This window comes from Chiloscyllium punctatum, chromosome 48, assembly GCF_047496795.1.
Source record: "Chiloscyllium punctatum isolate Juve2018m chromosome 48, sChiPun1.3, whole genome shotgun sequence".
Lineage (NCBI taxonomy): Eukaryota > Metazoa > Chordata > Chondrichthyes > Orectolobiformes > Hemiscylliidae > Chiloscyllium > Chiloscyllium punctatum.
In genome coordinates this window covers 22367578-22430461 of record NC_092786.1, presented here as the reverse complement: position 1 = coordinate 22430461, position 62884 = coordinate 22367578, and the positions used below count along the sequence as shown (strand labels likewise).

Here is a 62884-nt window from a genome sequence, read left to right as displayed (position 1 = left end):
CCCCACCCCCCAACACCCACCCCCCCCACCCCCACACCCCCTCACCCCCTCACATCCCCCCCCCCCACTCCCCCCACCCCCCCCCACACCCCCCACCCCCTCCCCCCCCACCCCCACCCCCCATCTCCCCCCACCCCCCCCCCCCACCCCCCATCTCCCCCTCCCCCCCACCCCCCCCACCCCCCCCACACCCCCCATCTCCCCCCACCCCCCCCCATCCCCCCATCCCCCCTCCCCCCCATCTCCCCCCCACCCCCCCCACTCCCCCCCCCACCCCCCCCACTCCCCCCACACCCCCTCCCCCCCACTCCCCCCCAACCCCCCCACCCCCCACCCCCCCACTCCCCCATCCCCCCACCCCCCCTCCCCCCCACCCCCCCACTCCCCCCCCCCCATCTCCCCCCTCCCCCCATCCCCCCCTCCCCCCCATCTCCCCCCTCCCCCCTCCCCCCATCTCCCCCACCCCCCTCCCCCCCATCTCCCCCCTCCCCCCATCTCCCCCACCCCCCCATCCCCCCCCCCCCATCTCCCCCACCCCCCCATCACCCCCCCCTCCCCCTCCCCCCCATCTCCCCACCCCCCCATCACCCCCACCCCCCCAACTCCCCCCCCCACCCCTCCCCCCCATCACCCCCTCACCCCCACCCCCCATCACCCCCACCCCCCCCATCACCCCCAACTCCCCCTCCCCCCCCCCCCATCTCCCCCCATCCCCCCCATCCACCCCCCAACTCCCCCTCCCCCCACCCCCCCATCTCCCCCTCCCCCCCATCTCCCCCCATCCCCCCTCCCCCCCATCCCCCCCATCACCCCACCCCCCCACCCCCCCATCCCCCCCCCCCCCCCCACACCCCCACCCCCCCCACACCCCCCACACCCCACCCCCCCCTCCCCCCCACCCCCCCCCCCCACCCCCCCTCCCCCCCCCCCACCCCCACCCCCCACCCCCCACTCCCCCACCTCCCCCTCCCCCCCATCTCCTATCTCCCCCTCCCCCATCCCCATCTCCCCCCCATCTCCCCCATCCCCCCCATCTCCCCCCATCTCCCCCTCCCCCCCTCTCCCCCCCATCTCCCCCATCACCCCCATCTCCCCCCACACCCCCATCTCCCCCTCCCCCCCATCTCCCCCCAACTCCCCCTCCCCCCCATCTCCCCCCATCTCCCCCTCCCCCCCCCATCTCCCCTCCCCCCCCCATCTCCCCCTCCCCCCCATCTCCCCCCATCCCCCCATCTCCCCCCATCTCCCCCCCATCTCCCCCTCCCCCCCCATCTCCCCCTCATCTCCCCCCCATCTCCCCCTCCCCCCATCTCCCCCCATCTCCCCCTCCCCCCCATCTCCCCCTCCCCCCCATCTCCCCCCATCTCCCCCCCATCTCCCCCTCCCCCCCCATCTCCCCCTCCCCCCCATCTCCCCCCCATCTCCCCCTCCCCCCCATCTCCCCCCATCTCCCCCTCCCCCCCATCTCCCCCCATCTCCCCCCTCCCCCCCATCTCCCCCCATCTCCCCCTCCCCCCCATCTCCCCCCATCTCCCCCTCCCCCCCATCTCCCCCTCCCCCCCATCTCCCCCCATCTCCCCCTCCCCCCCCCATCTCCCCCATCTCCCCCATCTCCCCCTCATCTCCCCCTCCCCCCATCTCCCCCATCTCCCCCTCATCTCCCCCTCCCCCCATCTCCCCCTCATCTCCCCCTCCCCCCCATCTCCCCCTCATCTCCCCCTCCCCCCCATCTCCCCCTCATCTCCCCCTCCCCCCCATCTCCCCCTCATCTCCCCCTCCCCCCCATCTCCCCCTCCCCCCCATCTCCCCCTCATCTCCCCCTCATCTCCCCCCCATCTCCCCCTCCCCCCCATCTCCCCCTCATCTCCCCCTCCCCCCCATCTCCCCCTCCCCCCCATCTCCCCCTCCCCCCCTATCTCCCCCTCCCCCCCTATCTCCCCCTATCTCCCCCTCCCCCCCATCTCCCCCTCCCCCCCTATCTCCCCCTATCTCCCCCTCCCCCCCTATCTCCCCCTATCTCCCCCTCCCCCCCTATCTCCCCCTATCTCCCCCTCCCCCCCTATCTCCCCCTCCCCCCCTATCTCCCCCTATCTCCCCCTCCCCCCCTATCTCCCCCTATCTCCCCCTCCCCCCCTATCTCCCCCTCCCCCCCTATCTCCCCCTATCTCCCCCTCCCCCCCTATCCCCCCCTATCTCCCCCTCCCCCCCTATCTCCCCCTCCCCCCCTATCTCCCCCTATCTCCCCCTCCCCCCCTATCTCCCCCTCCCCCCCTATCTCCCCCTCCCCCCCTATCTCCCCCTATCTCCCCCTCCCCCCCATCTCCCCCTCCCCCCCTAATCTCCCCCCCTAATCTCCCCCTCCCCCCCTCATCTCTCCCTCATCTCCCCCTCCCCCCCTATCTCCCCCTCCCCCCCTATCTCCCCCTATCTCCCCCTATCTCTCCCCATCTCCCCATCTCCCCGCCCCCCTATCTCCCCCTCCCCAAACGCTTCTCTCTCTCTAAGCCCCGCCCCCTCCGGTCTGTCTGGTCACGGTCTGCCGGAAGTCCCGGTTACCGGGGCGGGCGTGTTGATGAAAGGGCGGTTGCCGTGGTGACCGCGCGGCCTGGGGGACGCGGTGCTGTCGGTTGGGCGGCTCAGTCCGCGCTGAGAGAAATGGGCGAGAGGAGCTACAACCCCTCGGTGCTGATGCACAACTGGTTCGAGGACCTCGCCTTGGATCAGGTGAGCAGACCGCTGTGGTGACCCGTATAAACATGGTTAATGTTCACACCGTCCCTCATTAACCCCGTCCCCCTGGGACCCTCCCCCCTGACCCCCCCCCTCTCCCTGACCCCCCCCTGACCACACCCCTCCTCCCTGACCCGCCCCTCCTCCCTGACCCCCCCACGACCACCCCCCCTCCTCCCTGACCCGCCCCTCCCCCCTGACCCCCCCCCCCTGACCACCCCCCCTCCTCCCTGACCCCCCCTCCCTGACCCCCCCCGACCCCCCCTCCTCCCTGACCACCCCCCCCCCGACCACCCCCCTCCTCCCCCCCTCCTCCCTGACCCCCCCCCGACCACCCCCCCTCCTCCCTGACCCCCCCCTGACCACCCCCCCTCCTCCCTGACCCGCCCCTCCCCCCTGACCACCCCCCCCTCCTCCCTGACCCCCCCTCCCCCCTGACCACCCCCCCCTCCTCCCTGACCCCCCCCCTCCCCCCTAACCCCCCCCCCTCCCCCCTAACCCCCCCCCCCCCCTCCCCCCTAACCACCCCCCCTCCTCCCTGGAAACCCCCAGCCTCGAGGACATCACCCTATTTCCTTCATCCTGACTCAACCCCTATCCTTTCCTCTGTCTCCAAACTCTACCCCAACCTTCTCTATCTTCTCCCCATAATCTCCAATCCAATACCCCAACCCTATTCTCCAACTTTATTCTTCTCTAAACGCTCTTCCCCAACTTTCATGCTCCTACCTCACCCCCACAACCACAAACCCACTCTGACTTTCTCCTGCAACTCTATGCTTGTAAACCTATCCTCTAACTTTGCCATTATTCCACAACTCCTGACTTAACCCCTTTTCTTAAGAGTGAAACCTTGACATTACCAGACTTTATCACCCAAAACCTGACTCTTTGCCTTGTAACCCTATTTTCACAGCTCTATTACAAGAGCTGTTACAGGAATTAGCAAGACACTTAGAAAATCAGTGCAATCTTGTAGAGTCAACATAGTTTATTTTTGAAAGGGAAACCATGTTTGACAAATTTATTTAAGTTATTTGAGATGTAACTAACTTATGATCTTATTAATTTTAACTTTAATCACTAACACCATCCCACAACTTTAATATTTAACTCTAACTTAACCCTCCCCCAATTCATAAAGCCTACCCAATAATACCACCTCCATCCAAACACAACTCCTAATGCTTAAACCCAAAATTAACCCCTCCACGTACTGCAACCCTTAACATGCTCACCTCTGAACCTAATGCCAACTCTAAATCCTAATCTAATTCTGAAATGTTTGTCTCTCAGAGGTTGATGATTGCATTGTCAACAGTTGCTCTCGGTCATTTACATGCAAAACAAAGTTAACGCTGGTGCTGTGACTGTATATTCTTAGTTACACTGATCAAATCATCCTGTTGTGCTTTATGGAAATATATGTGGAATATTGCTGTTAACCTAATAAGGTTGAACTTATGTAGTAAGTACAAAATCTTGGCATAGAAGATGGATTTTGTCAAAGTTTTCAAAGCTATTTTCTAATCAATCTGTTTAGAGATGTTATTACACATCCCTGGAATTGGTGGGACTTGAGCCCAGGCTGAGCAATTGTGGAGGCTTAGGAGGTTTAGGAAGGTAATTCTGGATAGCAAAACGAAAGGATTACTCTGTCATCAACATTGGGATCGGGTGGAAGAGACAGACAGAAGATTTGGCACGGGATAGAATTTCCACTTTGGTCAAAACTAAAGAAACTGTTCAGAATTGCACATTTTGTTTAGAAGTTTTTTTCATACACTCGTTTTCATATCACTGGACACAAAATCTATCAATGCTGTAGCACAATCAGGCAGTCTTTAAAAAAGATAACTCCATTTAAAAAAATTAAAATATTATTTGACGTGTTGAGAGTGGTAACTTGCAAGTGGAATAAAAGAAGAGTTCTGAAGAAGAGGTCATACTGGATTTGAAATATTCACTCTATGTCTCTCTTCAAATGCTAGACTTGCTGAATTTCTCCCATATTCTCTGTTTATTTTGAAATTAGTACTGGGGTTTGATTAATGCAACTAAAAGCAAGTTGTTGCACTAATAAGCATTTAAGTCAGTGTCAATCCACCACCTGTGAGTAACCCAAATTTAATTGATTGAAACCAAAAAGTACTGTGAGTGCTGGAAATCTGAAGTAAAAACAGAAGGTGCGAGAGAAACACAGTCGGTCTGGCAGCGTATGTGGGGAGAGAAACGTAGTTACTGGAAAATTGATGGGTTCCAGTGAAGTCCAATGCGAGTTGGATTTTTTCTTTCGGTCTTTCTATTTTTGCTTTTCTTTTCTTTGGTGTGTTAGTCGCTGGCGTTGGCACGACAGTAAAAACAGTCTGTGCATGGAGTGGCGATCAGAGGTGGTGGCTGATGCAGTACCTCCTGGCGATTGGAGACAGTGGCAGCGGCAGCAAGGACGTCCTCCTAGTGTTTGATGCTGGCTGCAGCAGCAGCAGCAAAGCTCCTCCAGCGATCAGATGTGACAGTGGCAGATTCTTCAAGATGGCGGTGTTGGCAAGGTGACATCTCGGAGGAGGATGGCCAGAATGGGACTCTTGACATGGCAACGGTCTGGCCCTGGCAGGGGACCCAGGGACTCCTGGTTGTAAGAGGCCCAGCGTGGGAACTCCTACCTCATGGAGGTGGCAGCAGAACCAGGGACTCTTGTTTGCAGTCATAGTAGACCCAGAGCGAGGACCCCTGTTATCAGCGACATGGCAGTGGCAGCGGAAGTGGAGCTGGGGTCTCCTGGTTACGGGGCGAGTGTGGGTTCAGCATGGGACTTGGTGGTGGCCCATAAAGAGTGGTGACTCCTATGTTTGGTGGATGCAGCACATGTGTTGGCAAGGCAGTAGAGGAGGTGCAGGTGTCACTGATGAACTGACTCAGGACTCATGGGGAGGCAGCCGAACGAAGGTGAACTCTGTTTCAGTTATATCATTTTTATCTTTTTATTCAGAAACTATTCAAAATCATTCCAGATTATAGTGACATTAGAAGCAGTTCACTGTATTGTACTGTATTCTTCACTGTAAAATGCAAGTGACAATCATAATGGCATATAAATTAGGAACAAGAATAGGTCATTTTCGCCCCTCAGGCCTGATCCACCATTGCGTAACATCATGGCTGATCTGCCCCAGATTTCAATGCTTATTTTGTGCCTGATCTTCATAGTCGGTAAAAACAAGGACTGCAGATGCTGGAAACCAGATTCTAGATTAGAGTGATGCTGGAAAAGCACAGCAGTTCAGGCAGCATCCGCAGAGCAGGAAAATCGACGTTTCGGGCAAAAGCCCTTCATCAGGAATAAAGGCAGAGAGCCTGAAGGGGGGAGAGATAAATGAGAGGGGGATGGGGGTGGGGAGAAAGTAGTATAGAGTACAATAGGTGAAAAGGGGAGGGGATGAAGGTAATAGGTCAGAGAGGAGGGTGGGTGGATAGGTGGAAAGGAAGATAGGCAGGTAGGACAGGTCATGGGGACAGTGCTGAGCTGGACGTTTGGATACGATAGTAAAGAAGGCATTTGGTATGATCCTCTGAAGCATACTCCACCCAGACTCGTTCCCTTACCTTATTTTTACCCCTGACTAATGCAACTAACGCTATGGGCAATTTAGTATGAGGATTGTGGGAGGAAACCAGAGCACCCAGACACAGGGAAAATGTGAAAACTCCACACAGACAGTTGCCCGAAATAGGAATTGAACCCAAGTCCCTGGTGCTGAGAGGCAGCTGTGCTAACCACTAAGCCACTGATCCTAGTGTACTTTCAGGTAATCTTCTTCGCTGTCCACTATACCGATCTTCCTGCTCCTCGGATGCTGCCTGACCTGCTGCATTTTTCCAGCACCACTCTAATCTTGACTCTGATCTCCAGCATCTGTAGTCCTCACTTTCACCTAACGTACCACAGTGACAGTCAAATAGAACATCAACTGTGACTTTCATTAGGATCCTGTCAGTGCTGTGGTGGTAGTGTAGCCTGATAGAAGTGTTTCAGTCATGGTGTTGTGGGGATGATGGACAGGAACTTGAGAAGTGCTAGCATGTTCAAGGATCTTGGAGAGAAACATGAGGTTAGAAATGAGGGGATTGTTTATAAGGACTGAAGGTCAAGGATTTTTTTTTGATGAAGAAAGGGGTAATGATGGCAATTTTGCTAAGGGAGGAAAGTGGATTCGAACAGGGAGGACATTTGTGTGAAGCTTATCTTGATGGACCAAGAGATGAGAGAGATGCAGCAGAGGCAGCTGAATGGATGATATCCATTGCAGTGACAAAGAATTCCATGAACACTTAATGCCTGTCATTGGAGATGAGGTGATGTGGGTAGGTATGATTTACACTGGAGGACGTAATTCAACCATACCACACTACACTACAGACCAATAGACAATTATTTTATGATTTGGTCAAGCTGAAGGTATGTTGAAGTTCGGTTAACAAAGGATTTGATTTACAAATTTAGATGGTTCCTGCACTCATAAAAAATAAAAAAATTACTCATAATCCACAAAGGACCTGAACATTCTCTGTCCACTAGAGAGAAATGGAAAATTATGTATTCATTCATTTGCTCATCCACTCCTTCCACCACATTAACAGCATCTACAATATGTATTGCAAAAGTTTACCAAGGCTCCTTAAACAACAAGCCTCAAACCCATGACCACTCCCATCCAGAAGGATAAGGGAAACAGATATACGGGAACATCATCACCTGCAAGTTCCTCTCCAAGTCTTTCAGCATCCTGACTTGGAAATGTATCGCTGTTGCCTCAGCATTGCTGGGTCAAAATCCTGGATCTCCTTTCCTGACAGAGTGTACCTACAGTGGTTCAAGGAGGAACCTCACCACCATCTTCTCAAAGACAAATGGGGACAGACAATAAATGTTGGTCCAACCAGTGATACCTACATCCCGTGAATGAATAAAAATAAATTATCTATGTGTATTTTATATATAGCTTGAGCAGCACCAGTCTGTTAAGAACAAAACTAATTAATTTTGTTACTTTGTAAAAGTGTCTTTTACACTGCTATCATGTCACTTAGACAGAGAGAAACTTTTCCACTTGATGGAGGAGTCAATGATCGGGACATAGATTGAAGGTAAGGGGCCGAAGGTTTGCAGGGGATATGAGGAAAAATGTTTTCACCCAAAAGTTGGTGGGAATCTGGAACTCACTGCCTGTAAGGGTGGTAGAGCAGAAACCCTCAAAGCATTTCAGAAGTACTCAGATGTGCACTTTCAATGCCAATGCATACAAGGTTATGGGCCAATGCTGGAAAATGGGAATAGACGTTAGGTTGTTTTTTTTAATGGCATAGGTGCAATGAGGTGAAGGTCCTTTCTCTGTGCTATAAATCTCAACATTGTATGTAAGCTACTGTATTTTCTACTCCTCTTTGTGTTCAATTTTATTTCTAAAAAAAATGCATTAGAGAAAATGCTCTTTTTATTCAACCTCATCACGTGCAATTCAGTCAAATTCATGAATGCAGATTTAATTCCTCACTTAAGCTCTTTGGAATGTGTTAAAGAGTTTAAACAGAAAACAATTGTTTGTGCACCAACCACAAGCTATTGAAGGAACCCACACCAAATGTTCAGATCATCAAGTTTATGTAATAACTTATTTGATTACAGAAACATGTGAGTACTTTGTGGAGTGTAATGTCTCCCAGACTGCATTCTTCTGGTCAAAATGCACTTTGTATGTTTTTAATGTATGGAATCAATATGTGAGTGTTCTTTCATTGCTTCAACAAATTGGGAATGAATGAATTACTGAATGTGCACTAGTTTATGTAGGATTGTGATATCAGTAGAATGCCCTTTGTTTATTTAAATGGCACATGGAATCAGAGTCCTTCGCTCAGCTTGAGTCTGTGTAAAATTGGACATTTTTGGACTCATGCCAATCCATTACTTCCACATCCACAGACCTCTATCCTTTTCTTTTATAAGAACTTTATCAATGTAGGGTTAGCCATTTGACTTGCAGCTTGCTTGATGATACAGCTTGATGCCCTGGCTCAGTGGACACTCCAATCCCAATGGGCATACATCCTCCACCAGATGTCACCCCAGCCCTCAGAGATAGGACTCTGCTTTCTGCATTCCAGGACAATCAAGAGTGGGTTTGAATTTATAACTTTTCAAATCCGAGATGGGAATGCCACCGCTGAGGTCCCATCTTGATGTCCAGTTGTAATGTGCATATGCTGTCAATGTACAAATACTCTTTCCCCTTTCACTAATGCACAGAAACCTTTAAAATTCTCGATCGTTATGTGCCCTTTAAGTTACCTTTTCCTATGTGGCACTTTTGAACCAGAATTTAACTGTGTATTTGCACATGGACTCCATCTAGTGGCTGTTATTGCTGCACAGTATGACATAACTAAAAACACTTTGGAAGGTATCATTGGGCAGAATTTATGGCGGGGATTTTGTCCATAGTCTTGAGAGCAGATAGAGTTAGGCTTTTGTGGCACAGTGGTAGCATTCCTACCCCAAACTAGGAGGCTGGGTTCAAGTCCCATCTGCCGCAGAGGTGTGAAATAACAACTCTGAACAGGTTGATGAGAAAATAGGCTATAAAAATAATGAGAGGTGGCAGAGTGCCTCATTAGTGCAGTGGTTAATATCCCTGCCTGTCATGCTGGAAACTGAGATTTAATTTCCTGATCGGGAGTGTCTGATCTGTCTGATGGGTTGTGTGTAAACAGGCAGAGATGACAAGGCCCTTGTGTCATTCTTTTGGGGAAATTTCACTCCGTAGAGTCTAGTTCAGGCACTTAAGTACCAGCAGCATGTTTTCCTTAGAATTAAAGACTCTCGGGACAGATTGACTCTGATCATTTTGCATGTGCCATGATGTTAAGTAATAACTTCCAACAGATGTTAAGTAATAACTTCACAACATCTTTCCGATAGGAAGGAGACCATTATAACTCCAATTTTGGTGTCACCTGCAACTTACTAACTATATCTCCAATGTTCACATCTAAATCATTATCTAAATGGAGAAAAATAGTGGACCCAGCACCGATCCTTGTGGCACTCCACTGGTCACAGGCCTCCAGTCTGAAAAACAACCCTCCACCACCATCCTCTGTCTTCGACCTTTGAGCCAGTTCTGTATCCAAATGGCTAGTTCTCCCTGTATTCCATGAGATCTAACCTTGCTAACCAGTCTCCCATGAGGAACCTTGACAAATGCCTTACTGAAGTCCATATAAATCACATCTATCACTCTTCCCTCATCAATCCTCTTTGTTACTTCTTCAAAAAACTTAATCAAGTTTGTGAGACATGATTTCCCATGCATAAAGCCATGTTGACCATCCCTGATCAGTCCTTGCCCTACCAAATACATGTAAATCCTATCCCTCAGGATTCCCTCCAACAACATGCCCACCACCAATGTCAGGCTTATCAGTCTATAGTTTCCTGGCTTTTCCTTACCACCTTTCTTAAATAGTGGTACCATGTTAGCCAACCTTCTGGCATCTCACGTGTGAATATCGATGTCATAAATATCTCAGCAATGGGCCCAGCAATCACTTCCCTAGCTTCCCACAGAGGTCTAGGGTACACCTGATTAGGTCCTGGGCATTTATCCACTTCTACGTATTTAAGACATCCAGTACCTCCTCCTCTATAATATGGACATTTTTCAAGATGTCACCATCTATTTCCCCATATTCTGTATCTCCCATGTCCTCACAATAAATACCGACGCAAAAGACTCATTTAGTATCTTCACCATCTCCTGTGGTTCCACACATAGGCTGCCTTGCTGATCTTTGAGGGGCCCTATTTTCTCCGTAGTTATCCATTTGTCCTGAATGTATTTATAAAAACCCTTTGGATTCTCTTTAAAACTATTTGCCAAAGCTATCTCATGTCTCCTTTTTGCTCTCCTGATTTCCCTCTTAAGTATACTCCTACTGCCTTTATACTCTTATAAGGATTCACTTGATCTCTCCTATCTATATCTGACATATGCTTCCTTCTTTTTCTTAACCAAACCCTCAATTTCTCTAGGCAGAAGTGACAACTGCAGATGCTGAAAATCAAAGTCTAGATCAGAGTCTTGCTGGAAGTCCAGCATTCCCTACACATACCAGCCTTTCCTTTCCCCCTAACAGGAATATACTGTCTCTGGACTCTTGTCCAGAAGTAAATACAGTTTAATTTATCAGTCTTACCTTGTTCTCTGCTCTGTTTCTTCCTGCTCTGACTGTTTGACTTGCTGCTTTTCCCAACTGTACCAGTCTCAGATTGATCTTTCTTCAGTATTTCCCTGGGTCCTTCCCACCCCACAATCTTACTAGCTTAAATCCTTCCAAGGAGCTCCAGCAAATCTCCCGTCCAATTCAGGTGCAATCCATCCTTCTTGTACAAGTCACCTCTACCCCAGAAGAGATTCCAATGATCTGAAAATGTGAACCCTTCTCCCATGCACCAGCTCCTCAGCCATGCATTCATCTGCTCTATCCTCTTAATCCCACCTTCACTAGCTCGTAGCACTGGGAGTAATCCAGATATTACTACCCCTAAGGATCTCCTCTTTAAATTCCTGCCCAATTTTCTATAATCTCCTTTTGGAATCTCATCCTTTCCCCTTCCTATGTCATTAGCTCCAATGTGTAGAATGACCTCCTGCTGGTCCCTCTCCCCTTTGAGAACATTCTGCACCATCTCTGAGATATTCTTGATCCTAACACCAGGGAGGCAACATACTATTCTGATATTTCACTGCTGGCTGCAGAAATATTTGAGTGTGCCTCTGACAAGAGAGTCCCCTATTACAATTGATCATTTGGGACTCGATGTACCCCTCATTGTATTAGAGCCAGTCTCAATACCAGAAACTTGGCTGTTTGTGCTACATTCCCCTGAGAGTCCATCAGCCCCTACATTTTATAAAACAGCATATTTGTTTGAAATGGGGAATAGCCACAGAATACTCCTGCACTACCTGCCTACGTCTCCTACCTTTCCTTGAGTTAACCCATCTATGTGACTGTGTCTGCAATTTTTCTCCCTTCCCATAACTGGCATCCATCATGCCCCCTATCTCTTGTAAATTCCCCATTGACTCGGGAAACTGTCGCTCTAACCAATACATGCGATTTTATAGGATTCATAACCAAAGACATTTTCTGCTTATAATCATCAGAATCATCAGTAACATGGAAACTCTCCCTAAACTCCCACACCTGACAAGAAGAGCGTATCACTCCATTGAAAGCCATCTTTGTTCCTTACTGCCTGAACTGCTGTGCTTTTCCAGCACCGCTCATCCAGAATCTGGTTTCCAGCATTTGCAGTCATTGTTTTTACCTTTTTACATCTTTGTTCCTTCACAGTCTACAGACACAGAAAATAGCACCACCATCATTTTTAAAAAAAAGTGTTCCAGGCTAACTTAGTACTTATGGTTTATATTTTTAAAATGTAATCAAGAGACAGATTTCAATAAAACATATAATCAAGAAAGAGCCACTATACTCACTACTGTAGACTTGCAGCAAGGTTACACATTAAAAACTGTGCACTTATTTGTGTCTGTGCTGTGAACTCTCCCACACAGGTTCCTCCAAGGTCAGCTGGGAATTTCGCTGTTTGTTAATTTTTCCTAGATGCACTCCGATGTCCAGAGTTGCTTGAACTCAAACAGCAAAGGCAGTAACTCTGCAGATTCACTGCTATGTCAGTTAGCATGTAAACAATAATTGCTGCTCCTGGAATTGAAGGAAATCATCTCCAACACTTATTATACCTCAAAAAAGGAACAGCTCTTACAGCCACAATTTTTTCCCGTCCTCCATCTTGGATTACCTAGAATCCCCAATCCTGTTTATAATGCAGAATTCTGCCCCTGACATGGCCTCAGCACATTTTCCTCTTCCCCTCCGCCTCACTTTATTATAGAGAGCTCCCCTGTTCTCCAGATGAGGTGGAAGGAGTTTGCTTGGCAGTGGTGATTTTTGGTCTGGGAGGTTTAGTGTGGTGATTCTAAGGGCATTGGGATCTGAATGGCCCAGACATGTTGAAGAACTTCTTGCCGGAGGTAAGTTGACACACCAAAGTGTGAACCTCCAAGGATGAGATGGAGGCAGGCAGGGTGGAGGTGCAGGGCCTGCTCTACCTTTGCAGTGACCTCAGTGGAAATTGCTGAAGCACCTCTATTTGGCTTCTCCTCTGACTGAATGCCTCTTGACACTACTCTGTATCCATCTGAGAACAGGGCACTTGAATTGAGATCAAGATTCCCCACCTTTTTTTCCCTATTCCTTTGGTGCTGAGGACCAATGGTTAGGGCAAAGAAATGCAAGTCCTTGATGTCTCCAGCATCCCCTGAGTGTGCTGGACCTGTCTGTCCAAGACAGTTGCCAACCTGTCCATGGTAGCAGGCAGACAGTCACATGATTGATTGCACTGCTACAGCTTCTGGTCTTTGAGTGCCATTCTGTCCCACATACCTGTCTGTTGGTCCTGATCCTCACTCTGTATGTGGCTCCTTCAACAGCACCTCCCTGTGCATTTGGATCCTGTACAGTCGAGGTCAGAGTAGGTGCCTGGTCTCAGGCCTGATGCATTTCTTCCTTGACCATCTGTGGAGCTGTTGCTGTGCCATATGGTGCTAACCAGCTTCTCATCCAACAGTTTCCCAAATGGGTCATAATAGCTTGTGGGCTTCTATGGGAGGTCCATCGTTCAACAAACTTGGCACCTCATCGAGGGCTCTGTATTAAGAAGTAAGAACCAACTGAGAACCAGCCTTCTGCCTTTAAAGTTGACAGCCCATCCTCTGTCCTCCGCAAGAGAGCTTTCAGGGCAGTACCTGATGAGATTTCCATTTTTGATCTGCAATTAGTTCAATGGGTCTTTTGCCAATTCTAGCAGATGGATAAAAACACTGTTGCCAGGACTAAGTCACACCTCAGAAGTGGGGTGAAGGGTCATGATTGAAATCAAATATGAAGTGTTGGGGAGGTGATCAAGAGGTGGATTGGAAAGGCAGTGAATGGGAAGCCAGCAGTACTTTGTGATTTGTATTAATGACCTGGGAGGAGTGAGTATTCAGGTAAGTACTTTTAAACAATATAACCTTTTGGAGGCAGACTGCAGCAATCCTTACTAGGATGAAACATTAGTCTTTAGATATAAAGTGGTTTCTGAATATATCCAGCAAATTTAAAGGGTCTGATGCCTCTTCCTCTGAGAGGTCCTTTTGATGCCTATATCAATATGAGGGTGTCTGACTTAAAAGGGAACTCAGAAGGTAACGGCCGTGCAGGGTGGCACAGTGACTCAGTGGTTCGCCAGGGACCCGGGTTTGATTCCAGCCTCGGGTGACTGTCTGTGTGGAGTTTACACCTTCTTCCCGTGTCTGCGTAGGTTTCCTCCCACAATCCAAAGGTGTGCAGGTCAGGTGAATTGGCCATGCTAAATTGCCCATAGTGTTCAGAGATGTGCAGATTAGGGGTAAATGCAGAGTAATGGGGAATGGGTTTGGGGGGGATACTCTTTGGAGGGTTGGTGTGGAGTGGTAGGGCCGAAAGGCCTGTTTCCATGCTGTAGGGATTCCATTCTATAAAAATCTAAGATGTGTATCTGAGGTGGTTCAGTGGTTAGCCCTGCTGTCTCACAGCGTCAAGGACCCAGGTTCAATTCCACCCTTAGCTAACTGTCTGTGTGGAGTTTGCATGTTCTCCCTGTGTCTGTATGTGTTTCTTTCCACAGTCCAAAGATGCGCAGGTTAGGTTGGTTAGCCATGGAAAATACAGGGTTACAGGGGTCTGGGTGGGATGCCGTTTGGGGGTCAGTCTGGACTTGATGGGCTGAATATTCTGCTTCCACACTATAGGGTTTCTATGATGTTCCAGCACATTAGATGTTTCATGGTCCAACCGAAATTTCATCTACTTACTTGGCCATTGCTTTTGGATATTCCATATTGCTTCTTTTAAAAATAGTTATGTTATACAATTGTCTTGTTAACATACCAATCTGAGTCAGTCATTTCTCACTAACAGATCCAATTCCATGTCAGTTGATAATATTTTGATTATTTCTTCCTATGAGTTGTTCATCTGTGCCTGGATAAACCATCCAGTCCTTTCAATGTACACGTGCTGTTATAATTTTCTTTATGAAATGCCTTGACCTGATGCAAAACATAAAGGAACATGCATACTCTTTAACTGCAGCTTCTGCCAGCATTTGTTAACAAAGGAACTTCTTTGCATTCTTGATGTACAATATAAGGATATGCGTAAATTCAGGAGAGGGCTATCATCATCAACTGGCTAGATTGCTGAAATAATTATAAATGGATTCATCACAAAATATTTCTTTGAAGTATTTGACCTTGTTTATGCTTGTTACCTCTTCCACTAACACTGAATTTCCTTGCCCTTGTCTGATGAATACATTACCTTTGAACAACATTGATATCCTTTTGAGATACAATACTATGCTTTTAAGAAAAGCTTATTTTGTTACTGTTTTACACAAAATAAAGGCCAAGAAAAATCTGTATTTGCTGGATATCTGAAAAAGATAATAGATATTGCCACAAGTATGCACCAGAGCAAGGAACATCTATTCAAAGAACAGAGAGGTTACCGCCTCACACCAGGCTACTTAGACAGCAACTGCACCACAATCTGTGCTGGGAAAGATGTATTTGTGTTAGAGACATCTCCACTTGTACATTCTTTACTTTGCATACATCTCTACCCCATCAACCTACCTGTTACAATTGTCATGTGATTAATTTAATAAATTGGAAAAGACCATTTTACTAACTCAAACTAGCCCTTTAGCCCTTCACTTAGTCTCATATTCAATTCCACTTTGAACACTTGTTGTGTATGTGGTTTCACTGCTTTCCCTGGCAGAATCTCCTGAGCATTTGTCAGCTTTGGAGATAGTGAGGACTGCAGATGCTGGAAAGTCAGTCGATAAAGTGTGCAGCTGGAAAAAACACAGCAGGACAAGCAGCATCTGAGGAGCAGGGGAGTCGACATTTCAGGTCAGGATCTCTCATTGGGACTTTTATCAATTCTTACTCCTAAACCAATTGCTTTGTGACTCAGTAGAAGAAACACTGAACCAAACCGACACAACATTAAAAATCACACAACATCAGGTTATAGTCCAACAGGTTTAATTGGCAGCACTAGCTTTTGGAGCATCGCTCCTTCATCAGGTGGTTGCTTCCAATTAAACCTGTTGGACTATAACCTGGTATTGTGCGATTTTTAACTTTCTACACTCCAGTCCAACACTGACGTCTCCAAATCATGACACAAACAACATTTTACTCCAATACCCTTTTCAGCATTACCTTCAACTGCTTGCACTATGTCTTATGTGTAATATTGGTGTAATACTCTGAGTTTGCCTGTTAATTCCATAACGTCTTCCTCAGACTCCACCCACCACTTTAAACATTCACTCTGCCAACTGTCAGTGATGTAGCAGCAGTGAACATATCAACTATATGCACCGGAACAACTCACCATGTGGCTTCTTCAACAGCACCTTCCAAACCTGTGACCTCTACCACCTAGAAAGACAAGCATAGCAAAGGGATGGGAATAGCACCAGCAATTTGCAAGTTCCCCTCCAAATAACACACATCTGGACTTGGAAATACATTGCTGCTGTTGCTGGGTCAAAATCATGAAATTCCTTCCCTAATAATACCATACGTTACCACAGGGTCTGCAGCACTTCAAGAAGGAGACTTATCACCACCTCCTCGAAGGCAGTTATAGTTGTGCAATACATTGCCTTGGCAGCAATGTCCAAACTGCACAAACACACAAAAGAAAAAGTAAGCTGTTTAATGTATATTGTTCTGAATTTCCCATTGCTTTGAGCAGTAAAGAGAGAAAAACATAATTTTCACAGATTCTAGGTATGTTCTGCCACAAAAGACTACTTAAATAGATTTTCCAAAAAGTTGACAGTTCTTTGTTAGCTTATCTCAAGTCTATTCTGCCACATTTAAATGAAAGTGGGGAGTGGTTGTGAAAGATAAATACTGTAATTCCTAATTTCTATTCCCATACTTAACCTATCACATAATCTTAGATTAAGATAAATGCTGAGCACAACATCGTGGGCTGAAGGGCCTGTGCTGTGCTGTACTGCCCTATGTTCTTATACCATTATTAGACAATAAGGTGTTAACAACACAGACATTACAATGCAGAGCCTGTTTGCTGCACTGCTACTGGAGGTGATGATTTTTGCCTGCATAATGGTCTTCTGTTGCAGTTTAATTGCAAATCTGTATGGTTTAGTAAGAAAAGAATAAAGGGAAAGGAGCAAAGATGAGAGCAGGTGCAGCTGCTGGAGGTAAGAAGTGGGGAGGGCACTGTATAGAAGGCTGGATCAACAGCAGGTACTCACCTCTCCCATACAAGTTCAATGAGAAACAATATAGAAGGCACTTTTATTTCATAAACTGTGACACCTGATATTGGATACAACTTTAAGCTCAGAATTCTGCATCGTCTTTCCTCTGGTGACAGAATTGATATTTGGAGGGGAATGGGATGTGGAAGGGATTTTCTTTTCCCCTCTCACTGCTACACCATGGTTTCCAATGGCAACATCAAAGTACTTTAGGTCCCTCTCAGCATCCATTTGTCTGTTCAGTCAATGGATGGCTCTACCCATAGCCTCTGGAGTGAGCTGTACATCATGAGAAACTTCCTGCAGTATGTTGCAGCGCACTTTTCATCATCTTAACAATTTGTATGGAAGTCATCTTCATTACCTGAGAAAGAGATCCATGCTACTGTTATTTTTCAAGATTGGGTCCTTTAGGTCCTCAGTCAAGGTTGCTTGTTTCTGCTTCCTCCATGTCAGAATGACTCTCTTTCTTCCTGCAGTGACAATTTTCTGTCTAATTCTTTGCAAGTGGATTTTTGTTTTGTTATTGTGGCTTAGTGGTAAGGCACCAGATTATAAATTGGTGAGACCATGGCAATTGCTGTTGATCTGAAAGTGCCCAGGAGGTAATCAGAATGGCTAACTTCTTGATTCAAGGTACCTCTATGATGTAAAAGGCAAACAAGTATGTTTAGCTCTGCACTCAGTACAGGAAGGCCCTTTGGCCGATCGAGTCTATTCTGCCAAAAATACTCTACGACCCACACTGCTTATATTTGCTGTTGAATAAAATAGGAGTATTAGTAAAAATATAGCAATACTTTGAAAACAACAAGCTGAAACAAACATGCTGAACTTCACCCACACTGCTCTTGCCAGCTTACCTTCATTTCACCCTCTCCTATGTTCTCACCTGCTCGCCTTCCTTTTAAATATGAGACCTCTTAGCCTACACAAAAATCTAGAATCCTCTCTTAATCTCTGTTTATCTTCCCGTGGACTTCAGACTTCAAATTGGACATGGTGAGTATGTTGACAAATTGTATCACTTCAGCCAAACACTACTGCCCACTTTTCTATTCAGGGAAGCCAATTAGTGCAGTTTGAGAAGATTTGTAGCTCAGGTTGCGGTTCTGGATGTAGGTAAATGAAAATGAACCTTCTAGCTCAGTGAGCAAACCTACATTCATTGAAGCCAATAGAATGGAATTTAGCGTGCTGCTTTGCCTTGGATGGTATCAAGCTCCTTGAGTGTTGTTGGAGCTGCAGCAAGCAGCAAAAGCAATTTCACTTGCCTGGATGGGTGCAACTCCAACAATACTCAAGGAGCTCGGCACCATTCCAGGACAAAGCAGCCACTTAATTGGCATGTACAAACATTTACTCCCTCTACCACTGATACTTAGTAGCAGCAGTGTGTACTGTCAAAAATTCACCAAAGATCCTTCGACAGCATCTTCCAAACCCATGACCAGATGACAAAGATAGCAGATCCATGGGAACACCACCACTTGCAAGTTCCCCACCAAACTACTTACATCCTGACTTGGAAATATCACTGTTGCTGAGTGAAAATCCTGGAATTTCTTCCCTAAGAACATTGTAGGTCAATCCACAGCAGGAGGACTGTAGCCAACTAGGGTCAACTAGGGAAGAGCAATAAATGCTGGTCAGAGAGCGATGCCCACGCCCCATGAATGACTTTTAAAAAAACTTGATTTGGGTCACCTGTAATGTCCAGTTTTACTCCATCAGAGTTTCAATGATTTTAATCTTCCAGCAGTTGTCCTTCTGTATAGTTGGCTGTGCGCAATCTTTTCCTTTGGGGACACTAATTGTCCAGGTCTGTTTGTGTCATGGAGTCTTGCCTATATGAGATCATGTTTGCAATAATAATCAGATCTAGGATTGTGTTTTTCAATACTAAAATAAGTTCTTGTGCCAGCAAACGTCAATTGAGAGTAGTTTTGAATAAAATGTTTTGAATTTTTGAAGAAATTTCCTTTAGCAGAAGTGAGTTCCCCTGACAGCCATTGTCACAACCACAACAGGCGTGTCTATCAAGCGGTCTGCAAGCTGTAAATTTGCAGATTTAATATACCCCCTCTTTTTGTTATTGAATTCAATTTAAAATGTCCCAATTAAAAAGAGTAAAGCTATAGTTTATTATACAACTATTGCTGAAAATAACCAAAAAAGTGATTGTCATTTGCTAAAACACACGAACATACATTAAAAGTTATTTTGGATAAAAGGTACTTGTGAAGATTAAGGTAAGATCAGTCTGTTATCATTGCAGACCGGTTACTTGCTTGAAATCCTCTTTCTGAAGTAAAGGGATTGTAAACTTGAAGTCAGAATTTAGCAGCTGCAAGTACATCATGGGAAGTTCTACAAGTTGAGCAGAACAAGATCTGGGAAAGAATTGTTTGTTTGTTTTGTTTCCATGACACTGCAGGTTGTGGTACTTGATAGCCCGGTTTAGTACAACAGTCCTTTCGCTAGATTGCCTTTCTCCATTCCTTTAAGATGATATTTCTTAGCATTCTTCTTGATATTCTGATTAAAATGTTGTCCCACAGTCTGCTATATCTAACCTTAACTTATCCCAGAACCTGTTGTATTATGTTTCTATGTTAGATAACAAAAACTCACCTACCACTTTCCAGTTATGATGATTAATACTTAACTGTTTCAGCCGTTAATTGAGATGGTTCTCATTGTCAGGTGAGTTCAAATAAGCTATCCACACCTCCAGGGGAATCATTGTCAGGGAGTTTCTGTTTAGCCTTGGAAATGTTCAATGAGTTTCAAAATAATCTCTTACGATTTCTGCCTGAGATAAATACAGTCTCGTTCCAAGACTGGTTCAATCCGCAAAGTTGTCATGTGAATTCTGGGAGCCATTCTGTGTTTCTTTTTAAGACATATCAATCTCTTTCACAATATATCTAATATTATAACTACAGTGTCATAGCACCCATATACTGACAGAGAAAACTATAAGTAGATGAGTGAAGTTGTTTATTGACACTCTAGCCTTGACTTACCTTGGCCACTCTTGTGAGGTCATCAAATCTCTTGGCCTTATTTTGAGATGATTGAAATTTCAATAACTGCCTCTGATACCTTCTGACAAAGACAACTTGCCTGCCATGGGGTATATTGTTACCTTCATAAACATATCAGAAATCTTGGGTCCTCTCAGTTGCTCAGGTGTCTGAGCCTTTGCTTCTTCAGCTCAATCAGTACCTACTCACCCAAGTCAAACAGTTTCAGAATCCAGTTACAGTTGAGAACTTTATCCCCAAGATCAAAGCTGGTGTTCCAGTGCAGTTTTGAGGGAATGCTGAATGGTAGAAGACGTCATCTTTCAGATGAGTTTTTCCTAGCAGAGCGCTTTAGGGAACATCTCCGAGACACCCGCACCAATCAACCAAACCGCCCCGTGGCCCAACATTTCAACTCCCTCTCCCACTCTGCCGAGGACATGGAGGTCCTGGGCCTCCTTCACCGCCGCTCCCTCACCACCAGACGCCTGGAGGAAGAACGCCTCATCTTCCGCCTCGGAACACTTCAACCCCAGGGCATCAATGTGGACTTCAATAGCTTCCTCATTTCCCCTTCCCCCACCTCATCCTAGTTTCAAACTTCCAGCTCACTTACTGTCTCCTTGACTTGTCCGACCTGCCTATCTTCTTTTCCACCTATCCACTCCACCCTCTTCTCTTTGACCTATCACCTTCATCTCCTCCCCCACTCACCCATTGTACTCTATGCTACTCTCTCCCCGCCCCCACCCTCCTCTAGCTTATCTCTCCATGCTGCAGGCTCACTGCCTTTATTCCTGATGAAGGGCTTTTGTCCGAAACGTTGATTTCGCTGCTCGTTGGATGCTGCCTGAACTGCTGTGCTCTTCCAGCACCACTAATCCAGTATTTGATTTTCAGCATCTGCAGTCATTGTTTTTACCAGGCTTCTGTGTACCCTTTCAAGTGGATAGAAACCAGTGCATTGCATGATTTTGAAGAACATTGGAGGTGTTCTCCCTGCTGTCTCCCTATTTATCTCTTAATCAACATCAACGTGTTTTTAATTGACTGAAATGTGCTTGGGAAAGTCATGAATACTAGATAAATGCAAGGCTTTTGTCTTCCACATTCTTGTTGAGTGGTGACGGTATTCCTTAACTGGCTTTACAGCCATGTGAAGGTAGCACCATAATTTTATAATCCATTCCCATCCCCAGCCCCCATTCTGGACACAACAGTAAATTAACACAGTGGGCTTCTCTTCCAAAATTGCTTTGAATGGTTAATGAAGATCTGGGAGGGTTTAACAGCATTTCAAATGGGTATTTAATAGAACCTATCATAAACTCACCGAAAGCACAGACATTCAAGCATGGCGTTCAAAGTTGTGCATTGTAATTCAAAAAGAGTGAAGTTTTATGCATGCACCCAAAAATGTAATTAAAAATATTATTTTTATATATCTTATAGGATGTTATTAAAGACTTCATTGCAAAGAAAGAACGTGGGGAGCTTTTGATACAAAAGATGGGATCTTACAGAGAAGCTCTACTGGAAAAGGTGAATGATCTATTTCAAACGTTGAGATTTATTTTCCCCACAAGGCAACCATTTTTTATCAGTTATTGACCATAGTTTCAATAGGATTGTCTCATGGTGCCTGTGTCAAATGAAACATAAACCATCTACATTATACTTTGTAATGTCACAGTTTGGTATGATTTAGTATTACTCAATAAGGAATGATGCTACTTAATCTATTTAGTTTTGTGGGTATTAATATGGGCAGTTCTCTGTCAGCTGACCATTTGGTGGCATAGGTTTGCAGGGTTAGGATCAATGGCTGCATTTTTAAAATCATTTCATATATCTCCAATAATCTTGAGCATGATTGTGCCTTTTTTGAAATTTTGGTTTCCTACCAACATGTTAGCTTCTTCTCCTAGCAGATAGAGAATTAACTGAGGAAAGCAAACTTCACTGGGGTAAGAATGAATCTGAGCCAGATAAATTGGAATCAAAGATTGGCAGGAAAAGTGGTAACCAAACAATGGGCTATTTTCAAAGAAGAGATACAGTTCAAGCATAGTCAAGGTCTATTCCTACAAAAGCCAAAAGTAGGGCAAACAAATCCAAAGCTCTGTAGATGACGAAAATTGTTAAAGTGAAGAAAAAAAAATGTACTTATGATAGATGTCAGGTGGGCACTACAACCAGGCTGAATACTGATAGACAGTGTACAATTATGGGTGCCATACTATAGAAAAGATGTGGAACAAAAATAGAAATTTCTGGAAAAGCTCAGCAGGTCTGGCAGCATCTGTGGAGAGAAGTCAGCGTTAACATTTCAGATCGAGTGATACTTCCCAGAATTCAGACTGAGGATGGGTCACTTGACCTGAAATGTTAACTCCGACTTCTCCCACAGATACTGCCAGACCTGCTGAGCTTTTCCAGCAATTTCTATTTTTGTCTGATTTACGGCATCCGCACTTCTTTAGGTTTAATATAGAAAAGATGTGAATGTATTGGAGAGAGTGCAGAAGCGATTTACAGTAATGGTTCCAGAATTGAGGCTATATTGAACAGGTTGGGACTGTTTTCCTTGGAGTCAAGAAGTTTTAGAGGAAATTTGATAGAGGTCTTCAATTCATGACCGGGCTTGACAGAGTAGTTAAGGAGAAGTTGTTCCCAATCATAGAAGAAAAAAGATGAAAGGGCATAGCTTGAAAGTGATGTGCAAATGAAGCAAGGGTGATGTGAGAAAAATCTTTTTCATGCAGTGGGTAATTAGGGTATTCGCTGCCTGGAAATTTGGTGGAGGTTTAATTGAGGCATTCAAGAGGACATTGGATGGTTATTTGGATGGAAATGAGGTGCAGGGATATAGGAAAAATGCAGGTAATTAGAACTGGTGCAAGCATAGTGAGTCAAATGGGCTCCTTCTGCACTGTAACAATTCTGTGATTCTGTGATAGACAGTTCAGATGGAAAGTAAACAAAAAAAGCAAATTAGAAAAGGAAAAGAGACCAGTAGCTAACATGAAAGGGATTCCCAGAGTCTTCTGTAAGTATATAAATAGCCAAAAGGTGTATATAGTGAAGTAGTGGGACATAGCTGATATATTAATAGTTAGGTTGGGTGTCAGTCAAGTGGGCTGCTTTGTCCTGGAAGATGTTGAGATTCTTGAGTGTTGTTGGGGCTGCACTCAGTTAAATGAGTGGAGACTACTCCATCATCTTCCTGATTTTTACCTCATGGTTGGTGGAAAGGAGTTTAGGAGGTGTATTACTCATGGCCAAATACTCCACCTCGAACGTGCACTTATAGCTCCAGTGTTTATATGATTGGTTCAGTTTGGTTTTTGATTACTGGTAACTCTAGGATGTTGCAAGTGGGCATTCAGCAATTGTAACATCATTGAGTGTCAAAGGCAATAGTTAGAGTCTCTCTTGTTGGAAATAGTCATTGCCTGGCACTTGTGTACTGTTATTGCCACTTATTACCTTAAGTCTGAATGTTGTCTAGGTCTTCTGTATGTGGACAGGGACTGCATTAATATTTAGGAGTCGCAACTGATGCTGAACATTGTGCAATCATGAACAACCTCACTTCTAACCTTATTATTGGAGGGAAGGTCATTGATGAAACAGTTAAAGGTTTGGGCCTAGAACTCTACCTTGAGGAATTCCTGCAGTGTTGCCTTATGACTGAGATGACTGACCTCCTATACCCGCAAGCACTTTTCTTTGTTATGGGTATGACTACAGATAACTGAGGTTTTCCCGATGATTCGGATTGACACCAGTTTTGCTCGGATTCCTTGATGCGATACTAGGTTAAGTTAAATGCTGCCTAGGTGTCAAGGGCAGTCACCTTTGCTTCTCATCTTGAGTTCACTTCTTCTGATCATGGTTGGATTAGGGTGCATTGAGGTCAGTAACTGAAAGGACTTGGCAGAAGCAAGACCGAGTGTCAGCGAGCAGGTTAATGTGGCGTATGTGTCACTTGATAGTACAGTCAACAACACCTTTCAGGACTTTGCTCAAGACCGAGTGTAGACTGATAGAATGATAATTGGCCAGGTTTGATTTGTCCTGTTTTACTAGGCAAGACATACCTGGGTAATTTTCCACATTGTCGGGTTGATGGCAATGTTATAGTTGTATTGGAACAGCTGGCCAGAGGCACAGCAATTTCTAAAGCATATGTATTCACTGTGGCTAGAATGTTGTCAGAACCCATAGCATTTGCAGTTTCCAGTGCGTTCAGTCATTTCTTCCTGACACTTTGAGTGAATTTAATTGGCTAAAGGCTGGCAGTCTATGAAACTGGGGGCTCTTTTAAAGTCATTTCAGATGTTTCCGAAGTACTCAGAATAACTTTGGTTATGAATTTTACTTCTTCCTATTGTTCAAAAGCAGCTGTAAGCAGGAAAATTAATTATCCTAAAGCTTTCATTACTTAATATTGAGATCAACAATTTATGTCTTAAATCTAGGCTATGGGCCAAGCATTGGGAAATGATTAGAATACTTTGGTGGTTGTTTTTGACTGGTGGAGACTTGATGGGTCAAAGGACTTTTTTCTGTGCTGTAGACCCCTATGACTCTATCTTTTGGAATCTCTGAGTTTTAAACAGATAACATCTTACATCTGGATCTGACATGGCTTTTTTAAGTTCTTTATTTTGTAAGGCAATAGAGAAGGAATGAGAAATTGGAATACAGGCCACATCATAAAGGATGAGATGTTTGCTATAATCCTTCATAGATAAGACAGTATGCAAATAAGTGACCATTAAGGTGTTTATATCAATGAGGTCTGGATCAGCTCCTCAATGACCCAAAGTTTAAAGCAGTATGAGCCACTAAACTACACAGTCCAGACAGCTCTCAGCTCAAATAGTGTTCTGTAACTATACAACGTATTTCAGATGTCTTTGGGGAAACTATCATTGATTGTCATTGTTATGAAGTTGAAGATGTATACTGTACCTTTAAGAGAGAGAGAATGCTGTTCTGCACCGGGAGCTTACAAGAGCAATCTTAGAATGTACTGGAATACCGAAAATATGTAACATTTGACTGTGAAATAGTCACCTGAGTTGGTTACTGTTTTGACAACAATGCAAATTTATCTAATCAGTTTACATTATGCCCCAGGATATTAAAACCCAATAGAGTTTGAGTTTAATGCTTTGCCAACATCGAACCAATGAGATGATCCAATGTTGAGGATATAAAAAAGGCAGGCATTTTGAAAGTCAGACAGAGCAACTTCCATTGAGTGGGAGGGAGAGTGGGAGGGAGAGTGGGAGGGAGAGCTAAGACATTGAAACACTCTTGATCAAAGGTACCTTTTCATATGAAACATCTTCACAGCAAAAACAAAGCAGACGACCCAGGGAGATCTTCAGCTGAAGGAAGAAAGACACCGAAGACTACAGCTGCTGTATGGTTTTGAAATTAAGTTGATGTAGTTTTAATAAGTGTTTTATTGAAATGGTATAATATTATAGCGTTGGAGGCAGGTAATAAGCAATTAAGAGAGTTGTAAATAATTGTTGTTTAATGTTCACTTTTAGATTTAAAGAATAAATGGTATTATTTTCTTTAAATAGTGAAATTTGGGAGTTCTCTGTCACTCAAATTTTAACAGATTACGAAGTGAAGTGAGCTTTTCTGGGTGTTTGGTTTACTTAACAGAGGGATTCACCACCGTGTCATAACATCATTAAACTCACCTGGTTCACTTTAGGTGAGGAAAATTACTGTCTTAAACCTGTCTTGCCTACATCTGGCTCCTGAGCCACAATGTGTTTGATTCTTAATTGGCCTCTGAAGTGGCCTAGCTTTCCATTCAGTACAAAGGCTATTCGAGATGGGCAACAAGTGCTGGTCTTGCGAGAAACACCCACATCCCATGAAACAATAACACACATGCTATCTTTGGGCTTTCTCTTGCTGGGGATACATTGCCTCTGCCTTTCTCGTCTGATAAGATGCAGGAGTAGGTGAGAAATCTAATCTTTCACATAATGGAAACAAGATGGGACAGAGAGGGGGGACTTATCTACTTGCCTCCTGTCCTGTTCCAACCAACTGCAAATTTAACTCAGAAACTGAGACATGTGAGAATGTGATGAAGCATTGAATGTGAGGTATTAATTGTGGTTGATATCAATTATTGAGAGATGAGTGTAATTGTGTGGTTGACAGGATATGGCACACAATAACATTCATCAACTTTAGCGACTTGAGTGAGGCTACCTGTACCCATTGGTTTCTCAGCGTTTCTGTGGAATGTGTTCTGGCCTATCTTTCATGAAGAAAAGCTGGTCTCCTTCTAAGGACCTTATGCACTAGCCCTCCAGCAGGGCATTTGCGAACCTTGAGCATGTTGTTGCCTTGCTGTTTATATGTTGCCTGCATTACTTTAAAAAGGCATGGTACTTGCAATGTAAATTTTGATTTATCTCCCGTCGTCTTTTGAATAAGGTATTAAACTGAGATCTTGTCTACTTAATCCCTTAATTAAATAGATGTAAAAAATTGTAAAGTAAAACCTGGGAGTTGCCTGGCTAACTTTTATTCCCAAATTAATATTAGGAAAAAAAACTAGCTTTTTAACTCATTTCTCTTTGTGTCACATTTCTGTGTGAAATTTAACTGCTAAAACTGCCTATATTACAACGGTGACTGTGTTTCAAAATGAATCAATTGGATGTGAAGCACTTTGGATTATACTGAGTACCTTAGGAATCTCTGCTGGCGGCAGGATGTAGAACATGGCACGAATGAGTGTACTGTTTGCACTATGCTAAGGTCATTCTTTGGGAAGTCTGCCTGCAAAAAAGAAGTCCAGATCTGCACAACTCTGAACTCTGTCAACCTTCAACCGGTCTGCCTCGGCATCCCAGCCAAGAAACTGTGGCAGCCAGTCTTCAAAAAAGCTTGCTAGCTGCTCACCTTCCACTCCCTCCGATAGCCCAATGACATGGATATTTTTCCTCCTACCTCGATTTTCCAGATCAACGACCTGTTCAGTCAAGGTCTGGACCTGTTTCTTGAGTGCCTGGATCAGCCCCACCGAGGACTCGACCTTGGTCTCCGATGCCGTGATCCGCTGCTCGACCTCTTCAATTCACTTCCCAAGCCCTTCCAACTCCTTCTCATGCTTTTGTAGCATGGCCAAAATAGGCTCCAGCCGAGTGCGATTGTCTTCCATCAACTCCTTGAACATCCTACAGATCGCAACGAGTTCTTCAGCGACGTTCTGCTGCACAGGTACCTCTTTCTCGGCTGCCAAGGGAGCTGCAGCTGCATCTGCAGCCACAATCATGGGCCTGCCCAATGACTTCAGCGAGTGTCCTGTGTTTTGGGGCTTGGCTGGATCCTTTCCTTTCATCATCCTTGCGCACTCAGAAAGGATTTATAGTAGAACCTTGACTATCTGAACATCAACATCAACCATCCAAGTCCCTGATCATCTGAACAAGATCCCAAGGCTCTGCAAAAACAGCACCAGGCAACCCAGCATTTAGTTCTCAGTTAAACAGCATTATGGTTTGCATTGCCAGGTAATCAAGAGGAGAATTGCCAGATAATCAAGAAGGGGGGTAAAAATATCACTACTGCTGGGCTGGGGTGCAGAGCTCAGCAAGGCAGATCTACTCAGATCACCACCAACTTGGATCCCCCTGTAACCACTGTACTTATGTGGTGAATCCAGTTGAGTTTCTGGTCAATGGTAACCATAATAATGTAGATAGTGGGGGATTCAGTGGTCACACCATTGAATGTCAAGGGGCAGTGGTTAGGTATCTCTTATTGGTGATGGCCATAGGCTGGGATTTGTGTGGCATGAATGTTACTTGTCACTTGTCACCCCAAGCCCAGATATTATCCAGATTTGTTCCATTTGAACATAGATTGTTTCAGTATTTGAGGATTTGCGAATGGTGTTGAACATTGTGTAATCATCAATGACCATCCCACTTCTAAACTTATGATGGAGGGAAAGTCATTGATGAAGCAGCTGAAGATGTTAGGGCCTAGGATACTACCCTGAGGAACTCTTGCAGAGATGTCCTGGAGTTTAGGTGACTGACTTCCAACAACCTCGACCATCTTTGTATGTGCTAAGTGTGACTCCAACCAGTGGAGAGTTTGCCCTTGATACTCATTGATTCTAGTTTTGCTATGGCTCCTTGCAGAGGAATGCACTCTTGATGTCAAGGGCTGTTACTGACATCTCATCTCTGGTATTAAACTCTTTTATCCATGTTTGAACCAAGGCTGAAATGAGGCAGGTGCTGCTTGATAGTACTATTGATGATACTTTCCTTCACGTTACTGATGAGCGAGAGAAAATGGATAGGGCAGTGATTGGCCGGGTTGGATTCGTCCTGCTTTTTGGTCTTGGGCAAGTTTCCACATTGTTGGGTAGAAGCCAGTGTACTGGAAGAACTTGGCTAGGAGAGTGGCAAATTCTGGAGCACAAGACTTCAGTAGTATTAAGTTATATCATGGAAGACCGATTTACTTATTATGTTTCTTTGTGGGATAATTTTCTGCTTTATATAGTTTAAAAGTAATATATGCTATAGTTAAATTAGCCAATAAGTGGCTGATAATTATATGATTAAATAAATTTGCTACAATCACTATCAATAATCCTTCACAATGGATAATGTCATCCATCCATAGCATTGCTGTACCTATTGTGGCATTACTTGCTAAATTACCACTGCAATCAAATAATTAAAGGATTCAAAGTGAATAAAGTGACCCATGAAATTTATAAGGTGATAAAAAGCTGAATTTCTACAATTCGTAGCATCATGTGACACATAACCATTACTTTAAATTTGCCCTAAATTAGACAGCATTGCTTAAAATGTAACAAATTGTTTTCTTCCAATTTATTTAGACTGAGCTTGCCAAAAGCACTGATGGACACATTCATTTTGGTGATGCTGTGTTACTTATTAATCCTGGTACTGAAACCAAACATGCAGCCAACATCCATCCACTTCGCCGTCCCTTGGCATTGAATATGAATGTTGACCAAAGCAGATTCCTGACAAGTACAAAGGTCGACTCACCGTGTGAAGTGAGTGCCAGCTTGGACTTAAGCCCCACTATTAGAAGTACTTTTGTTGTTACAAGGTAAAGAGACTGGCTTTTACTTTGGTTTAACAGTGTTTCTCCTGAATTAATGTCAGATCCTATTTTTTGGTATTAACAATTGTTATTTTATTAGCAGTCATTCTTTTCTCATTCATTTATTTAATTTAAGAAATACAGGATTCAGTCAATATTAATTTTTCCGCTAGGCAAACCAATCAAATCAAATGCATTTTACCCAGTTTTTTTATAAGCTTTAGAAGGCACGTGGACTCTCTCTCTGAATGGGGAGTAGATTTTTGACTATCACACAGATTATAATGGTTCAAGAAGTAGCTCACCAACCTTTCAAGGGCAATTAGGCAATAAGTGCTTGTCTACATGCCCTGAATCTATATTAAAAAGACTTCCATTGACAGATAGAGAGACTTTGTGTAGCTTCTGTATCATCTCCATAACAGAATGTTAGTTGGAAGAGTGTAACATGACATAATGGAATCTGAGAGTGCAGGTATTTTGTAAAAGTGTTAGTTACCTCTTCATTGGTTTGCTTTCCTGCTGAGGACATTGGCACTGGAGTGATCAAAATCTTAGATGCACCAGAGGTACTGCAGAGCTTTAGATGACCCAAGTTCACAGGTGATAGTTTATGTAGCACCAGTCAGAAGTGTGCTGGAATGCACAGTAGCACTATAATATAATTGGCTTTTTAAAATACTTTGCACAATATCTACATTTTGCACACTCATGCTAATCATTTCTTTTGTTAGTATTGATGGCAGTTGTGTTGGTGATCCTCTCCGATACGGACAGAGCTTTGCCCTCAGAACATTGGAAGGGATTGCAGGGCAGGTAGATATAATTCATGATTTGTAGTAGATTTATGATCAGCTTTCAAATATAATTGCAATGTTTTAACAACTTGTTAAAAACTTGTATGCCTGTATGAATTAACAGAATCCAATATTGACTGTTGTTTTAGTATTTATTCCCATCATCATTGGCCTCAGGTTGAAACATGATTTTCTTTTACAGCTGTACCTGACGAGTGATATCAAATTATTTGTGAAGTTTGCCAAAAAATCCCGGATGCAGCTCGTGAATTTGGTAGACGAACTCTCATTCTTAAGTTGTTGGCAGGTCTTATATTTGGATCCACAGTTGCGCCTTGAATATGATGGATATCCAGTACAAGTAGGGACATTTTAAAATTACACTTATGAAGGATTGTTCTTTAATCTTTATAGTTTTGTCTGACATTGTTAACAGTAAATATTTGCTATGATTTACATTTGCTTTTTAGGATTCTCCAATAGGATATTTTATAAAGTTCTCTGATAATAATTAACAGATTATCAAAGGCCTAACGATCTTCAACTGTTTCATGAGTGATTTTCCCTCTCTTACAAGGTCAGCAATGCTGATCTTTGCTGATGATTTGAAATGGCCAGTACCATTCCTAGTTTTGCAAATAGTGAAGCAATTCAGGACCAACTGCAACAGGATCTGGATAATATTCAACCTTGGGGCTGATCATTGGCACGTAATATTCGCACCAAACAAGTGCCAGATAATCATTTTATCCAATATAAGAGAATCACTTTATCTGAATGGTGCCAGTCAATGTGAAGTCCAACAGAAAGTGAACTGGAACCGGCAAAAAAAATATTGTGGCAACAAGAGCAGTTCTGAGGTTGGGAATTCTATGGTGAGTAACTCACCTCCTGTCTCCTGAAAACTTGTCCACCATCTACAAAACATTAGGCACAAGTGTAATGGATCCACTTTCCTGGATGTTCCAAAACATTGATGATGTTCAGCATCATCTAGGACGAAGCAACCATGACACTCTATCCAACACCTTCTGCCTCACTGATTCACAGTAGATGCAGTGTGTTCCATCTTCAAGAAGCACAGCAACAACTCAAAAGGTTGCACCTTTGACAGCATCTTCTAAACTCGTGACCTCTATCACTTGGAAGGACAAAGACCACTCCAAATTCCATTCCAAACCACACAGCGTCCCTACTTAGAATTATTTCACAATTTCTTCACCATCACTGGACCAGAAATTTGGGATTCCCTCCCTAACTGCAAGGTGTCCCTTTCTTTAAATTTTTCATGGGTCGTGGGTATCAGTGAAAAGGCCAGTTTATTACCCATTGCTTATTTCCTTTGAACTGACTGGATTTGTTGTTGGGCCTTTCTTTGCTAGCTAAGAATCAACCACATTGCTGTGGGTCTAAAGTCACATGTAGGCCAGACCAGGTGAGGAATGCAGATTTCTTTCCCTAAAAGCACACCATTGAGGCAGAAAAACAATTGATGAAATTTATATGTTCACCATACTTCAACCAGCTTTCAATTCCACTTTTTAAATTAATTGAATTTAAATTCCACTGTCAGCCACAAAGGGATTTGTATCCATTAGCCTGATTTCCTGGATTACATGTCTAGTCACATTATCATTATGCCATCATCTCACCTACACCCATTCGACATTCACCAAGGTAATGGCTACATTTTTACATTACTTTACCATCCCATCCTCCAGTTTGCTCAAAACTCTATCTTTCCAGTCTTGAATGTACGAAATGACTCAGCATCCTGAGCTACCTGAGGTAGAATTTGAAAGATCACAACATTTTGAAAGAGGAAATTTCTCATCTGCTCAGTCCTACTGGCTAAGCCCTTATTCTGAGACTATCACCCCTAGTTCTAGACTCCTTTGAAGGAAAGCATCTACCGTTGAAGAACTTGATATGTTTTAATGAGGTAATTCTTATTTTTCTACACTTCAGAGAAAATAGGCCCATTCCATTTCTCCTTGTAGGATAGTTCTTTCATCCCAAGATTCAATTTTCTGAACATTTGTTGCATCCCATTCAAGACAAGCATATCTTTTGTGAAGTGTGGAGCAAAAAGCATACCAAGTAATTCGAGTGCAGTCTCACGAAACAATTGACTCCTAACTGCTTGTTAAACCTACACTTCAACTTTGTGACTTTGTGCACAGAAATCCCTCTGAATACCAACTGGTCTGTCATGTTTTTTTAAAAATTAATTTTCCATGTCCCAGCCTAAAGTGCACAACTTCATAATTCCTCGCATTATATTGCAGATGCCTTCTTATTTAATCAGTCTATATCCTTTTGTATCTTCCTCAAAGCTTACTTTCCTTTCTAGCTTTATGTTGCCAGCAAACTTGAACATATTACGACGTTTGGTCCCCTCAAATTAGTCATTGGTTATAGACCAATTGGGTTGTCCAATTTTTTTCACATGGTGGAGGGTGCTCATTTCAATTTTTCTCCCACATGGGGGACTGGGTGAAAATTCCAGAAAGATAAGATTTGTCACAACAATAGACATGAATATCAGGGTGGGGGGTTGTGGTGTGGAGGTGGGGGAGAGGGGGCACAATTCCAAAACAATATATTGATAATTAAAATGAGTACAGTAGTCCCCCGTACCCACAGGGGATATGTTCCAAGACCTTTTGCAGAAACCTGAAACCGCAGATAGGAGTGAGCCCATTCATTTAAATTGAAAATTTACCTTCCCGGCAGCCCCCGGTCCCTGGTTCTGGGAGGCTCCCTACAACATGTTTGGTCCGCGATAAACCGCAGGTAACTGAAATTGCGGAAAACATCCCCGTGGATGTGGGGGTCGCCTTGTAATTAACAAAAATTACCTTTAAATATGCCAAACAGCTGAGTTTATTAATGTAAGCTTTTTCAACCCATTTTGGTTAAGGTGCAGATAGAGAAAGAAGTGATCTAGAATCATTGAGTAATACAGCATGGAACAGACCCTTTAGTTCAATTTGTCCATGTTGACCAAGTATCCTAAACTGATCTAGTCCCATTTGCCAGCATTATACCCATATTCCTGTAAACCCCTCCTATTCATGTACCCATTCAGATGTTTGATTAGATTAGATTACTTTCAGTGTGGAAACAGGCCCTTCAGCCCAACAAGCCCACACCGACCCTCTGAAGAGCAACCCCCACCCAGACCCATTCCCCTACATTTACCCCTTCACCTAACACTACGGGCAATTTAGCATGGCCAATTCACCTAACCTGCACATTTTTGGACAATGGGAGGAAACCGGAGCACCCAGAGGAAACCCACGCAGACACAGGGAGAATGTGCAAACTCCACACAGACAGTTGCCTGAGGCGGGAATTGAACCCGGGTCTCTGGTGCTGTGAGGCAGCAGTGCTAACTACTGTGCCACCGTGCTGCCCATGTCTTTTAAATTTTGTAATTGTACCAGCCTCCACCACCTCATCTGGTAGTTTGTTCCATATTTGCACCACCCTCTGCATGAAAACATTGCCCCTCAGGACGCTTTTAAATCTTTCCCTTTTCACGTTAAACTAATGTCTTCTAATTTTGGACTTCCCTAGCCTAGGAAAAAGACCTTAGCTATTCATGCTATCCATGCCCCTCATGATTTAATAAAACTCTGTAAGGTCACCTCTCAGTCTCTGATGGCCAAGGAGAAAAAAGCCCCAGCCTATTCAGCCTCTCCCTATATCTCAAAAACTCCAATCCTGGCAACATCTTTGTACATCATTTCTGAACACTTTCAGGTTTAACAACATCTTTCCTATGGCAGGGAGACCAGAATTGAACACAGTATTCTAAAAGTGCCCTAACCAATACCCTGTATTACAGCAACTTGACGTCGTACTTCTATACTCAATGCATTGACCAGTGAAGGCAAGGGTTCCAAATGCCGCCTTCACTATTCTGTCAAACTGGGACTCCACTTTCAAGGAACTATGCACCCGCACCCCTAGGTCCCTTTGCTCAGTAACATTCCCCAAGGTCCTACCATTAACTGTATAAGCCGTGTCCTGGTTTGCTTTACCAAAATGCAACACCTCACATTTATCTAAATCAAACTCCATTTGGTACTCCTCGGCTCATTAGCCCATCTGATCCCATTGTACCCTGAGATAATCTTCTTTACTGTCCACTAGATCACCACTTTTAGTGTCATCACAAACCTATTAAACATAAGATTAGATGGAGCAACAACTTGCAAAATCTTGAGTCACATTTACATTCATTTGGCATAATGGCCTCACAGATCACACAGGAACTATCGATAGACTGCCTATGATCTAGGTTCTAAACAGTTGAAGCACTGAGCCTTGTGGGACACTCTTAAGTAAAACCAGCCATTCCCAAGATAACCCATTTATTCATACCCTCGATTTTCTGCAATCTTTAAGTAACACTAATATATTGAGTAACAATTGTTAATGTTTTTATTGTCTGCTTCCCATGTCTCTACATATTTCCTTGCTTTACATTATTGTGTAATTAGAACGATCAGTACTACGCAAATGGATTCAGGGTTTTAGGTATGATTCAGCTGCTTTTCTGAGATGTTGCCTTGTGACGTTATCCGGGTAAAGATAGAGAGCTGAGCTCACTAATGGATCTATCATCAATCTAAGTTCAGTGTTCTTTACTGCGAATATTGTTATAAATAATATTTTAACATACTGTTTGAGAACAAATAAATTTTTGTTAACTATAGGAAAAAGCAAATTTACCCTTAAATAATGTGAAATAAGGAATGTCATGACAGGTAGAATTGTCATTGTCCCGAATACAGCAACAGTAGGTTTGAAGTCAGAAAGTTACTTTTTTTGAGTAAGAAAGTTTTGAAAAGGAAAATTGAAGCAACCATTGGTGCCTGATGTTTCTATCTTTCAGATTCTGCTGATTGAAAATTTATGACTGTTTTCTCAGCTATTTTCAAATATTAAAAAGCACACTGACAGTGAGCAACACTCAATATGTGTGCTTTTAATGTAAAGCATGGAGCTGAAGGGTTTCTTGAACATATCTACAGCTGCAGAGGTATTGTGGCATATTGAGTGTCAAAATCTAGACATTTGAAAGGCAGTCGCCTGTGGCTTGGCAGAGATCTTTCTCCATGAGTCAATGCAGAAGAAAGTTGTATTGAAAGAGGGTAGGCATCATGGGTGGTAGGAATACAATTAATTGATGGAAGTATTCACTCGTGACCAAGGTAGGGTAGAGCGATCATGGATGCTGGCAAAGCTAGGTGTGTGTGGTCCTGAATACTGATGAGTGCTTATAAGGAGGAAGAATAATCCCAGAAGAGTCATCTTAGACTTGAAATGCTAATTCTGTTTCTCTCTCCACAGATGCTGCCATACCTGCTGAGTTTCTACAGCACTTTCTATTTTTATTTGCTATATGAAAGTAAATTATTTAGTGGGGTTGGTTATGGTGTTGAATTCAGACAAATAATGGGAGCCATAGTAAGTTCTGTCTTGGATGCCAAAGGAAATGCAAATGAAGATGATGGGAACAACCACAAGTAAATTGAGCCAGGCTTGGCACCTTGGAATAGGCAGGCAGAGATGTTATCCTCAGCAGGTCTGGCAGCATCTATAAGGAGAGAAAAGAGCTGACGTTTCGAGTCTAACTGACCCTTTGTCAAAGCTCAATTTGCTTTTATTAAGAGATGTTATCCTCTCTGATCATGACCATGTTGTATTACCTTCCTTTGTACTCCTCAACTACTTCACAGCCTCCAGCATAGCCAACCAGACTGTATGTTACTACAAATGCAGGGCTTTGATAAGGTGTATACGGAAGCAGGTCATTTAGCCAATCAAGTCTACACTGGCCTTCTGAAGATCATCCCACCCAGACCCATACTCCCAACCCTAAAATCCTGCATTTCCAAAGGCTAATCCTCCTATCCTGAAAACAATGGCCAACTAAACATGGTCAATCCACCTCACCTGCACATCCTTGGACTGCGGGAGAAAGCTGGAGCACCCAGAGGAAACTCACACATAAGCTAGCTCTGTTTTGAAATTGTATTTTAGTTTAGAATAAAGTGAAGAAGTTACAAAGGTCATGTGACTTGTTCTGAATTCTGCTGATAGAAATCCAAGGAATTCGTTGATTACAGTTTTAAAGAGGGTGGGGGTGTGTGAAAAGACATGTGCAGCTTGTTATACTGGTGGGCAATGGCAGAAGCATCTCTTCTGACATTAGACACATATGAACAAGGACCAAGAGTATGCCACTCCATCGTTCTAACCTGCTCCATCCTTTAATAAGATCATGATTGATCTGATTTTAACCTCCAACTCAACATTCCTGCATGTTCCCAATAATCTTTCATCCTTTCGATAATCAGAGATCTATCCACCTCTGCCTTAAAAATATTCAAAGATTCTGCATCCACTGCATATGAGGAAGAGAATTCCAAAGACACTCAGTCCTCTGAGAGAAAAGATAATTCCTCATCTGTTTTAAATGGGCGACACCTTGTTTTTAAACAATGACCCCTAGTTCTAGATTCCACCACAAAAGGAAATATCCTTTCAATGACAATCTGGTCAAGTCCCCTCAGGATCTTGTATGCTTCAATAAAGTTATCTCTGACTTTTCTAAACTCCAGAGGATACAGGCTTACCTAGTCAGCCTCTTCTTATAACGCAGTCTGCTCATTTTGAATACTAGTCAAATAAATATTCTGAGAAATGCTTCCCATGCATTTTTCATCCTCCTGTAAGAATGGCGACCTGTAATGTTCACAGTACTCTAGGTGCTACCTCACTAATGCCATGTATAGCTGAAGCGTAACCTCTTAACCTTTATATTCAATTCCCTTCACAATAAAAAGTAACATTCCATTAGCTGATTAGTTGATGTAGCTGTCAGCTCACATTGTACAAAAATGCACTGGAACACCCAGATCCCCCTGTGCAGCTCAGAGTTCTGTTAACTCTCACCATTGAGATAATATGCTTATTTTTAGTATTTCTGCCAAAATAGACAATTTCACTTTCCTGCATTGTAATGTCAGCTCTTTGTCCAATCACATTATCTTATATCCCTTTGTAAGCTCCTTATGTCCTCTTCATAACTCACTTTCTTACCCGCCTCTGTGTCGTCGCAGTTAGACTTTTAGTCTACAAAGTTTAAGGAAAGTGTTAAGAATGTCAGGTTTTCCACATGGTTATACTTTAAACTGCTCATTTGTTTCCAAGATAGAATAGATTTGGGATCGAACAAAGAGGAATGATGTAGGCAGAGCAGTGGACGTGATCTGTATGAACTTCAGTAAGGCATTCGACAAGGTTCTGGATGATTGACTGGTTAGCAAGGTTAGATCACATGGAATACAGGGAGAACTAGCCATTTAGATACCGAACTGGCTCGAATGTAGGAGACCGAGTGTGGTGGTGGAGGGTTGCTTTTCAGACTGGAGGCCTGTGACCAGCGGTGTGCCACAAGGTTCGGTGCTGTGTACACTGCTTTTAATCATTTATATGAATAATTTTTATGTGATGTAGGAGGTACGGTTAGTAAGTTTGTAGATGGCATCAAAATTGGAGGTGTAGTGGACAGTGAGGATGGTTGCCTAGTGTGCCTCAGTGTACAGCGGGATCTTGATCAGATAGGCCAATGGGCAGAGGAGAAGGAGATAGAGTTTAATTTAGATAAATGTGAGGTGCTGCCTTTTGAAAATGCAATTCAGAGCAGGATTTATACACTTAATGGTAAGGTAGTGGAGAATGTTGCTGAACAAAGAGACCTTGGGATGCAGGCTCATAGTTCCTTGAAAATAGAGTCACAGGTAGATAGGATAGTGAAGAAGGCATTTAGTATGTTCTCCTTTATTGGTCAGAGTATTGAGTATTGGAGTTGGGAGGTCATGTTGTGTCTGTACAGCACATTGGTTAGGCCACTTTTGGAATATTGTGTGCAATTTTGGTCTCCCTCTTATAGGAAGGATATTGTGAAACTTGAAAGGGTTCAGAAAAGACTTCCAAGGATGTTGCCAGGGTTGGAGTGTTTGAACTACAGCGAGAGGCTGAATAGGCTGGGGCTGTTTTCCTTGAAGCATCAGAGGCTAAGGGGTGACTTTACAGAGGTTTAAAATCACGAGGGGCATGGATAAGGTAAATAGACAAGATCTTTTCCCTGGATTGGGGGACTCCAGAACTAGAAGGCATAGGGTTAGGGTGAGAGGGGGCAAGATATAAAAGGGACTTCAGAGGGAACGTTTTCACGCAGAGGGTCCTGTGTGTATGGAATGAGCTGCCAGAGGAAGTGGTGGGGGCTGGTACAATTACAACATTTAAAAGGCATCTGGATGGGTATATGAATAGGAAGGGTTTAGAGGAATATGGGTCAATTGTTGGCAAATGTGACTCAATTAATTTAGGATATATGGTGGGCAAAGGTGAGTTGGACTGAAGGGTCTGTTTCTGTGCTTTACAGCATTCTGACTTTGTGACTCTATCTAAAAAAAATCCCATGTTATCAAATAAATTAACTGCATTGACTCAGCTTCAAGATCTCAGTCTGTATTAACAATTATCTTTCTAAACTCATTATAATGAGCAATGCTCTCAGTCCCATAATATCTTCCCAATAGAATACAAGGGGAGCTGTCTTTCCTGGCTATTGGTCCATATTATACTGTACCTTAAACATATATATCATTTCTTATTTTGTATAGAATTAGGTTTCAGAGAAGTAAGCCATTCAACCCACCTTGCATGTCTAGACTACACATATTCCTCCTGTCACCTACTTTCTTTAATCCATTCGGTATATTGTTCTGTTCACTATTCCTGCACGTATTTATCTAGCTTCTATTTAAGTACATTTAGCACCATCTGTGCTTTGTAATACTGAGTTCCACATTCTAATCACTCCCAAGTTCCCTACTGGATTTACTCGTGACTAATTTATCATTTTGGGCTCCCACAGATGCAAACATCTTTTCTACCCCTACCCTATGAATACTCCCATTATTCTTAAAGATCCTGTTTGCTTATTGCCTCCTGCTTTTTTCCATGAAAAGAGCTGTGATCTGCTCAACATTTCCTGAGAGAGAGAATTTCTCCAGTTAGACATCATCGTTACAAGTCTTCTTTCCACTTCTTCGGGGCCTCCATATCATTTTTCTAATAAACAAACCAGACTGGTGCACAGCCCTCCAAGTGGGACTCGTTGTATTACTCAGGCTGAGAACTGGCAGAGCCTTGTCAGTCTGAATGGTTTCCTTCTACCATAAGAAATAATTTTGTTAGCATTCTGTTGTAAGATTCCAAGTGTGGTTCAACTGAGCCTCTCATTAATTTTATATAACCTTTCTGCTTTTCACCTCTATCCATCCAGAAGTAAACCTATAAACCAATTTGTTTGTTTTTGTTACAGTTTTATTAAGGTTATGATGTTATTATTTTTGATTTGCCAGGCAAATGTAAAAGTACTTATCAACCATGTTCGTACGAACCAGGCTTTAGCAGCTCTCCAGAAGTTCTCTTTCTGGTAAGTATTTCTTTACCAAAAGACCATCTGATGAATAATAAATAATTTGTGGGGTTTGCATTTTAACTTTATTTGTACTAAATGGCAGTGTCACTAACGAAACAGGAAAAGTAGCAAGCCATTTAGCTTCTCAAGGCTGTGTGGTATTCAATTAGATAATCAATGATCTACACGTTAACTCCATCTTACCCACTTTGATTTCATAACCTCCAACAATCATACAGAACGAAAATTTATCACTCTCGGCTTTGAGTTTGTTATAGTCCTCATAGAGACCAACAAACAAAAGAACTACATTTATCAAACAGTCCCTGAGAAAACCAAGATTTCATTTTTTTACATTTGATTTAAGAATCAAATTGAAATCAACATAAATTAAAAATTAGTAAACAGGAAAATTGCATTTAAGGTAAACTATAAATTACCCAATAAATAGCATGTATAACAGAGATAGTTTGCTCAGATTTAATAAATAGTCCTCTGAGCAGATATGATACCAGTTTCAGCCACCAATTCCTTCAAAGCTCTGAACTCCCTTAGTTGTAATTTTAGTTCCTTTTCTTTGAGAATATAGCTACTGATTCCCATCCCACAACAGCTCCAACCAATCTGAGTTCCTTGAGAAAAATGGCATACTTCTGTAGAACCTCCTCAATTCAGGTTCAAAATCCTGTAGTGGATCCATCATAATCACCTTTATTCAAACTGTCAATAACAGCCATATGTACTATATGCCTGGTTCTGGCCAATCAGCTCCTTTAATATAATGTGGTAACCTTATATTTCCCCTATTTACCCTGGTAGATCCATGTTCACCACTTCCTAGCTGTGCTATACCCTCTTGTACTTCAACATCACTTCGTCTCATGGGCCAGCATTAAGGACTCTGGGTTGATGGAGTTTAGAAGGAGAAGAGGGGATCTCATTGAGAGGCCTGGATAGAGTGGAGAAGATGAATTAATTAGTAAGAGAGACTAAGAGCTGAGGGCACAGACTCAAAATGAAGGAACGATCCTTCAGAACTGAGATGAGGAATTTCTTCAATCAGAGGGTGGTGAATCTGTGGAACTCATTGCCACAGAGGGCTGTGGAGGGCAAGTCATTGAGTGTATTTAAGACCAAGACAGATAGGTTCTAGTAAGGGAATCAAGGGTTACGGGAGAAGCCAGGAGAATATGGTTGAGATACATATCAGCTAGGATTGAATGGTAGAGCAACTCAAAGGGCTGAATGGCCTAATACTACTCCCACATCTTATGGTCTTATTAATTACCAAAGTTCTCAGAATAGAATCCCTACAGTGTGGAACCAGGTTCTTCGGCCCAACAAGTCCACCCTGACCCATTCCCCCCCTTCCCTACATTTACCCCTGACTACACATCTCTGAACAGTGTGGGTGATTTAACATGGCCAATTCACCTAACCTGCACATCTTTAGACTGTGGGAGGAAATTGGAGCACCCAGAGGAAACCCACGCAGACACTGAGAGAATATGCAAACTCCACGCAGACAATTGCCTGAGGTTGGAATCGAAACTGAGTCCCTGGCGCTGTGAGGTGGTAGTACTAACCACTGAGCCACCGTGCTGCCCCACTGTCACTGGAATGCCACTGGAAGCCTAAAACTCATATATGCCACCAATGTTAGAGTAAATCCTTCCTAATCTGCAGCACCTCCCAAAACCTGTGCTGACAATTGGCCTCACTTGTCTTATTGTAAAATTCTGTGCATTCTAAAGTAGCGACCAACAAGTGTAGAACTGAACAGAAAACAAGCAGACCCTTGACCTCCTGACCCTGTATGGAACAGCATCAGCCCTAAAACTGAATATCATCACAAAATATTCTGCTGAACTCTGTTCAGCAGCTTTTTCAGGAAAGTGTTCCATATTCCCACAACTTTTTATGTCAACATGCACTTCAAGATATCAATTTTGAATGATTTAGTTCTTCATTTCTGGATATTACACCTTTGTTCTTGACTCTCAAGTTAGTTTTGATCTAATAATGCTATCAACTCCTTTGATCATTTTAACTGCTTCAACCAAATCATCCTCTAATTCTTTATACTCAGAGGTTGTAGCCTAGCCTGTGAAACCTGCTGTTCTAAATTAAATGTTTTACTCCAGCATTTTCCAGATGAGTCTGTGCTGCACACCCTCCAAGGTCACTGTGTCCTTGTTAAAGCATGGTGCAGAACAGAACATTGTACTTCAGATGGAGTCAAACAAACTGTAATTTCACTTACACATTTACATGGGGTGGTACAGGGGCTCGGTGGTTAGCACTGCTGCCTCACAGCACCAAGAACCCAGGTTCGATTCCACCCTCAGGCCACTGCCTGTGTGGAGTTTGCATATTCTCCCCATGCCTTTGTGGATTTCCTCCAGGTACTTCAGTTTCCTCCCACAGTCCAAATATGTGCCTGTTAGGTGCGCTGGCCATGCTAAATTGCCAATATTGGGAGGGGGGGGATAATGTGCAGGCTATGTGGATTTACCATGGGAAATAGAAAGATAGGAGGGTAGGGGGATGTTTCTGGTTGGGATGCTCTTGGTGGGGGGGGGGGGGGTCGTATGGATTTGATGGGCCGAATGGCCTGCTTCCATGCTGAAGGGATTCTGTGATGTCATAGTCTCCTCAAGCTAAAGGCTACAATTTAATTAACCTTCTAAATAATTTTTTTATACATCTGTCCATGAAATTTTAATTTGTTTTTATCATGGATCATAAAATTTCTCTTTTTGTGCATAGTTCCTAATGTATTCTGAACATATATTCAAAGTATTCTGATCTGTCAGGATCAGAGGAGGATAATCTCACGTTTCTAAACTTTTGAGCTCCACCTGTTACTGTTTTTCTAACTCATTTAATGTCATAATTTCCCTTTACAACTTTCTGTGCCCAATTGCACAAATTACTGTAGCACCTAACTTGTTTTATCAGCAAACTTGTCTATACAGATCTCAAATTGTTTCATTGTGCTAAAAATCTGAAGCACCAATATAGGTCCATGGGCATACCACAGGTCACATCCTGCCAACTTGTATATCTAACTATTATCGTCACTTATAGAGTCATCATCATACAGTACAGAAACAGACCCTTTAGTCCAACTCGTCCCAAACTGAGCCAGTCCCATTTGCCTTCATTTGTCCAATATCCCTCTAAACCTTCCCTCTTCATGTACCTTTAAATATCTTTTAAATGACATAACTGTATCTGCATCTACACCTCCTCTGACAATTCATTCCACATGGCAAAAACAATGACTGCAGATGCTGAAAATCAAACACTGGATTAGTGGTGCTGGAAGAGCACAGCAGTTCAGGCAGCATCCAACGAGCAGCGAAATCAACGTTTTGGGCAAAAGCCCTTCATCAGGAATAAAAGGATGAAGGGCTTTTGCCCAAAACGTTGATTTCGCTGCTCGTTGGATGCTGCCTGAACTGCTGTGCTCTTCCAGCACCACGAATTCATTCCACATGTCAACCACCTCTGTGTGAAATGATTGTCCCTCAGGTCCCTTTTAAATCTTTCCCCTTAAAAATATGCCCTCTAGTTTTAAACTCTCCTATCCAAGGGAAAAGACCTGTCCTATTCACCTTATCTATGCCTTTCATGATTTTATAAACCTCTGTAAGGTCATCTATATAGATCCCCAACCTCCTCTGCTCCAGTGAGAAAAAGTTCCAGCCCATCCAGCCTCTCCTTATAACTCAGTCCCAGTAGCATCCTTGTAAATCTTTTCTGCACCTCTCCAATTTAATAAAGGGGTGCCAGGGACCTGCGGTCGGTTCCAGCCTCTGACAACTGTCTGTGTGGAGTTTGCACATTCTCCCCAGGCCTGCTGGGATATTCCTTCAGGTGTTCTAGTTTCCTCTCACAGTCCAAAGATGGGTAGGCTGGTGGATTAGTCATGGGAAATGCAGGATTACAAGGATATAGAAGGGGAGTGGGTCTGAGAGGGATGTGCTTTGGAGGGTCAGTGTGGATTCAAAGGGCCAAATGGCCTGCTTGCACACTGTAGGGATTCTAAAAAAAAGTCCTTCCTCAAGCAGGACAATCAAACTATACACAGTACTCCAAAAATGGCCTCATCAACATCCTGTACATGACGTCCTAACCCCTCCACTCAATAGTCTGGGCAATGAAAGCAAGTGTGCCAAACACCTCTTTTACCACCCTGGCTACCTGTGACACAGCTTTCGAAGAACTGTGTACCTGAATCCCTAGGATTCTCTGTTCAACACTCCCTAAGGCCCTACCATTAACTGTATAAGTCCTGCCTTTGTTCATCTTCCCAAAATGCAACACCTTTATCCAAATTAAACCTCAACCGGGTCGTAAGACCCTCCAACGGATAGTGAGGACAGCTGAGAGGATCATCGGGGTCTGTCTTCCCTCCGTTACAGACCACATGCTGCAGCCGAAAGGCTAACAGCATTGTAGAAGACTCCACACACCCCATCTCCCAAGCTCTTCTCCCTCCTGCCATCTGGCAGAAGATACTGGAGAATTCAATCTCTCATGGCCAGACAGTTTTTTCCCCAAGCCTTCAGGCTCCTTAACACAGTATGATCAAACTCTTTCCCATCTGGAATTCTTGGCATGACATTGAATTGTTGCTAGAACAATGTCTATTATTTATCATTCTTCTGTTACACTATAACTTGTGTGATTTGCACTTCTTATGCACTTTATGTCATGTACAATTGTGTTGTTTGTGCTGTCCATATAGCACCCTGGGTCTTGGAGGAACAGTGTCTCGTTTTTACTGTCTCAGTTGTATCTGGTAGAAATGACAAATAAAAGCTACTTTACTCATCTGTCACATGCAGCCCACTGGCCCAATTGATCAAGATCTCTTTGTAATCTCAGATAACCTTTTTCACTATCACCAGTTTTGGGGTCATCTGCAAGCTACTAACCATACTCCCTAAATTCTCATCCAAATCGTTAATATAAATGCAGAACAACAGTGGACCCATCACTGCTCCTTGTGGAACATTGTTGGTCACCAGCCTCCAATCTGAACAACAACCCTCCACCATCATCCGTTGTCTCCTACCATCAAGCCAATTTTGAATCCAGAATCCTGAATCCCATGTAATTTAACTTTACCAACCAATCTACCATGCAAAACCTTGTCAAAGCCTTTACTAAAATCCATGTAGGCAACACTTACTGCTCTGGCCTCCTCTATCTTCTTGGTCACAGCCTCATAAAACTTGCATCAAGTCTTTGAGTCATGATTTCACATGAAAAAGACATGCTGACTTATCCCTAACATTCATTGCCTCTCCAAATGCATAGAAATCCTATTCCCCTCTGTCTCCTACCGACCTCTTGTGCCGACCTCTTATTCTACTCTTAAGGTCAGACTAACTTACATACCCTTCATTGTATGATCATCCATGTGTTGCTTTAAGCACAAATTGCTTCAATGTTGCTAATAATCTGCAGGTGTGTATTGTTTAAAAAAATATTTGAAACCTCCAATCACAACAAGGATAGAACCCCTCTGGTTATCACCTTCCACCCCACCAACCTCTACTACCACTACTGGCAGGGCATTCCGCCCACCCACCAGTCTCTCTGTAAAGAACTTACCTCTGACATCTCCCTGAAACCTTCCTCCAATCACCATAAAATTAAGTCTCCTGGTGATAGCCTTTCCACCCTGGGATAAAGTCTCTAACTATCCACTCTATCTATACCTCTCATCATCTTGTACACCTCTGTCAAGTCACCTCTCATCCTTTATTACTTCAATGAGAAAAGCCTTAGCTCCCTCAACCTTTCTTCATCAGACATGCCCTCCAGTCCAGGCAGCATCCTGGTAAATCTCCTCCACACCCTCTCTAAAGCTTCTACATCTTTCCTATAATGAGCTGACCAGAACTGAACACAATATTCCAAGTGTGGAGAAAGTGAGGACTGCAGATGCTGGAGATCAAAGTCAAGAGTGTGGTGCTGGCAAAGCACAGCAGGTCAGGCAGCGTCCAAGGAGCAGGAGATTAACGTTTCAGGCGTAAGCCCTTCATCAGAAATGAGGCTTGTAGGTTGGGGGGTCTGATAGATAAATGGGAGAGGGGTGGGTCTAGTGGGAGAGTAGCTAGGAATGTGATAGGTAGATAAAGGTGGGGGAAAGGTGATAGTTTGGAGAGGAGGGTGGAGCAGATGTAATGGAAGGAAAATGGACAGCTCATGAGGGTAGTGCCGAGTTGGAGGCTTGGGACTGGGATAAAGTGGGGGGAGGGGGAATGAGGAAACTGGTGAAATTCACATTGATCCCGTGTGGTTGCAGGGTCCCAACGTGGAAGATGGGGCGTTCTTCCTCCAGGTGTCGGGTGTAACAGTTTGGCGATGGAGGAGTCCCAGGACCTGCATGTCCTTGAATGAGTGGGAGGGGGAGTTAAAGTGTTCGGCCACGGGGTGGTTGGGTTGTGTGGTGTTGCTGTCCCAGAGATGTTCTCTGAAACAATCTGCAGGTTGCCATTCTTTCTCCTCGATGTAGAGGAGACCCCAGCGGGTGCAGTGGATACAGTAGATGATGTATGTGGAAGTACAGGCAAATTTCTGTTGAATATGGATGGATTCTTTGGGGTGTTGGATGGACATGAGGGGGAGGAGGTGTGGGTGCAGGTTTTGTACTTCTTGCATTGGCAGGGGAAGGTTCTGGGAGTGGAGTTTGGGCTGGTGGGGGACATGGATCTGACAAGGGAGTCATAGAGGGAATGGTCTTTCCGAAATGCAGATAGGGGTGGGGAGGGAAATATTTCCCTAGTGGTGGGGTCTGTTTGCAGGTGGCGGAAGTGGTGGAGGATGATGCGTTGTATCAGAGTTGGTGGGGTGGAAGGTGATCACCAGGGAGTTCTGCCCTTGTTGCGATTGGAGGGGTGAAGTTCATGGGCAGAGGTGCAATTGAAGGTGTGTATTGTTTAAATAAATACCTGAAACCTCCAATCACAACAAGGATAGAACCCCTCTGGTCATCACCTTCCAGCCCACCAACCTCTGGATAGATCGCATATCCTCCGCCACTTCCATCACGTACAGTCAGACCCCACCACTAGGGATATATTTCCCTCCCCACCCTATCTGTGTTTTGGAGAGACCATTCCCTCTGCAACTCCCTTGTCAGATCCATACCCCCCAACACCCCATACCCCCCTCCCAGAACCTTCCCCTGCCAACGCAAGAACTGCAAAACCTGCGCTCACACCTCCCCTCTCACCTCCATCCAAGACCCCAAAGGATCTTTCCACACCCAACAGAAATTTACCTGTACTTCCACACACATCACCTATAGTATCAATTGCAGCTAATGTGGTTTCCTCCACATCGTGGAACTGGATGCCAACTTGTGGATGGTTTCAGGGAACATCTCTGGGACACCCACACCAACCAACCTCAACACCCTGTGGTCGAACACATGTTAACTCCCCCTCCCATTCTCCCAAGGGCATGCAGGTCCTGAGCCTCCTCCATCGCCAAACACTAACAACCCAACACCTGAAGGAAGAACGCCTCATCTTCTGCCTTGGGACCCTGCAACCACACGGGATCAATGTAGATTTCACCAGTTTGCTCATTTCCAGTCCCAAGCCTCCAACTCGGCACTGCCCTTTTGACCTGTCCATCTTCCTTCCAACATATCCACTCCACCCTCCTCTCCGACACATCACCTTCACCGCCCACCTTCATCTACCTATCACATTCTCAGCCACCTTTCCCCCAGCCCCACACCCCCCTCCTATTTATCTTTCAGCACCCCTGGCCCACAAGTGCCATTCCTGATGAAGAGCTTATGAATGAAATGTTGATTCTCCTGCTCCTCAGATGCTGCCTACCTGCTGTGCTTTTCCAGCAACACACTCTCGGCCCTCCATATTCCAGTCTTACGAGGATTCTATAGAGCTGCAGCATAAGCTGTGGCTCTTAAACTCAATCCTCCTGCTAATGAAAGCCAATAGACCGTACACCTTCTTAACAACTCTAATCAATTAGGGTGGCAACTTTGAGGGATCTATGGACATGGACCCCAAGATCCCTCCGTTCATCAACACTGCCAAGAATCCTGCCTTTAATCCTGTATTCTGCATTCAAATTGAATCACTTCATACTTTTCCAGTTTGAACTCCATCCGCCATTTATCAACCCAGTTCTGCATCCTGTCGCAACCTATAACAACCCTCCACACTATCCACAACTCCAACAACCTTTGACATACTTACTAACGCACTTCCACTTCCTTATCCAAGTCCTTTATAAAAATCTCATAGAGCAGAGGTTCCAGAACCGATTCCTGTGGAACACCACTGGTCACCAAGCTCCAGGCTGAATATTGTCCTGTTAATATTTTCCTGTTTCAGGTTTTGTTCCTGTTAATGTTTTGATGAAGAAGAAAATCTTTCAGTGCACATGACAAAGGACTGAATTGTCAAACCTAAATTGCTTGGAAATATTTTATTACAGGACTGCATTTGGAAGAGAATATGAAATCACTGCCAACACCTTCTATGATAGCCATCGAGCGGAAGAAGACTTGAACCACTGGGTGATTGTCACTGGAGATCCTGGAGTCCCACATGGCACCTTGTTTCATGCACCTCCTCCCCTATGTGAGGATGAGATGCCAACAAAGAAGCGTAGTCAGCCTTCACCCAGCTGCTGAACCCAACCACCCACTTGTTCATTGATTGAGCTAGAGGTTTTGTATCTTCTGGTCTACTGAATAGGAAAGTCTCACTTCCTCCTCCATATTCCACCAGTCTACAACTCTGTAAACAACATCAGCAATTATGAGCTTCAGTGGAAGCCAGGAGGATCATCATTACATAGAACACATTTGTAAAAGCTGCAAGTTTCTGCTATTTCCTGCAAAAATTATAGTGTTCATTGCTAAACTTCTCTAAGCTGATTGAAATGCAACAAAATATAGGAGTGACGAGCAAAGGAATGAAATACTGACAAATGTAAGAATGCATGATTACACTTATTTTAATAAATCAGCTAGTTTTTCAAGAGATTTATTTTGCATTCTTCAACTTGTAGACAATTATATAGATACTAAAAGAGCAGAGGAAAACAGGATCATGTTTAGATCTTTACTTTGTCACTGGTTGGCTGTCAATGAAGTTTATTTTATTATTCATCTTATTTCATACACAGAAACAAACAAAACAGGAGCCTTGAGCCTCCTCCACCATTCAAAAATATCACGGCTGATCAGTGTGTTTCAAATTCCACATTCCCATCTACTCTCAATAACCCTTAATTCCCCTATCTAACAAGAATGATTCACCTCTGTTTTAAGTTCAATGACCCCAGCTCCACTGCCTTCTGAGGCAGAGCGTTCCAAAGTCTCACAATCCTCTGAGAGAAAGAGAAATCGCTCTTCTTTCTGTTTAGCTCCAGTAGAAATGAGCCCAACCTGTTCAACCCTCATATGGGGGTTGCTAATTACTGTCAATGAGCACGGCACTTGCATAGAATTATAGAATTCCTACAGTGCAGAAAGAAGCTATTTTGCCCATCGAGTCTGTACTGCTATTTTGAAAACCATCCTATCCAGAACCACCCCTGCCAACCCTGTAACCCCTTGTGGGGATTTCGCCTTAGCTGGAAATTATGTAGGTCTCACGTGAAAGTACAATTGATTGAGAGAATCAAAAACAAAATAAGATTCTTGTTGCTTCATCAATCAATCCAGCATTGCCTGTTGAATAGAGTTGTAGAGTATGTACCGTATGGAAACAAGCCATTTTCTGATGCTTCACATCCTTCAATTACCTTCCACTCGTTTCTGAATAACTTTCACTTCTGTTTATGCATTTAACTGTAGAGTTCCCTATGCTGTTTGTCTCACCTACTCGCTATGGTAAAGTTTCACATTCTAATCACTTTCTGAATGAAAAAAAAACTTCTCCTGAATTCATTGCTAGAATTATAACGATCTCATACTTAAAAGATCCTGAGAGATGGGCTGTCCCACAAATTACTGAACTGAGCACAGCTGGAATGAGCTGGAATTTCAACTAGATTATCTGCTTTAGTTTCAAGAGTGTAACCTGAACCAAATTACCTTCTGAACTGGGGGAGAGGGATTAACAGAAGTATGGCAACATTGAGGTTTATAATGCTCTGAACACTTCTTTAGTTGCTGTTACAAATAATAGGAAGCAACAAAGGTTTTTATGAATTGCAGATTTAGTAATGTGATTGTTAATAGTGCCAAAAAAAATGATGATAGTTGGCACCTCAAAGCCTCACTGTCCAGCAAGCTATAAACACTGAAACAACTCACAACCAGAGTTACAACATGGATCAAGAAATGTTTTCTGCAGTTTCTGTTACTCACCACATGATGTTGCCAGTTTCTTGTTTTATAATGCAGAGCTAGAAATGAGAGCATGAGACACTGAAGGCTTAAAGAGAAAGAGAAAAATGGTAGGAAGGCAGAAAAATAAAGAGACAAAGAATCAGAGTGGAAATATAGTTACAGGACTGATTCAATGGAGATAAATTGATTAATTACGGTATGATGTATTATAGTTTAAAACATTTCACAAATTTTTAATTTTATGTTAAAACATCCGAAAGCTCAGAGGTGTACAGTGAAGTTCAGAAAAATTCCAAACTTTGATGTCAGTCTCCATTAGGATAGATGTATGGCATAGTGTTTTCCTGTGCAACTATTTGGGGGTGGGGAAGTAAAACTTATTTGTGGTTTACTGTACTGATTTGATTACTATTCAGTGACCCCTGCTGGATCTGTGCATGCATTGAATGACAATGGAACTTGTACACCTGTGATGCAGCACAGTCTTGAACAGTTTTGATGGGGTTTTGCTGATGAAAGGGTGAAAACTGGTATTGAATGAGCTTTGTTTTTCATAAGACCTGTTTGAAAGAGTGGATTTGACAGCTATCTCAGGTCTAACCAGTTACTATGATGATCTAAACAGATTAAAACAGAAAGCTGCTTGTTTCGCACTCAAATATTGATCAGGAACATGTTTCTTGAATGTAGCCTCTACTCACTTCCATTGAGTACTTCAAAAGTACTATGTGGGAAAGCGAGGTCCAGACCTCCGGCTCAGAGACCAAGACAGAGGTTCTCAGGTATGATGCTGGAAGTTGTGGTGAATGAAGTAAAGTGTAGGAGGGATGTTTTGTCATTGTCAGCAGCATCACTCACTAATGAGAATGATTATCTATCTCGGAAATTCTGTGTCACTGATAATTGGTTCTCTGGATCCTAGTGTGACTGATGAGCACGATCCTAGAGCCACATCTTTGACAACATGTTTGGCAGATGCTTTCAGGAGGTGGAACTAGTCCTTGTCCTTGAGATCATTGGCATTTGTTTTTCCTGTTCCTCTTCCACACTTCCTCTTGCCATCAGGTGTTTGCAAAGAATTGTGCACCTTCACACAGGACTTTCTTCCAACTTGTTTTCTTCTGAATGAGGGTCTCCCAAATGTTGACATTGATATTGCATTTCTTGAGGGAAGCCTTCAGGGATCTTGGAAACACTTCCTTTGCTCTCTTCTCGTTCGAGTGCCTTCTTTGAGTGGGGTGAAGATAATTTACTTTTGGCACTTTGGAACTCAGCTATCCTAAGCATGTGGCCAGCCTAATGGAGTTGGTTTTGGATGATCATGGCTCGATGCTGGTGCTATTGGCTGCTTCAAGGGCACTAATGTTAGTACACCTGCCCTCCCAGCTGATACAGAAAATCTGTCTCAAACAACATTGATGGTACTTCTGAAAGGTCTTGAGGTGGCGTCTATGAATCAAGTTTCGGAGCCATATAGAACTGAAAGGACAACAGCCTTATTCATAAGGATCTTGATATCATCATGGCTGTCACTGTGATTGAAGACTGTCATCCTGAGGAACTCTTAAGACTGGATGCAATATTGAATATCTGCCTCAATGTTGGCTTTAGATGAGTAGTAGCTTCCCAGAGAGGGGAGATGTTCCACAATTGGAGAGGATTTCTCTATTGACCTTAATGGAAGGGTAGACTTGAATTTGATCTGGCAGGAAATGGTAAAGGATTTGAGTCTTCTTGAAGTTAAGGCTGAGTCCAGTTCTTGTTTTGTAACTGCTTGAGAAAGATAGTAGAAAACAACAGATGTGGTGGATGCAGCTTATGAGAGAAAATTGCACAGTACAGAGACCCGACCCTGCCACAAGAAATTTCATAGCCTAACCTGACTGCTCCAGAGAGGATCTCATTTCATAAACACATTGGTTAAGATCAGGAACAAACCCAATTGACTGTGGCCACCATCTAACTCTGTCCTGTCAGTATCTTTCCATAAGATTATCCCAGGCCCTGTCAAGTCTGCAAAATCCTCCTTACTGACATTTTGTATCAAGATTGGGAGAGCTGTTCTTCAGACTAGTCAAGCAACCACCTGATATATTTGTATTCACAGAATCAACTTTGTAGACCATCCCTGGGTTTACCCTTTCCTGTCAGCTGGAGAGACCCACTAGAATTGGCAGTATAGTGGTATACCTCAGGAAGGAGTTATCTAGTCAGAGTCATACAGCATGGAAACACACCCTTCAGTCCAACCAGTCTATGCCAACCACGTTCCCAAACTAAACTAGTCCCACCTGCCTGCATTTGACCCATATCCCTCCAAAACTTTCCTATTCATGTACTTATCCAAATGTCTTTTAAAGGCTGTAACTGTACCTGCATTCTCTATTTCCTCTGGCAGTTCATGCCATAAATAAAACTATGTGTTAAAAAGTTGCCCCTCATGTTTGGGAGTCATCAATGGGAAATAAGGCAGGGCAGGTGACTGAGGTGTCAGTGGGGGAGCACTTTGTGGCCAGCGACCATAATTCTATTAGATTTAAATAATGATGGAAAAGGATAGACCAGATCTAAAAGTTGAAGTTCTAAATTGGAGAAAGGACAATTTTGACGGTATTAGGCAAGAACTTTCAAAAGCTGACTGGGGGCAGATGTTCGCAGATAAAGGGACGGCTGGAAAATGGGAAGCCTTCAGAAATGAAATAATAAGAATCCAGAGAAAGTATATTCCTGTCAGGGTGAAAGGGAATGCTGGATGACTAAAGAAAGTGATGGTTTGGTTAAGAAAAAGAAGGAAGCATATGTCAGGTATAGACAGGGTCGATCGAGTGAATCCTTAGAAGAGTATAAAGACAGTAGGAGTATACTTAAGAGAGAAACCAGGAGAGCAAAAAGGGACATGAGATAGCTTTGGCAAATAGAATTAAGGAGAATCCAAAGGGTTTTTACAAATACATTAAGGACAAAAGGGTAACTAGGGAGAGAATAGGGCCCCTCAAAGATCAGCAAGGCGGCCTTTGTGTGGAGCCACAGAAAATGGGGGAGATACTAAATTAATATTTTGCATCAGTATTTCCTGTGGAAAAGGATATGGAAGATATAGACTGTAGTGAAATAGATGGTGACATCTTGCAAACTGTCCATATTACAGAGGAGGAAGTGCTGAATATCTTGAAACACATAAAGGTGGATAAATCCCCAGGACCTGATCAGGTGTACCTGAGAACTCTGTGGGAAGCTAGAGAAGTGATTACTGGGCCTCTTGCTGAGATATTTGTATCATCGATAGTCACAGGTGAAGTGCCAGAAGACTGGAGGTTGGCTAACATGGTGCCACTGTTTAAGAAGGGTGATAAGGACAAGCCAGGGAACTATAGACCGGTGAGCCTGACCTCGGTGGTGGGCAAGTTGTTGGAGGGAATCCTGAGGGACAGAATGTACATGTATTTGGAAAGGCAAGGACTGATTAGGGATAGTCAACATGGCTCTGTGCTTGGGAAATCATGTCTCACAAACTTTGATTGAGTTTTTTGAAGAAGTAACAAAGAGGATTGTTGAGGGCAGAGTGGTAGATGTGATCTATATGGACTTCAGTAAGGCGTTCGACAAGGTTCCCCATGGGAGACTGATTAGCAAGGTTAGATCTCATGGAATACAGGGAGAACTAGCCATTTGGATACAGAACTGGCTCAAAGGTAGAAGACAGAGGGTCATGGTGGGGTGTTTTTCAGACTGGAGGCCTGTGACCAGTGGAGTATCACAAGGATCTGTGCTGGGTCCTCTACTTTTTGTCATTTGCATAAATGATTTGGTTGCGAGCATAAGAGGTAGAGTTAGTAAGTTTGCAGATGATACCAAAATTGGAGGTGTAGAGGACAGCGAAGAGGGTTACCTCAGATTACAACAGGATCTTGACCAGATGGGCTAATGGGCAGAGAAGTGACAGATGGAGTTTAATTCAGATAAATGCGAGGTGCTGCATTTTGGGAAAGCAAATCTTAGCAGGACTTATACACTCAATGGTAAGGTCCTAGGGAGTGTTGCTGAACAAAGAGACCTTGGAGTGCAGATTCATAGCTTCTTGAAAGTGGAGTCGTAGGTAGATAGGATAGTGAAGAATGCGTTTGGTATGCTTTTCTTTATTGGTCAGAGTACGGAGTACAGGAGTTGGGAGGTCATGTTGCGGTTGTACAGGAGATTGGTTAGGCCACTGTTGGAATATTGCGAGCAATTCTGATCTCCTTCCTATTGGAAAGATGTGAAACTTGAAAGGGTTCAGAAAAGATTTACAAGGATGTTGCCTGGGTTGGAGGATTTGAGCTACAGGGAGAGGTTGAACAGGCTGGGGCTGTGTTCCCTGGAGCGTCGGAGTCTGAGGGGTGACCTTATAGAGGTTTACAAAATTATAAGGGGCATGGATAGGATAAATAGACAAAGTCTTTTCCCTGGGGTCGGGGAGTCCAGAACTGGTGAGCATAGGTTTAGGGTGAAAGGGGAAAGATAAATGGGACCTAAGGGGCAACGTTTTCACGCAGAGGGTGGTACATGTATGGAATGAGCTGCCAGAGGATGTGGTGGAGGCTGGTACAATTGCAACATTTAAAAGGCATTTGAATGGATACATGAATAGGAAGGGTTTGGAGGGATATGGGCTGGGTGCTGGCAGGTGGGACTAGATTGGGTTGGGATATCTGGTTGGCGTGGACAGGTTGGACCGAAGGGTCTATTTCCATGCTGTACATCTCTATGACTCTATGACTCTGCACCCTATGAATTCTGATGGTATCAAGGCAAACTGCACAAAACAACCTGCTGATTAGTTTTACTCCATGTTGAATGACTTCTGGAGGAAGCATTGAGGATGACGAAGCCAAAATTGTACTGTCGGTGGGGGTCTTCAGCATCCAATACCAAGCATATCTAAGTCACACAACTATTGATCAAGCTGGCCAGGTCTTGATGGATATGACTGCTACAGTGTTCTACATGGGAGATAAGGGAGTAAAAAGAGAGAAAACTCTATTTGACCTTGAACTCACTAATCTGCCTGTATCAGGTCTGTGAGACTACTGGTAGGAGTGATCACCCCATATATGTTGTGGACATTAAGTCCCGTCTTTATATTGAGGATAGCCTCTATTATATTGCCTGTTACTAGGTGGGCCAGATTTCAAACAGATCGAGCGAACCAAATCTGGGCATGTTTGAGACACTAAGTCATCAGCAGCAGAATTGTATTCAATCACAATCTGCAACCTCACGGTCTGGCATATCTCCCACTCTACCATCATCATCAAGCGTGGGGGTCAACGCTGATTCAATGAAGAGTGCAGGGGAGCCTGCCAGGAGCAACACTAGGCACACTTTAAAATGAGGCGTCAACCTGGTGAAGCTACAAATAGTGGAAGCATTATGCAATTGATATGGTTAAGTAACCCCACAACAAATGAGCCCAATCTGAGCCCGACAGTTCTGTTACATCCAGTCATGAATGGCTGTGGGTTATTCAATAACTAATGGGGGAAGAGGCTTAATAGATGTCTTCTACCTAAGTGATGAGGGAGCCCTGCACGTCATTACAAAATGTGGTGGTGCCAGTGCTGGACTAGGGTGGACAATGTTTGGGTCCGAAAGGAGTTGGAGTTTCAGTAAATGATTCATAACTGTGACTTGCTCTGAAATCTCTCGAATTTTTTTCCTCCTGGACTGGAAAATATCATGTAAGAATCTATATGTCTGAATTTACCTTTTTGGCAAGGGGTGTGTTTGTGGGATCTTACTACATTGGAACAATTAATTAGTAATAGGTACTATATCTATTATTTGGTTAAGTTTTCCAATAGTTAAGTTATGCTAACTTCCTCTTTATTTTGTTTGTATTTTAACTATAGTGTTTAAATAAATTGTATTTTGCTTAACATAGAGTAGTTTGACCAGTCACATCACATCTACCTTTAAAATAAGAAAAAGTTAGGTTCATTTCACTGCCAATGCCAAGAGTCCTGGCAACATTCTGGCAATGGGACTGATGACCTGTGCTCCAGAACCAGCTGTGAGATTGACTGCCCTCACAACTGATCAAATGTAGCCTTGATGCCCAGGGCTCAGCCCTGGTATTCAGTTCTTTTGCCCATTTTTGGACTAAAGCTGTAATGTGATCAGAAGCTGAGTGGCTTTTGCAGAATCCAAGCTGAACCCCAGTGATGAGGTTATTGCCGAGTGAGTGCCACTTGATAACATCTTTGCCAAAACGTTCCATCATTTTGTTGACGATTGAGATGCTGATGGTGCAGTAACTGGCCAGGCTGAATTTGTCCTGCTTTTTGTGGACAGGATATAACTAGCTAATTTTCCACTCTCCTGGGAAGATATTGTAGCTGTACATGGACAGTTGACTATGAAAATTGCTAATTCTGTAGTATAAGAATTCAGTTCCATTATTAAAACATTATCAGGACTCCACAGCCTTAGTAGTATTCAGTGCTTCCAATATATCTTAATATCACATGGTGTGAATTAAGTCTGCAGACCTCAGGAAGAGGCCAAGATGGATCCAAATGCTTCAACCTTCTCCCTCGCACTGATGTGTTAAGTTCTGCTAACATTGAGAATGATGTGGGCCGCAGATGCATAGGAACATCACAATCTGCAAGTTCTCCACCAAGCCACTCATCATGCTGACTTGAAAATATATCGCCGTTTCTTCACTGTCACTGGGTCAAAATCCTGGAACTCCCAATCCTAACAGCATTGTTAGTGTCCCTACACTCCAAGGATTGTAGCAGTTCAAGTAGGAAGCTCAGTAAAATCTTCTCGAGGACAATTAGGGATGATCAATAATTACCGGCTCTACCACCAATGTCAACGTTCCATGAACACATTTTTAAAAAGGTGGTCAGCATTGTTTGTCACCATTGGAGCCAAATACACAATATTAAAATATATTCAGTTCACTAGCTCTTTGGTGAAGTTCAGTATTTTTCAATATAACATTCTGGCCAATTTCAGACAAGTCAGAACTTTAAGCAGTTTCAGCTAAAAGTTTGCACTGTTAATGACTAGGAAAATTTGAGAAAAAGGAGACTGTGGTAGTATCAATCAGATTAACTGTCAGTCGCACATCAGAGAAGAATCAGTTGCAAAGACACTGCCTTTGTGAAGTGAAGACTATTAATTTATTTGTTTTAACTTACATTTTCGGGTTTATTCTGTTTTGGTCTTAATTCTGATATTACTCCCTTTGTAGCTCTGTTTCTGTAGGGCTTGAAGAGGTTATTGTTATTAGCGAGTTTTGAGAAGATTTGTAGCTCAGGTTGAGGTTCTGGATGTAGGTTTGCTCGCTGAGCTGGAAGGTTTGTTTTCAGACGTTTCGCCACCATACTAGGTAACATCTTCAGTGAGCCTTCGAATGACGCTTCAGCCAGAGGCTCACTGAAGATGTTACCTAGTATGGTGGTGAAAGGTCTGAAAATGAACCTTCCAGCTCAGTGAGCAAACCTACACCCAGGTTATTGTTATTTTTGTGGCCTATTAAGCTAAAACTGTTAATTGATCTGCACAGGTCTTAACTTCCCATGGACAATACCACAAGAGTTTATCAATCACTTATGTGTGGAATGTCTTACATATTCTATGTGGTTTTCCTAATACTTTACCAAACAGTCATCTTCAGTTTTGGAAATGTGGGTCAGGCCGCTTCCTGAGGCTGTGTTCTCAATTTCCCAAGTTTCCTATTCTTTGGGAATTTTAGTCTCCCATAGGCAGGTGTGGGCAGACGTCATGGTCACTGCCTCCTGATTCAGACATGAGGTTGGAGCTGCAGCTACAGTTGGCGGGTTAGAAGACCCAGCTCTGGTCATTAGGACATTAGCCCAGTTCTGTCATAGTTGTTAAGCCCTCTCACCCTCAACTGTCATTTCCCTCACCCTTTGGCCCAACCGCATACAGCATCCGCCTCAATTGTGGAAATGCCAAATGAACATGTGTAACCATCTGTCTGTCAACATTGTGTGCACACCTCATGGTAGAGGGCATATGAATTGAGCAGACTAGGAAAACCTTTTGTATATGATTGCATTTCCAATCCAGACACTGCAACCCAGCCCTGCCAACTCCCCTACATCAAATAAAAAGGGGGACACAGCTGCTCCCATGCCACTGACTGGCATTGCTAGAGACAGAACGTCTCGTGTTCTGGATCAGACAGTCCCACTTCAAAGATTTGCTGGCCAATCAGAGGTTTGCAGCTGTGCAGCGTGTCAGGACAGAGGTGTACATTGTTAGATTGATTTTGAGCAGAGATTGCAAGGAGTGCCAGGTGCCAGGCTCACTGGCTGACATGACAGGGATGAGGGTGGTGAGGGCCTGGGGTTTGAGTGCTCATGGAGTGAAGAAACTGGAGGATGTAAAACCTTAAGGGGCCCTCCATTGGACTTGTGGCTTTTTAATGAAGGACCTCTCCCATCCACCACCAGCAAGTGCAGGGCAATCTGTCAGAGCATGGTGCTTTGCTATGAGCATCGTTCAGCATTACTTCAATATAGACTGACTCTCCCAGTGCAAGACAGGGAGAGAGGGCTGTGCTGGAAAGGCACAGCAGGTCAGGCAGCATCCGAGGAGCAGGAAAATCAATGTTTCGAGTAAAAGCCCTTAATCAGGAATGAGGTCGAGAGCCTCGGGGATGGAGAGATAAATGGGAGGGGGGTGGGGCTGGGGGAAGGTATCTGAGAGTGCAATAGGCGGATGGAGGTGGGGGTGAAGGTGATAGGTCAGAGGGGTGGGTGGAGCGGATAGTTGGGAAGGGAGATTGGCAGGTAGGACAGGTCATGAGGACAGTGCTGAGCTGGAAGGTTGGAACTGGGGTAAGGTGGGGGGAGGGGAGATGAGGAAACTGGTGAAGTCCATATTGATGCCATGGGGTTGGAGGGTCCCGAGGCGGAAGATGAGGCGTTCTTCCTCCAGGCGTCCAGTGGTAAGGGAGTGGTGGTGGAGGAGGCCCAGGCCCTGCAGAACAGGAGGGGGAGTTGAAATGTTCAGCTGCAGAGCGGTGGGGTTGATTGGTGCGGGTGTCCTGGAGATGTTCTCTGAAACACTCTGCAAGTAGGCGTCCAGTCTCCCCAATGTAGAGGAGACCACATCGGGAGCAGCAGATGCAGTAAATGAAAGGTATGGAAGTGCAGGCGATACTTAGAAGGTTCCTTTTGGGCCTTGGAACTGCCGATTTTCCTGCTCCTCGGATGCTGCCAGACCTGTTGTGCCTTTCCAGCACTACTCTAATCTTGACTGTAATCTCCAGCATCTGCAGTACCCACTTTGGCCTGAGAGAGGGTTGTGTAGCTCTTACGTAAGACCTATACTTGTGTAAGACAAGGTCTTATGATCTTGTACTCCACAACTACCTGATGGAGGAACAGTGCTCCGAAAACTAGTGCTTCCAATTAAACCTGTTGGACTATAACCTGGTGTTGTGTGATTTTTAACTTTGGAGAAGAACAGGAGAGTCATCTCTAGTGTTTTGGTCAATATTTGTCCTTCAGTCACCACCATTATCAGATTATTGTTACATTTCTGTTCGTAGAATCTTGCTGTATGCATATTGGTTGCTATGTTTCCCACATTACAATAGTGACTACATTTGAAAAGGTGCTTCATCAGTTTCATCATCCTCAAATATTTAAAGTGTATAAATGCAAATCTTCCATTTCTTTTTCCAAGTAACTTTAGTGTTCAGCTTCATAAAATCATTAAAATACAGTCAGAACTGAGTGAAAATAAAGGCAGTGCTCAGTGAGACCCTTTTGATGAATGTGGGGCTTGAGAAATTAATATCGACAGGTTCCACTTCAGATCAGCTCAGAGTCATGAAGATTACTGTTCCTGAAATGTAATCTGAGGTACACATTAGGACCACATGGAAATTCTAAGACAGCTGACTCCACAGAATTGCCCAGCGTCTGGAAGCCACAAACTCGCATTAAAGGTCAGGGACTTTGGTGCATTTGAAGTTACTAACTTGTGAAGGTAACCAGGGTTCAGATTGGGCTCCAGTACTCTAACCTTCCTTTATCCTTCCTAAAATCTGACCAACGTCCAAGCAGACAGAGGCACCAGATGACCTTCAAACCCCCATCACCTCGACCTAATAAATGTCCAGTCCCCAATCCAAACACACAGATATAACCTCACCCCCCCCAACTCACCCTGACCTCTCATAGACCTGATTTCTCCGCAGCTCATAGAGACTCCTAATAGCCTCTTGACCCCTCCCTGGATCTGATATCACCGTTGATTCCCCCAAAGGCCAGACCTCCCCCACCTACCCATCCCATAATTCTCACCTGCTTGACTAGTAAGCTTTGAACTGTGGACTAGGACAGTTACTTCAGTGGGAGAAAGTTTGGTGTCAGTGTTGCTGCCTGTGTGGTTTGCTTTGCTTTGGACAGCAAGCCTCCCAACCCAAAGGTTGCACTGGAAAACCTCCTTAAAGTAAGTGGCAGCTTCTTGTCTGATCTTGAGGATTTGGGTCAGAAAGTCTGAGATTTTTGTAGGGACTAATTGATACGTACCTGATGGATCCTTGATGCTGACAATAAGTGGTTTGCTGAGTAGATCGCAGGCCAGTTGCTATTTCTCAGCAATTGTCCAACAGATCATTCAGTTTAAAACATCAATTAGAAACTGACAGAAGGGCAGGATTTCCAATTACACAACTCATTAGCCAAAAAATAATTAAATTGAACGTTTGGAACCGTGAGTGATAAAAGTGCCTGAAATTGAGATCCAGAATACTCATACAGAAATACGAAGGACCCAAAAGTGAGTAAAATTGATTGATCTGAAACTGAGAGTAAAATCGGGTGCTTGGAACAAACTTAAACATGTTCCTTTAACTGGAAATTAGCAACAATTTAGTTCTTAAATCAGGTTAAAAAGGCACACAAGGAGCTACAGTTAACATTAGAGGCAGAAGTAGGGGTGTATTAGAAAGGGTCAGAATAAAATGAAATGCAATAAGGCCCAAAATGATCAAAACAGAATTTGGTAAAGAAGCTGCAGGTGAAGATAGCCATGTATGAATATGGATGGGGCAATTATACAAACTAAATGACACTGTCCTGACTAAATGTCCCTGGTTTCAAGGTGCAGGAAAGAAAGGGAAATAAAGGAAGGAGACTGTATTGATGAATGATATATTACAGAGTTAGAGAGAGAGAGAGAGAGAGGATGTCCTCAAGGGTCAAAGACAAAATCTTGCCCATTAGAACTCAGAAAAAATAGAAGTACTATTTTGTAATGTCTATTTTACAGATACTAACAGGTGAGAAAAATAAACAGTTACACATTTGGAAGGAAATTGCATATTGCTGCAGAAACTCAAGGGTAATCTTAAAATATTTGTTCTTGGGATGTGGGCATCACTGGTAAGGCCACCTCTGATTGCCTTTAAGCGGAGAGATTTGAGGTGTTCTATCAGAGGACAGTGAAGAGTCAACCATTTTGTTGTGGTTCCGAGGTTATCTATACACTAGACCAAGCGAGGATGGCAGATTCCACTCCCTAAAGGGCTTTACTAAACCAAATGTGTACTTTCAAGCATCTGATAATTACCTGGTCACATTTACTGAGACTTGCCTTTCTTAAAATCCATTGAATTTAAACTTGAATTGAATTTAAATTTCCTCAGCTGCTTGGTGTCCCCAAGCTTTAGTCCAGGCACCTGTATTAGTCACACAGTAACATCAGCACACTGTTACTGTCCCCTTAACATGGGGTCTTTAAATAATCTAATATAAACTGGCATAGCAGCAGTGCAAAGGACAAAAAGGTGAAAGAATCCTTACAGTGTGTTCATGAGAACTTTCACAATCAGTGTGCTTCAACATGGAAGGCAGCATTGCAGGATTTAGATCTGGGGAATGAAATGGACCAACCATCAGTCAGGGAACTTTTGGCGGGCAGTAATCACGGCACCATATGGTTTAGGTTAGTAATGGAAAAGAGTAAGAAGCAAACCAAATAAAGATAATTAACTGGGAGAAGGCCAGTTGAGTTGGAATGGATCTGATGCAGGTAAATTAAAGTCAGGCAAAACTGTATCCAAACAATAGATTGTCTTTCAAGAGAAGATGGTCTGGGTGCAGTACACTCCCTTGAAGCAGAAAGAGAGGGCAAGCAAATCCACAGCTCCCACAATGACGAAAGCTTGAGTTGAGTGAGGCAGGAAAGGATGTGTATGATTGGTGTCAAGCAGAGAGTACAACAGAGAACCAGACAAAATTAAGAGTTGAAAAAAACAAATGCAGATGCTGAAAATCAGAAATTGGTAAATAAAATGTAGCAGGTCTGGCAATATCTTTGGAGAGAAATCAGAGTTAACATTTTGAGTCCAGTAATTCTTCTTCAGAACTGTTTGTAGCTAGGAAAAGGTTGGTATGTATATGCTGGAGATGGGGTAAAGGGAGGGGAGGGGGGTAAACGATAGGTGGAGATGGAACCCAGAGAGAGAGGAAAATGGTCAGGCAGACAAAGGAAAAGGTAAAAGTCACTAACAAAAACAGAAATTGCTAGAAACACTCAGCAGATCTGGCAGCATCTGTGGAGAGACATCAGAGTTAACACTTCAGGTCAAAGAAAATGACAGCGCAGTACAGGCCCTTCGGCCCTCGATGTTGTGCTGACCTGTGGAACCAATCTGAAGCCCATCTAACCTACACTATTCCATTATCATCCATAGGTTTAAAATTGGTGAGTCTACTACTGTTGCAGGCAGTGCATTCCATGCCTCTACTACTCTGACTAAAGAAACTACCTCTGATATCTGTC

General features: G+C 43.6%; 1 protein-coding gene across 1 annotated transcript; it reads left to right on the top strand.

Moving 5' to 3' along the window:
- Positions 1 to 2517: 2517 nt before the first annotated feature.
- Positions 2518 to 48751, top strand: cfap161 (cilia and flagella associated protein 161). Its single transcript, XM_072564803.1, has 7 exons — positions 2518 to 2724; positions 21697 to 21786; positions 29162 to 29400; positions 30129 to 30210; positions 30394 to 30552; positions 39644 to 39717; positions 48199 to 48751. Exons 1-7 carry the CDS (start codon positions 2656 to 2658, stop codon positions 48395 to 48397), a joined length of 912 nt encoding a protein of 303 aa, XP_072420904.1. The 5' UTR covers positions 2518 to 2655; the 3' UTR covers positions 48398 to 48751.
- The last annotated feature ends 14133 nt before the right edge of the window (positions 48752 to 62884 follow it).

Coding starts and splice junctions, on each gene's coding strand:
- cfap161 (XM_072564803.1), top strand. CDS start 2,656: ATGGGCGAGAGGAGCTACAACCCCTCGGTGCTGATGCACAACTGGTTC. Junction 30,211..30,393: donor TGGAAGGGATTGCAGGGCAG/GTAGATATAATT, acceptor TTTCTTTTACAG/CTGTACCTGACGAGTGATAT. Junction 39,718..48,198: donor CTCCAGAAGTTCTCTTTCTG/GTAAGTATTTCT, acceptor ATTTTATTACAG/GACTGCATTTGGAAGAGAAT.